Raw genomic sequence first — 72,089 nt, forward strand, 5'->3', positions numbered from 1 at the left:
AGATGAACACGCTTCACAAGTAGTCTGACTCATAGATCCGGGGATGAGAAGAAACCAGAAGCGCTTGATTCCTGATGAAAGATGCCATTTTGCAGTCAAGAGTGGATTGGGAAGCATGAGTAATTTAGAGCCTGATCCACAGACTATTGAAATCAATGAGAATCCTCCCTTTGATTCCAATGGACTTTAGATCATCAGACCTCTCCTAGACTAACACGGACGCATATGGTATGAGAAATGCAGTATTGTCCATCCATCTCAATGTGATGCTGCAACAAAAAATAGTAGCTGATGCTTGTTTTGTTTCTTTACCTTTGACATTGTTTGCTTCTTCCTCCTGTTTGATCTTGGGTAGAAGATTGTACTATTGCCCTCTTACTTCCTGCTGGCCAGAAACAGCTAAGGGAGTGGATTATTTCCATTGTTTAGAGACACATACCCTACAACAAAATCAATGGGCAAAAAATGCAAAGGTTGGGAAGACTGATTTGCTGAAGCCAAAGGAAAGCAGACGGAAGCCCATAAAGATGGTCTCCAGCCCATTGGCAAACTCAGTTCAGCGCAGATAAGAATATTCACAGCCTCCCATAAAAAATGAATTGTTGATAATGGGTTATTAATGGTATCCAGTGGTATCCACCCTTTATGTCTTGGGCACAGTGAGGAATCACCTTGCATAGAAGCACCAAGCACGACAAAAAAAGAACCCAGGAGCCAACCCGTATGAGGATGGGGAAGAAGCTACTCCAAGTAGCAGGCACCAAGGAGGAACCGTGATCAGCACCTCGTGGAAGGGGCTCCAGATGGGGCGCTGCTGTGATTTTAGTTTACAAGGAGATTTTTATTACGTAAGGAGTGTCAGTACACAAATTATTGCCCTGCCTGTGAGAAGTGAGTCCAGTACCACCTAATGGAGCAGGTCCCAAAGTATAAGATGGAGAGCACTTTGCATTCTGACTGGTGTGAAACAGAAGACAAATCTTTTATGGTACCAGGGATCCCCTGTGAAAGTATGACTGAACAGTTTTAAGTGTTCTCAAGACTGAGAAGAGCCACAATGAAAGACAGAGGCACCAGCACCACAACAGGGAGCTTCAGTGTTTTGATATAGTGCTCCAAAATACTAGATGCTACACATACCAACAGGGGTGCCAGCTTCTGAAAGATTGCAACCTGGGAGATAATGATTCAGGATGTAGTAAGAGTTGTGCCTGCTAGCCCTGCACCTATGGATTTTAGTGCATGAGGTACTCTTGTCCAGATGCTTAGCTGTCTTAAAGTGGCGGTGCTGCAAACAGAGAAAAGAGACCTTCCACTCTCCTCTTTCTAAGTGGTTCTTCAGAAACTGAGTACCATGGATGAATTGCCTACATATTGAGGGGCACTGACTATGATGACCTGTTACTCTTCAGCCTATATTTGAGAGAGAGGTTGGAGGATCCACCCACCTTGCTGACCCTATCAGAGGAAGTCAGAGTGGAAGAAGATAGGGAGGCGGTGCAGAAAGCCTTCTTTGCTCCTGTATTACAGAGCAACAGTGCAGCTCCCAAAAGTCAAGAAACAGTGACCACCCAAGGAAAGGATGGGCAAAAGCAACTGAAAGATTGAAGAAGCAATCATCAGAGAGAAAGGAAAACATTAGCCTTGATCTGCCCAGATCCACAGGGGCACAACCAGATGCCTGTTCTAATTGGTACTAATGCCAATGGTTGGACAACCTGCCAGGCTATGCCATAAGAAGGGGGGAGAAGACTATTGTGATCTTGGGGAGCATCCAGACCAGTAAGAGGTTCTGTCATCACCTGTTCTGTAACCCTGGTTTCCTTTATGCTGTACAGCTTTAATTCAGACTCCCTGACACCAGTAGCCTGCTTACAAGCAGAAGGCATCAATCTGACTTCCACCAGCCTAGTTATTCCTTGCAGGGTAACATCCAATAGCCCTTCCAGTCCCAAATCTCCCCAAATCCATCCTCCCTCAGTTCTTAACTACCAGACACTCAGACTTTCCCTCTCTAGTTCATCATCCCAGAAGGCATTAAACCAGCCCCCCAGACACTAGGTTATTTTGGCACACACTCTCCATGCAGTTTGCACAGCAGAGAACTGTTTGGGATCAAAACAAACAAAAACATGCATTTAGTAGAAAAATCATAGATGAAATACGCAAGGAACAATATATGCAAGTTACACGGAAAACAAAGAAGCAACTTTAGCTTTACACTTCTACATTTGATAAACTCCCTTTTCAACTATAAGTTACCAATTGATTCTGAATAGTTTCCCAGTGTACCCCCCACCATAGAGGGGATTCAGTGTATCATGAACAGCACCTCAGTTTTTGGATGCCTTTCTTTTCAGACATCTTCCTTTCCGAAAGGGTTTCTCAGGTTTTTTTCCCTACAGTCACTATAAAAATTCAAAGTGGGGAAGTCCACAGTGTTCTGAATATGTTTCCATTAATTTTAATGACTCATTGTTGCCTTTTCCAGAGCTCTACCATGGATCATTACTTGCATTTGGTTTTGTGTAGACACCTGGCATGGGAGGTGCCTCTTCCTGCTGTGAGATGTATTGGCAATTATAGTGCAGCTTAGGAGCACAGTTTTCTATACATCTATAGCTGTATAGATGTATGTATGCAGACTGTGGTTGTGAACCTATCATGATCATCAAGTTAAGAACATTAAACGTTTCATGCAAGACCTTACTGCACATATTTTTAAACATCACAACATTGTATAAAATCAGTTGATTCAATTGATTATTCTTTATGGTTCAGACCCTGTGTTGTCCCTTGAGGGTGTTGGAACCCTGATTGTCACAACTTTCTTCACATGTTGTGTATACACTCCATGGTAAAGGATGCCTACCAGGAAAAAAAAGCTCACCAGCCTGAAGATGGACACAGAGGAAAGATACTGAAGTCTTGAGAGAAGCTTCTTGTGATATCTGCCACAGCAGAATGTCTTGTAGAAGGCACTGCAAGTTGTGAAGAGAAAGTGAACAACCAAGTTATAGTGATTGAGTCTCCTGAGGAAGGTTTATCAAGAGGATTGTTAGTGCAGAGTGGTGTACTTCTAGTATCCTGGGCAGAAGTACATTAAATCACAGTCAAAAGGAAACCAAATCCACCTGCAAGATTTCCATGCGACTATGACTAACTCACAAACATAATTCACACCATGGCTGCTGCCACTAGAGACCTGTGGCCTAGAAACCTAGACCTAAAGGTCTTTGGGCTTGTCTTTACTATAAGGGTAAGTCTACCTAAGTTATGCTATTCCAGCTATGTGAATAATGTAGCTGGAGTCGATGTAGCTTAGGTTGACTTACCCTGGTGTCTTCACAGTGCTAAGTTGATGGGAAACGCTCATGGTTGACTTCTCTTTCTCTTCTTGGAGAGTTGGAGTACTGGGGTCGACCGGAGAGTGCTCTGCTGTCGATTTAGTGGGTCTTCACTAGACCCACTAAATCAATCCCTGCTGCAGCTATTACAGCATCATCGATCTCCCCGTAGTGGAGATCAGCTCTTTTACTTTGGAGGTTCTTTATTCTGCACTGAATAAAGAGTGCCTGTGTCAGAAGATGGCTAAGACACCTGACACATTTTCCTTGCATGAATGGCATGTAGATTGTGCCAAGAGAGAGGAACACCATATGCACTTGATAGAAACCAGATCCTCTTTCTGAGAGATCTTGGAGATTTCCTCCCGAAGATGTGAAGGTCTGAGATGACACCTCTGAGAGCTGATGTCAACGGGAATTGTCAAGGAATCTTAGAGACCTTACGTGTCTCTCACACTGGAGTGGCAAGAAAAATGAATGGACAAGTGTGCATCTGCATTGACTATCAGACCATAAACAAAAGGACACTTCCAGATCAACATACCATGCCACAAATAGACAATGCTTTTAATTGTCAGAAAGAAAATGGTTCTCTGTTCTCGATTTCTGGAGCAAGTATAAGATCTCCCTGGGAGAAGAGGAAAAATAAAAGACTGCTTTCATCTGCCTTCTCAGGTTCTATGACTTTGAGATTCCCTGTGGCATCCTTGGGGGTACCTACAACCTTCCTTGGGTTAATGGAGAAGGTCGTTGGAGACATGAACCTTCTGAAATTTTTAGTCTACATAGATGGCCATATCTTCAGGAATACCCTAGATCAGTGATTCTCAACCACAGGTACACATACTCCTCAGGGTATGCAGAGGTCTTCCAGGGGTACCTCAACTCATCTAGATATTTGCCTAGTTTTACAACAGGCTACATATAAAGCATTAGCAAAGTCAGTACAAACTAAAATTTCATACAATGACTTGTTTATACTGCTCTATATACTATTCACTGAAATGTAAGTACAATATTTATATTCCAATTTATTTATTTTATAATTATAGGGTAAAAATGAAAAAGTAATTTTTTAGTAATAGTGTGCCATGATTTGTATTTTTAGGTCTGATTTTGTAAGCAAGTCATTTTTAAGTGAGGTAAAGTTTGGAGGTATGCAAGATAAGTCAGACTCCTGAAAGGGGTACAATAGTCTGGAAAGGTTGAGAGCCACTGCCTTAGAGAAACACAAAATACTTCTGCTGAAGGTCCTGGATCACCTTCAGGAATACAGCCTGAAGGTGTAACTGGTGTGTTTTCTGCCAGACCTGAGCCAAGCATGTGGGCCATGTGTGTCAAAAGATAGGAAATTGCTGGACCCCGATAAAATAAGTGTTTTTACTACCTGGCATCAACTGTGTAACCTAAAGAGTCTACAATCCTTCTTAGGATTCTGTAGATGCTACTGCAGGTTTATCAAGAACCGTTCATTGATTGTGACCCCTGCATGAACAAATACAGGGATATGTCCCTAGCAGATCCAATAGGACTGACAGACTCACACTGAGAAAGCCTATTTCAAGGAGTCTCAACAATTTGGACTGCAGTGGGACTCCAGATGTGAGGAGGCATTCCAGTGGATCAACTGACTGATATGAACTGCAGTATTACATATGCTGATCCTCAAAAGCCTTAGACCAGTGATCCCCAAATAGGGAGGTGTGGAGGAACATTTGTGAAGAGGGGCATGCAGTGGTGCCCAGGTCAGACCCCCACAAAGGGGCAGGAATGGAATGCCACATCCCCAGCCCCAGTTCCTTCCCCAGCCCCACTGCTGAGGAATCCTTGGCTGTGCAGTTATGGAGGGGGGACATGGACAGATTCTGTTAATGGTAAGGTGGGGCATGACCGGAAAAGTTTACATACCACTGCTGTACACAAAGATGCTAGCCTTAGAGGCTTGAGAGCAGTACTGCATCAATAACTATGGAGAATTGAGTCCAGTTGCATTTACCAGTAGAAGTCTAAATGGGGCAGAAAGGAACTATCCTGCTCACAAGCTGAGGTCCTACCACTGAAATGGGCATTAGTGGACAAGTTTCATAACTACCTCTAGGACTTGTCGACCTGTGTGCTAACATCCGAACTCACCTACCAGATTGGATCCCTATAGGTAAGCTTATTCAAAAACAGAGACAGAGTAGGAGCTGCTCCCTCATAACTTTTAGCCCAGTGGTTAAGATTCACACCTGGGGAAGCTGAAGATCCACAGTTCAAGTCCTCCCTCCACCTAAGGAGGAAGAAGGGATTGGTAACTGGGATCTACCACCTCTCAGGTGAGTGCCCTAACCACTGGGATATACTGATGTGGGGCTCCAACTCCTCTGTTAAAGCTATTCCACTGTGGATAAATAATTTTTAAAAGTAATTGGAACAGGGGGACTGATTTCTGAGTCTTCCACTTCTCAGGTGAGTGCTCTAACAGCCAGGCTATAGAATCATTCCCATGCCCCCCTATGATTCTTTCCTTATTGAGCCACAGTGGAACAGCTTAAACAGGGAGAGATTCACGAAGCTTCATGTTAGAATATCCCATAGCCTAGTAGTTAGGGCACTCACCTCAGAGGTGGCAGAGAACTGTTCAAAATTCTTCTGCCTCTCAGGTTGTGGGGGAACTTGATCCATGGGTCTCCTACATCACAGATAAGCACCTTAACCACTCGGGTAAAAGGTAAGAGGGATTGCCTCCTTTGCCTAAAGTGGCAGTTAGGCACCTAAGTCCTTTTGTGACTCTAGCCATTATATATCGAAAAATAATACAAGGTTAATAAACCCTCATGTTTCAGGACATAGGTCCACTACAAATTGACAGCAGTAATGGAGAATTTTGCTCTGGGGTCAAGTTATTTCATAGAATTGTCCATTAGAGGATTTCGATCTTCAGCTTCACCTCTGCTCCAACCCCAGAGTATATAATGGGATTGTACAGGTTTAACTGAGGGAAGAGTTTAGCACAGTAATGGAAGCTAGTTAATAATTCTGTTCTTTATGTGGTAGCCAAAACAGAATTGGGCAATCAGATTAATAGTAAAAATGACTACTCTTCACATCCCTAGTTAAAAGCTAATGCTAGTGGCTGTGTTAAGATGTTTCCACCGTGTATTTTCCAGCTGAGTGTGAAAACTGGTATCAAATATAACTTAACCAGTGTTACACTGTGTTAGAAGTTGAGGAGCTGCTTTTTGAAAATTACTCTTGAATTTAACTGACCCTGGAAAACATAGTTCAGTACCGGTTAGTTAAGAAGTGTCAGAAGTTGTTAAATACAATGCAAAGATGTTAGGCATAGCCTTCAAATAAATGCATTATTCACAAGTGAGCTATATAGGTCATTCCACTCAAGCATCAATAGAGCCTTTATATCACATCCATTTTCATGAACTCAACATATGCCACACATTTAGAGAGAACACTATTTTAAAAGTGTTTAGAAAAATTTTATTAGATTTTAATTTTATTAGAGCTAGTATTTGTAATCATCGGCATCGAGTCAGCTTGTTCTTATGAGTCCACCTGGACAGGTCATAGAGGGAGAAATAAAATAACATTTTTAGAAACCTCTAAAGATGACCTAAAAAGGTGTTTCCACTTAGGTCACAATATGAGGGTTTTACTCCATTATCTTCCAAGAACAGAAAGTTTTATCCCATTGGACAGGGTGGATTCTTGGGCCTTTCATGGTATAAAGCTCCCATTTCTAGAACTAATGAATTGAGACAATTTAGACCATAAATATATCTCTGGTTCAGGGCTGAATACTGACAAGCCTGCGTTTCAGTTCAAAGTAATGTTGGGAAGAATTTCCACATTAGGTGACTGGAACAGAAGAACATTCTTGCAATGTCTGTTTACAATTGTTATTTTTATATATAGATGTAGATACGCACACAAAAAAAAACAAAACAATTGTAGTCATTTGGAACTTTATAATTAAACCCCAAACAGATTAGTGGGAAAAATCCAAGTAAGCTTTTAAAAAGTGTGATCAAATGCATTTGATCACACTTAGATGTCTCCCACATATAAGGTTTATATGTTTGCCACTCTGTCTTCTTCTCATTAATATACAAATAAAATCTAATTTAAACTCACAATTATATATACCAGTAACCTGATTCTGGAGAATAGAATATTTTCCACATGACCAGACTTGTCAAAATTATTGGATGAATTATTAGATGTGCGTTTGCAAAGAAAACAAAAACACCTATATTTAAGTGTTTCAGGGAAAGAATCTAGCACAAGTGACTTAATTATACAATTCAAGTGTGAAATGGATCTGATGCGATATGCAAAATAAAGCAACAGCCATAAAAACCTGTCTTTTATGAAGAAATCGGCATAAGAAAAAAGTATGTTTTAAAATTTTAATTAAAATATGAATGCACTTTCAGCATTAGAAATTGTGTAGAAATATTATAAATGCTTTTATGACTTATCAGTGTTGCATGTATATAATAAAATTATGGCTGTTAGTTAAAAATGATTACACATTTTAAATGGTGCTTTTTGTACTTTACTGAATTCTTCTAGGTTTCTTGTACAGCCTCTTCAAAGGCCTATATATTTATTAAAAGAGAAGTTTTAAAAAAGATATTTTCTGGTAATTGAACTGGCTGCATACTAAACACTTTAATCTATCCATTTCAAGACTTCTTTTTCTCCCAAAGAGCTGCAAAAGATAAGATGACCTGTAGTTTATGTGCTGTTCAAGTAACAAATTAGATAGATAAATGGAGTGAGCTGAAAACATGGCAAGAAATCCACTATGAAATGAAGATATAAATTGTAGCTATGGAAACAGCCTCTATAATTAGGAATAATTTAGAAAGTCACAAAAGATATTTAATCAGTATGCAAATTAAATTACACTTTTTTTTCTAGAAAGGTAATAGGAGTTAACTCAATAAAAGCCTTGAAAAAGTTCCTAGTGCCTTAAAATCAAAATATGCTTCCATTATTTTTAAATCTTTCATCCGAACAGAGAGCTGAAATCAAGGCTCAGTATATAATGCTTTGAATTATCCAGTTCAACAGTACAACTTAAAAACGCTGTTGATACTCATGATTTCCATACATATCTAATTAAGTGGAGATAAATTCCACTGTTTACACAATTATTCAGTTGTGTACTAAAGCTTTATATTTTCCCTAAGGGTCAGAGAAACAGCAGGTGCTCCTAATAAATAATAATACACCTATCTCTCATATAGCATGTTTATCATTAGATCTCAAAGTGCTTTACAATTGAGGTCAGTATCATTATCCCCAATTTAAAGATGGGGAAACTGAGGCACAGAACGACGTGATTTGCCAAAGGTAATCCAGCAGGTCAGTGGCTGAGCCAAGAATAGAACCCAGGTCTCCTGAGTCCCAGTCCATTGAACACTGGTTAGGTAGTGCAGAATTCCATTAGTGAACACTAATGATTTGGGATCTGATCTTGCTTCCATGAAAACAGCAACAAAACTCCCAATTACTTGAAAAGGAGCTGGATGAGGCACTCAGATTTAATTAGAATCAAAGAACTTTGGGCCCAATCCTGCCAAGTGCTGAGTGCCTTCAATTATCTTTTATTTTAAAAAAGGAGTTAGGGGACTCATCTTCTCGAAGGCACATCACACCTTGAAGGGTAGGTTTCATTGCACATTAGCTGAATAGCCATTTTGACATGGATTTGAACTTGAACAGGATTGGGCTCTAGCTGACCAAAACCAATCATAAAAATATAAATGAATCAGAAGATGGTCTATGTTCATTTGCTTTGAAAACTATTATTTAGTTTTAATTATTTCAGGTGATATTTCATGAACTACTATACTAAATGTTTTGTAGTCTTTTAAAATGTCATTATTTTTAACACTATGTAAACCCACTGTGAGTCTATGTAATTCATCTTTACTGAATGGTAGGAAAAGACCATCAGTTCTTTGCTTAGCATTTATTATATACAGATAGACAAGGTGCAGATTAGGTTCTTTTGTGTCTACAGAGGTTCTGCTCTATTTCAAATAACCTTGAAATACACACATACTATGAAATCTTCAGTGTTATTGTTTTTACCAGCTGATTTATATGGTGCCAGAGAACTACATGAGTGAGATCAGAGATTAACATTCATGTATATATAACAATTCTTAGGAAACAGTAGTTTCCATTTGACGATCACTGGTCTACAAAGTTTGTTTCGCTTTAACTATGTAATTAAAATGCTGTACCACCCCAAGCATGGACACAGCTATATTGGTATAAAGGTTCTCATATCAGCTTATTAAAAGCACCTTTCTACCTGTGTAACTGCATCCATACTAAGTAGTTGTACCTCTGAGTATATCAGTAAAACTATCAAACTTCTGTAGAAAAGAGCTAATACAAAAATAAAGGACCCAGTCTTCCAAACACGTACACTGGTGTGTAAAGTTATATTCTTAAGTATTTGAACGATCAGGGCTGAAAAGTTTCTATCTACCACTGAATCTTAGTAAAAGTTAATTTACAAAGTGGGGACAGATAGCTTGGGTGTGCATTTTTCATTAGCACTTGCAAGCAGAATATCTTTAATGCTGTGGCCAACCTGTACTAATGAATAAGTTGCTGCATATGTTTCAGAGAAATTGTGTTATTATCAAGATTTTAACTTCAACAATCAGCCTACTGACTACTCAGGAGTGTATCATGTAACATTTGATTAATGTAAAGCACAAAGATCTCTAATAAAGTCATATTTTAGGGCCTTTGTGTAACTAATATAATTGAAATACATTTACAATTAAATTAAAATATGCCTTTACCTCAAAGTGCTAAACTGATCAAAAGTTAGAGTCGCTTGTGTGGTGGTTTTCTTAGGCGAAGACCTACTAGAAACTGTACATCAATCAATTCATTTCATGCAGGGGACACAGGAGTTGGATTGAAGCAATCCACAGCTTTACAGCAAGGTTGCTCCTTTGTCTGGCCTCTCTTGGTCAGCTTTAGTTAGCTCCTCCTATGCCAGGATGCCCTTGGCTAATAGAAGTCAGTGATATTGATTTCAAGATTGTGTAGCCACAGGAAGACAATGCAGAAGAGCTTAGGCACACACTAGCCAGGATATACTGCTCTCTTCTGCCCTATGCAAAAGGAAAGGTCAGTTGGTTGAACAATCACAGCAGCACAATACTTGTGAGTGCCCTAGAGACACTCGCCCCCTGACGCCACCCCTCCCGGGACTCCTACCCCATCAAACCCCCCCTGCCCATTCCCTGTCCCCTGACTGCCCACCCAGGACCTCTGCCCCATCCAACCCCCCCCTCCTTCCAGTCAGTTCCTGCGCCTGACTGCCCCACCCTCGCCCCATCCAACCCCACCTCCTTCCTGACTGCCCCTCTGGGACTCCTTCCCCCATTCAACCCCCCTGTTCCCCACCCTCTGACCATCCCCATCCACACTCCCGACCACCCCCTCGAAATCCTCTGCCCCCTTACTGCGCTGCCTGGAGCGCCATCGGCTGGAGGCGCTACAGCCGTGCTGCCCAGCTAGAGCCAGCCACACCACCACGCAGCACAGAGTCAGGCCGGGGTCTGCAGCTGCGCTGCCCCAGGAGCTTGCAGCCCCACTGCCCAGAGCACTGCACTGGTGGCACAGTGAGCTGAGGCTACAGGGGAGGGGCCGGGGGCTAGCCTCCTGGGCCAGGAGCTATAGAGCCAGGCAGGACGGTCCCAACAGGAGGGTCCCGCAGGCCAGATGTGGCCTGTGGGCCTTAGTTTGCCCACCTCTGTCCTAGTAGATCTAACATCTTCCCTTTTGGGCAAATTTCTTCAGGAATCTAGCCTTGTCCCATACTTCCCAGCTGCCAGAGCTAGATCAGGGTCTGAGGAGTGTGGCATCAGAGATTGAGGCTCTCACGCAGTGAAAGAGGCAATCTTACCAAGGCTAGACCCTGCAGCTCGAGAGAGAGTGTTCTCTGTAGTACGGTCAGAATGTGCCACCAGTAGTAGCTGCACATGCTTGGAAGTGACTGTCTCAAGAACAGCAGGGTTGTCACACCACTGGTGCTGGCTGGAGAAGAGAAACTATTATTTCTTGTGGTGGTCTGGAGTCAGGTGTTAGTGTAACCCCTGTGGCATGATGGGCATCCCAGCCTTATCTATCTAGTCAATGATATTACCCACCCCAAGGTAACACATGCAAAGGGAGACAAGTCCCCAGAAAGAAAAATTCTTAAGTACGGAGGCTGTGAGGAATGCATTTCCATATGCAACCTCCTCAGATTAGAGATGTAATAGACCCTTCACATTCAGGGAGTGCACCATGCCCAGATGTCTAACTTACAGTAATCAGATCCCCAAACCAGAATCAAACTGCCATTGAGGTTCAGATATAAATGAAGAACTGATGGAGGGAGGAAGGATCAAAGAGTGAATGCACTGGTTTTGGCACTCTTCAAAGTGTCAATCTCCAGATGCCATATAGGAGATCAAGTTAAAACACTGAAAACTATTTTGAGTGTCAGCACCAGAGAGCACAAGCTAAAAATGCACGTAAGAGAAAGTCATGGTGATACAAGTATCCAAGCAAAGCACCAGTCTCAGGCCATAGCACAGGGCTCCCTCATGGAATGGAGAAAGCTGGGGAGATGCATAGGAAGGGAGAGGCTTTTTCCCCTACTATAGCATGGTCGAGCACTCACCAGCATAGTGCCTCCTGCTGGCTGGTCTAGGAATTAGCTCTTCCAGCTTCTGAGTGCCTCCTGCTGGCTAGTGTCTTCCTTGCTGCCACCTGCTTCTCCCTTTTTCCTAGTACCACCTCTTAATTCAGGCCCCACGTCCCTCCTGACCCACAGTGCCCCTTCTCTGGGGTACTGTCCCACAGCAGTGCCCCCACATTAAGGGGGGCTCCTCTCCCTGGGGAACCCCAATTCCCATCTTGCCTCAGTGACCGACTGCCAGTCTTCACCTAGCCCCTTTTCTCAGGGGCAAACTGTAGTCTGAAATGGCTTCTCATCATTGGCAAGGGGGTTTGGACCTGCTGCCTTTTCCCAGCCTGGCTGCACCACTGCAGTCTCAGTACCAGCACAGGCCCTTTTAGCATGGCTTCTGCCTGGGGACTCACCTGGCCAGAGTTCCCCAGCTCTACCTCTCCTTCCCTAGCGCTGCTCTGGTTGAGATCCCTTTCTCTAGCCAGCAGCCAAGTCTTTCCCAGTCTAGTCATGGAGTGAGATGCCCCCTGCCTAGCTCCCAGCCTTTTTATCAGGGCCAGCTGGACCCTAATTGGGTGTGGCCACACCTGCAGCTGCCTACCCAATCAGCCTCCCTGGGCTGCTTTCTGCCCCAGCCCTCTCCCAGGGCCCTCTTTTAACCCTTTCTGAGCCAGAGTGGGGTACTGCTCTGCTACACCTACAAACCACCAAAAAGGATGAATTTTGTCCCTAAGGCAGAAAGCGCACATCAAAAACTGGGATGACGGGTGGGCTGGGGTGTTATGTACGATTCTCTTTCTGGTCCCTAAAACCAGGCACAAAAGTCAGAGGGCAGAAAAGGAGAGAGGTCCCAGTATTGCCTTCAAGAACAAGTCAAGCAAGGGCCTCACACTTTGCTCTCCAGCACAGACATGCAAACTTTCTCAGAAACACCCTCGAGAGCGAGCCCTCCATCTGACACATCCCTTATCATTAAAAACCTAGGTTCCTATTAGTCATAACAAGAGAAAAGTCACAGTTGGAGTTTTCTCCTAAAGGTTTGGTTCTGCTGCTGAGCTGTAATGCAACTGACTGAATGAGAACTACAGATGACTTCTTGTTAGAGCTGCACTGCTAAACTGGCAAGATGGGTGGATGTCTGATGTATAATCTATGACTGTGCACTTAGGGCCAGATCTTGCAACCCTTACTTTTATGAGCAGTCCCATTGCCTCTCTCACAACAGGGTTTCAGGAATGAGCCTTCACACAGCTCTGGCACAGCTCAACACTCAAGTAGTTAGATATAGCTGCTTCTTACCACTGAACAAAAAAGGGGGAAATAAATGAAGGCGCCCTAAAACAGAAACAGTCAGTACACCAAGCTCCTCAGGAATTGGGTAGAGCATAAGCAGTTTCCCAGCAGGGCAGACAAATGGTCAGACAAATAACTGTCTCCTAAACATGAAGGGGAAAGTCATTCTACAGGCACAAATCCTTTAGACCTAACACCTTCCTTACTGATTATGGAGTAAAGGCCCAGCCAGCACTGAGTTTAGTTTATTCAGTCAGTGGCTCTGGGAGGGTGCAGGAACTGACATTAAAATGCTCATTCTAGATAAAGCATATACAGAGATGTGACAGACTACATCCCTGCATTCATAGCCTGCACACTAATGTAATAATATTTGTACAAAAAAATGCCTTGTGAGGTATCATTTGAAAACTTAATTTGCTGGTCAGTACCATCCTGATAAAATGTGTGGCAACATTGTATGTGAAATTATAAGAATTCCCTGTATGATGTTAACACATGTTCCAAATCCACAGCCCTATTGAAACAGAAGTCATGTCTGTCCTAAATAAAGGAATGAAGGAGTGCTTGCATTAAAGCAGTAAACAGAATCATGAAGCCTGAAGGGAATCAAAGAAATCTCAAACAGGTGAGGAAAAAAAAAACAGCATAGAATATCCTCCCTCAGACTCTGTCTTCTGGGTCTCAACTGGAAATGTTTTTCAAGAGGGGGACTGAAACTATAAAAAGAGATACAAACACCCCCAGGCACCCTCTCTCTTTTCCTGCCCACCTCATTCTCTGCACCTGAGAACACAAAAGGAAACAGCCTTTGGACTCTGGGGGATGAGTCATGATCTGAAATTTGATAAGTAATCTTCTGGAACATGTGGTAAGAAAGTTTCCATTACAACTATTCAGTAGATACTAGTAACTGTTTTATCTTTATTTTTCTTGTAACCATTTCTGAGTTTTATGCCCCATTCCTTATATTCACTTAAAATCTCTTTGTAATTAATAAACATGTTTTATCTAGTTCAGTGTGTTTAAAGTCAAGTATCTGGGTAACTATTTAAGGTAATAAAATGGCATATTATTCCCTGAAAGGAATAACCAACTTAAATATATTTGAGCAGTACAGGACATACATTTCTGGGGGACTGTCTGGGACTCGGGGTCTGTTGGGGTCACCCAACATGTAAACAAGGCTGAAAGCCAGGGTGTAGCTGGCAGGCTGCAGTTACACACAGACATTCCTAGTGCGTCTTGCATGCTGGAAGGCTGTTTGTGAGCGGCCCAGGTGGGAGCTACTACAGCAAGGCATGCAAGTTACCCAAGGTTTCCAGGCAGAAGTGACACAGCCCCCCACCCCACTAGTTCATATTGTACCCCTGGCATGTGTCACAATACTCCATAAAGGAACCAGAAAAACTGGGACAAGAAGGGCAGAAGGCGTACCACTGAGATGAGATCTGGCTGGGAGCAGGTAGCAGAGATGGGGCTTGGATTGTGAGATCAGTCAAAATACAGCAACCCTATTGGCTGGCCTCTCTTAAGAAGCAGTTAGGAGTACAGGATCTGAAAGACTAAACCGCCGTCAGCCTTTCCACAGCAACAAATATCCAAGGTGGCTGGTTTCAGAGTAACAGCCGTGTTAGTCTGTATTTGCAAAAAGAAAAGGAGTACTTGTGGCACCTTAGAGACTAACCAATTTATTTGAGCATAAGCTTTCGTGAGCTACAGCTCACTTCATCGGATGCATACTGTGGAAAGTACAGAAGATCTTTTTATACACACATGATAATCAAGTTGGGCCATTTCCAATCATGTGTGTATAAAAAGATCTTCTGTACTTTCCACAGTATGCATCCGATAAAGTGAGCTGTAGCTCACGAAAGCTTATGCTCAAATAAATTGGTTAGTCTCTAAGGTGCCACAAGTACTCCTTTTCTCCAAGGTGGCTGAGCTCACATTGGTGCTCTGAGAGCTCCTCACCCTGGGGTAACTCAAATATATATATAGGGAGACTCTCAGGCTCTCAAAATCCTCAGCTTTTCAGAAGCTTATGGGAGGAATGCAGTCACCTGTGCTGCTTCCCCCAACAGGAGAGTAAGAGAGACACCTCATGCAGGGGTGTGCCATGCCTAGATGGTCAATCCACAGCAAGGATGGTGAACTGCCTCTGCTGTAATAATAAAAAAAGTGTGAATCAAGAACAGGGAGGACCATGCTTTCTCCCATAGTGGAGAGGTTGCCTTGCCTTTATTAATATACCATCTGCTATTCAGTGTGTCGCATAATGTAGGAATTAAAACATTTAAAATTATTTTGAGTTAGGACACCAGAGATAGAGCATAAGCTAAAAATGCTATTCAGAAAAGGTCAGAAATGTCTCTCCCGTGGATTGGATAAAGCTGGGCACATGCACAAGCCAGGAGAGACTGTTTCCTACAAATTTCTTGGGATGAGCGATTTGTCCCTGATATGTAGTGTTGGTGCCATTGGATAGGAGAAATAGATTTGATCTGTTCCCTTGAAATCATGCATAAAAGGCAGAGAAAGAAAGGGAGGGAGGGAGCTCCCAGCATTGCCTTCAAGGATCAGTCAGGCAAGGTCCTCATGCTTTGCTCTCCATCACACCCCTAGAGAGAAGCTAAGCTTCTCAGAAACATACTCAAGAGCTAGGCAGAGGTGAGTGAACTCATAAAAGTCTCCTATCACATGCATGTCTCCTAAATATGAGGGGATATGTTACAGCTAAAGGATTTGTACTTTAGAATCACACCTTCCTTACTGATTATGGAATAATGGTTCGGCCAGCATGGTTTAACTTATTTCCAAGTCAGAGGAGCTGGGTAGGTGCAGGGAGTGACATTAAAAGACTTATTCCAGGCCAAGCATCTAAATATTCCATATAGAAACCAGAAGAATTGGGACAAAAAAGGAAGAATGAGCTCCATTGAAATGGGAGCTGGCTGGATGCAAGCAGCAGGGCAAAGATTGGACTATGATCAGATCAGTCAAAATACAGCAACCTGATTGGCCAGCTGCAGTTTAGAGAGGGTGGAGTCATCAATGGACTGTCACAGTGCTGATGACCTCATCTCCCCAGTATGTTCTGTCTGGACCCATCTCTGCCTCATAATATCAGAGAGACAGCTAAAGCTCTGGTAGAGTTAGAGAAGCAGGCTGTTATCACTATTAGAGATGGGCCCAAACCAAAGAATTTGGATCCAGATCTGGGTCTCAGGCCTTCTCTCAAAGCTCTGATGTGCTGTGATGCAAGATTTGATCTGTGCCTTTCTTTAATAGATAATATGGTGATAATGTTATAGCACACAAGAGACTCACAGCAAATACACCATTCTCCACCTGCATAGGTAAATCCAGTTTCTTGAATGCACTAAGATTAGGTTAGTACAAATGGCTGTCCTTGATGCTTGCTCTGTCTTTGTGTGTGAAGGAAAGAGAAGGCTTCAGGATTTTCTGATATCACAACTGAGCGATGTGTGATCAGCATCACAGATAGGGACAGAGCTGTAAATTTAAAATTCAGATTACAAATACTCCAGAATCTGAGTGCAAATGGATTCAGAGATTTGGTGTGACCAAGACTTGTCCCACATTATTACAAGATTCCTTTCCAGTCTGTCTCTTTCCTTCTTGCTTTTTGCTTTGTCCACTTTTCCTTCTCTGATCTTCAAGTGGTTTTGCTAAATATATTTTTTTTTAATTATAGGTTTCAGAGTAACAGCCATGTTAGTCTGCATTCCCAAAAAGAAAAGGAGTACTTGTGGCACCTTAGAGACTAACCAATTTATTTGAGCATAAGCTTTTGTGAGCTACAGCTCACTTCATCGGATGCATACGATGAAGTGAGCTGTAGCTCACGAAAGCTTATGCTCAAATAAATTGGTTAGTTTCTAAGGTGCCACAAGTACTCCTTTTCTTTTTTTTAAATTATGTTTATAATGGCTCAAATGGTCTTTTCTAACTCTGCTGAGTTCAATTTTAGATAATGAATTCCCTTCAGGGAAACCAGAAACATATGTGTATGTGTGCGTGTGTGAGAGACAACTGAGATGTGGTTGGTCTGACCTAGTGGTTGGAGCACGAGTTAGGAACAGTGAGATACTAGGAGATCAGTGTCTGAGACAGACCAGAGGGCCTGCCAAGAGTCAGGCAGGATCAGCAGACCAGAGACAGGCAGTAGGAGCAGGTAGCACCAAGAAACCAATCCTTCACAGGTGAAATCCAATTACATGGGCAACTTCCTGTTCCTGTGCTTGGTTTAAATAGAAGCGGGGAACCAATCAGGACCTGTTGATTTCCTCCCATCAGATCCAAGGACAGGAGATTTCTGACAGAGTTGAGCTTCTAGTTCTGACAATTCTTAAGCAGGTCACTGGTTGGTAGATTAGTATTTATTAGCGCCTCAGAACAAGGTGGACCAAGACTTGAGACCCACAGTCTCTGATCACATGTGAAAGGAAGAAAAAGGACTCAGCTGAGATATAACTGGTAGGGCACTGGAATAGCAACCCAGGTCACCTGGGTCATTTTCCCCTCTCCCTCACTGACCTGCTATCTCCAGAAACAAGGCCCTTTGCCTCTATTTCTCTCCATCCTTTGTCATTTCTGTTTTGACTATTTAGATTCCGAGCTCTACAAGGCGACTGTCTCTTACTGTGTTTCTATAGTTCAGACACAATGGGACCCCAAATTGGATTGGGGTCTCTAGGTACTCCCATTATACAATTACCACCTAGAATTTGGATGGTGGCTAGGTGGAAAAATAGCCCCATGTATTCTTTTGAGGAAGAAGTTTATAGGAAATGCATCAACTTAGTCAGTCATTGGCGGTTCAAATGGAAGGTATCACCAGGGTGTGACATCAGGGATGGTGCCATTTTTCCTCTGCTGCATGTCCATGGGACTCAGGCTGGGAAAGGAAGAAGCTCTGGCACTATGTTATGCTTATAAGAAGCACACAAAAAGTTATGCCTATAAGAAGAACCCAGAATCTTTTTCAAGGGGATAAGGCAATACGCTGTGTTTGAGAGTACAATTTAAGCATTAAAATCATCATATGCTTCCGTTCATACACACACACCATACCAAAAGGTTCTGCAGCTGGATCTTATACTTACCAGTCCTTAGTGTTGCTCTGTCAGTTCCAGTGGCCAGCTGAAACTGTACATGAGGGAGGGGGAGCAACTGGAGCTGGGTCTCTGTCAGATGCACCCGAAGCTCCAATGTTGATGAAGAATGAATGCTAAGTCCTATGACAATACACCCTTCTTTTATAGTAATATGTTCCCATAGAAGTCTATGGACCTTGCTGTGTCATACCGGAGCTGTTAATTACGAGGTCATCAAGGTTGCTCCCAATCAGTATTATTTTGTGTTGCTACTGGAAGTATCCACAGCTGTTTCTCATCTCGTCCCTCTGGCTCCACTCTTTATCTTGTCCTTGGGGCATATGCTTTGCTTTAGGATTGTCAATCTGCCATCTGGGTGATTCTGATAATAAGGTTGGTGCCACTCAACTTCTCCACGCCCCTCTCAACCATCTGGCCCATCAATATTGTTGACTCCTCTCTCTTCTTTGTTAGCAGGCTGTACATTCTTCATTCACACACAAAACAGTAAATCATTTCAAAAGCAAGAATTACAGCCATAACACTTCTATCCTTCTAAAAACAATCATTATCACATAAAGCAAAGAATAAAATGAAAACAATTTCTTCTTACTAATTCAAAGCTAACAAAATTAGCAAAATGGTGTACAATTTACTTGAGACAAATCTCTCCCCATTAGGGTTTTGGCCTACATCAGCTCTAAAGTACAGTAGAATGATTTAATTCCAATAATGAAGTTTCTCTTTCCCCACAGGTCCCAAAGAGCATAAATCATCCACAATTCATACAGAGAGTGAGATGGAAAGAAAGGAAGAAAGAAAGAAAGAAAGATACTGCAAATTATCATGGAAGCCCACGAAACCTCATGTGGCAGGTCAGAGTTTGCCTGGTACCCACATCTTGCAAAGAAGCAGAGACTGAGTGTCTTTTCTAATTCGGGGCAGATTGTGAACCCCTTATTCTCGCTGCTGAGAAGTTACTCACACAGGTAAAATCACTGACTCCAGCAGGACTAGAGGTGCAAAAAGAGCTCACCACAGTGAGTTATTTCTCACAGGTTGGCCCTTTGTCCAGTGGGGAGGGACAGCACTTGGGCATACATTTGTGCACATTTGCTGTGTTCTATAAAAGCCATTATGTGCCACCTTTACTCAGGCTGAATACTGCCTTACTACAGAGTAGTTGCCATTGAGATGAATGGTACTACTGTACTTGTGCTAAACATGTGTTGCAATCCCTCACTTCCACACCAGGGGAAGAAAACAAACTTCTCTCTCTGTAGCTGGGATAAGAACAGTCAAATCTTATGCTTCAGGGCTTTGGCTGGTTGCCTGCACTACCAGTCGGAGAACACTTCAATCTCTCTGGTCACTCAATTACAGACATGAAGGTCGCTATCTTACAACAAAAAAAACTTCAAATCCAGACTCCAGCGAGAAACTGCTGAATTGGAATTCATTTGCAAATTGGATACTATTAATTTAGGCTTAAATAGAGACTGGGAGTGGCTAAGTCATTATGCAAGGTAGCCTATTTCCCCTTGTTCTTTCCTAACCCCCGCCCTCAGACGTTCTGGTTAAACTTGGATTTATGCTGGAAATGGCCCAACTTGATTATCATACACATTGTAAGGAGAGTGATCACTTTAGATAAGCTATTACCAGCAGGAGAGTGGGGTGGGAGGAGGTATTGTTTCATGGTCTCTGTGTATATAATGTCTTCTGCAGTTTCCACAGTATGCATCCGATGAAGTGAGCTGTAGCTCACGAAAGCTTATGCTCAAATAAATTGGTTAGTCTCTAAGGTGCCACAAGTACTCCTTTTCTTTTTGGGCCAGGAAGGATTTTTTTCCTCCTAGTTCAAAATCCACCAAGTTATTTACCCAATAATCCTTTGTTTCTTGGAGAATCCAGTTTGAACTAGTATATACACACACATCTCTCTCCAGGGAGTGGTTTCTAAGAGTTAATAATGGAAGAAGTACATTAGCATCCCCCCATCCCTACTAAAGAAGGTACATATAATGCCACAACACATATACAGTTGTATTTTTTAGTACCTGTGGGATGCATCGTACTAACATTAATCAATAAGGTTTAACTTAATTCAGTAAAGTTTATCTTAGTTCTATAAAGTTGGTTCAGGATACAGCAGAATAGTCTGTCACAAGCACTACAAAGCTCTGGTTCTTTGCACCATAAACACATTACTAAATATAGTAACTGCTAAATAGCATGGACAAGCAACTTTTGGCCTGGAAAAAGACAAATTCTGCCATAAGTGACCTCACTGAATTGTTGACATCCACAGTTGCAGCATCTGTAAAAAGGGGTGACTGATACTTGCCCCCTCCCTTGGTAGATGCATTTGGACTGGTTTGAAAAAAAGCACTGTGAAATGCAGAGGCTTATCAATGCCGATTGTTAGAAGAGGTCAGACTCCCATACCTTGGGCAAGGAGTATATTTATGGGGGTAAGTAGCACTGAAGTAGTGAGTAGGTGACTCTCTCTATTGTTTGGTCCATATAAGAAAATAAGAGCTGAATACTGCTACTAAATAAAGAAGATATGTCTTTATCTCAAATAATAGAGATCTGTTCTGTGGTCCGGGCAGTCCTGGGTTGCAAGCAATCATTTAGTTTGTTCCTCCCTTGTTTCCTGAGAGGTCCAGAGGCACTGAAGATGTCAAGGCTGAAGCTACGGAGGCTGAACACTACTGGTGATCTATCTCCACTGTCGCCTTGTGGTTCCAAAAGGTGGTCTAATTTTCCATACTGCAAATTTTAAACTTCATCTTAGCAAGATGAGTCCAGTGAAATACATTTCATGTCTCTCCTATACGCATGCATTGAAAAAGCATTAAAAGATTTCTGCAATTTTGAAAAGCATTCAATATTTATCATGGAACTCCTTTTTCAGGTGCCTTCTCCCCCCTCCTCCACCACTTAGCACATTTCAGCTGTTGGCCTGACTGATGAATTTTCAGACTGATTGTCTTTTTTGGTTTCAGAGTTGAGAGAATGCAAAATCCCACTTCAGATAGAAACTTAGCTACAACCATAACTATGGAGGGTCAACTGCCTCTCCTATCTAGAGCTTGTCATGGGAAAGACAAAGTCACACTGGAGTTATGATATGGCAAAATCTTATGTAGCTGTGGTACCACAATCTGTTGGCACTCTATGAAAGGTCTGATTCAAAGCATACTAAAGTCATTGGAAGTCTTTAATTTTGAAAGAAAATTCAAAAGCACTTTTTTGTACATTCCACTCTCTCTCTAATTAAATGGAATAAAAAGGCTGCATGAACATTAAATATCCGTGTTCTGATTTGGGCCAACAATAATTTCATTCTCAGTCTCTAGGAGTAAATCCTAATAGTACACAAAAAGCAAACCAGGACCTTAACTATTGGCAAATAAAACATCAGAAGCATTTTTAATTTTTAAAGTAACTATATATATATATATATATATATATATATAGTTAAAGTAAATATATATATTTATTTATTCAGTCAATTGAGTTCTTACTGTGGTATAAACCAAAATCTGAGATTAAATTAACTCAGCAACCAATCAACTTGGTTTTAACATCCAATTTTCTTGGAAACTTTTCAACATGCTTATCTAAATCAAGGCAAAATCCAATCATTCTTACATATTCCCAAGAAAGTGTTTGAAAGCCATAGTTGCATTTACAATTTAATTTAAAAGTAAATTTAATTCTCTGACAGCAAATTTGTTTTTTCCAAAATGGTAATCTTTGAAACAATTGGACAGCAAAGATGATATCACTTAGGTGCAAATAGAACTATCCTCAATATTTCCAATTTAATCTAGCACAGGGTTGGATTATTAATGGTCTTAGGCTTTATCTTCATTGCTAAAAGGGTGCATTTTTAGCTCAGGATAACCCAGTGCATTTACAGCATGGTGAATTTACCTCAGGGTACAACTAAATGTTGTCTTCACTGTGTTTTTACTTCAAGATAACTTGTGCATTAGTTAGACCCTGGGAAAAAAACCATACCTCTTTAAACTGTGAAGTCAAGGATTAAAACAGACTGGGAATGCTACCATTAACCATCACATTTAATTCTATTTCTATTCTTACCTTGTTTTGGATTCAATTGGAACACAGATGCAAATTGCTCACAATTTTACCATCAGGCTTTTTACAATTTTACAATTACAAAATTACAATTTTACAGTTCTGTAAATGTCAGCTAAAAGTGCCAGTGCCATCATGATAGCATTGCCATGTGTGCTGTAGCACATTTCTTTGCAGGATATTATACCAGCAGAAATAGAAGCAAGTCTGCCCTTTATTCATAACAGGAAGAGGAATATGTTATAGCTTTTACCATCTACTTTATCATGTCATTGCAATGTAGATTTATATTACTGCGTTTATAATGTGTAACTGCAAAAAGCTCTTCAGTAACTTATGTATATGGAAGGATCGCTGAGGATAATCTGGAACCTCTGACTGCTACCACATGCTGCTCATCCATGTGGGCACTAATGACCCTGAACACATGAGAAGTGATGACAGGGCTCTGAGAATGAGGGTGAAGGAGTTGGGGTGCAGGTAGTGTTCTGATCAGTCCTTCCAGTCAAGGATAGGGGCCTAGGCAGTAGATATGTCCTAGAGGTTAATGCATGGCTGTGCAGATGGTGTTGCCAGAAGGGCTCTGGCTTCCTCAACCACTGGATGCTGTTCCAAGTAGGACAGCTAAGCAGAGTTAGGGTCCACCTATCAAAGAAGGGGAAGACTAGTTTGGATACAGACTGGCTAACCTAATGATGCAGGCTTTAAACTATGTTGGATGGGGGCAGGAACAAAAACCCATAGGAAGTCCAAAATGTGGAGACCTAGTTGAAGGGTTGGATTCTGTAGCTCCAGCCCCAGAGTCAATGCCTATGCAAGGAGCTGCATATAAACTTCTGAAGAGCTGCATGCAGAAGGGGCAAAACAGATACAAGATGGAATATAGAGGGGAATTAATGAACATCTTAGATGTCTGTATACCAATGCAAGAAGTGTGGGGAATAAACAGGAAGCATTAGAAATACCAGTGAATAATTACAGTTACAACATAATAGGCATAACTGAGACTTGGTTGGATAATTCACATGACTGGAATATTGGTTTAGATGGATACAGTTTGTTCAGGGAGGTTAGGCAGGGGAAAAAGGGGAGGTGGTGTTGCCTTGTATATCAAAAATCTATATACTTGCACTGAAGTTGAGATAGAAGTGGGAGGCAGACCTGTTGAAAGTCTTTGGGTAAAGAATAAAATACAAGGGTGATGTCATGGTAGGGGTCTATTATAGACCAACTAATCAGGAAGAAGAGATGGATGGGTCTTAAAAAAAAAAAACAACATAAAACACAAGATCAACCAAAGCACAGGACTTGGTGGTAATGGGAGACTTCAACTACCCAGAAATCTGTTGGGAAAATAATATAGCAGGGCACAAATTATCCAACATAATCCAAATATCTTGGAATGCATGGGAGACCATTTTTTGTTGCAGGCGGTGGAGAAAGTGACTAGGGGAGAGGCTGTTCTAGATTTGATTTTGACAAACAGGGAGGAACTGGCTGAGAACTTGAAGGTGGAAGTCATCTGGGATGAAAATGATTATGAAATGATGAGTTCATGATTCTAAGAAATGGTAGGAGGGAAAAGAGAGCAGAATAAAAAAAACAGACTTTCAAAAAGCAGATTTTAGCAAAAAACTCAGAATACTGCTAGGTAAAATTCCATGAGAAGCAAGTCTAAAGGAAGGAGGTGTTCAGGAGAGTGAGCAGTATTTTTTTTTTTTAAAGAGATAGTATTTAGGACACACAAACTGTCTCAATTTGTAGGAAAGATAGGAAGTATGGTAAGAGACCACTATAGTTTAACCAGGGGATGATCTAAACTCAGGAGTCATACACAAAGTGGAAACTAGATCAAATTATGAAGGATGAATATACAAAAAACTGAAGCACATATTTACTACAATTGCCCTTTTTCAGTCCTCTTGGCTCTCTCCTGTCCTCCATGAGATTATTTTTAAAAACGTTAATAGCTCAGAGATCACTTGAGCCAGTTCTTTAAGTATTCTAGGATGTATTTCATTAGGCCCTGCTGACTTGAAGACATCTAACTTGTCCAAGTAATTTTAACTTGTTCATTCTATATTTCAGCTTCAGGTCCTACCCCATTCATACTGATTTTCACTATGCTAGTTGTCCAATCACTGCTAACATTTTTGGTAAAAAACTGAACAAAAAAAAGTAAATTTAACACTTCATTGCTACATTTTTTGTTATTGTCTTTCCCTCCTCATTGAGTAATGGGACTAAGCTAAACTGTTCTCCTCTTGCTTCTACTGTATTTGTAAAATATTTTCTTGTTACCATTTATGTTCCTAGCTAGTTTAATACCTTTTTGTGCCTGGAGCTTTCTAATTTTGTCCCTATCTATAAAAAGGGGAAGAAGGACTACCCAGGGAATTACAGACCAGTCAGTTTAACTTTGGTACCCAGAAAAATAATTCAGGAAAAAAAACAAAACAAGAGAACCAAACAGTTTGTAAGCACCTAGAAGATAAGTCAAGAAGAGTGTTGTTGTTACTCAAGTCTTGGAAACATACTCAGAGTATTGCAACTGAATACAAGATGGAACAGATAACACACATTTCAAGGGGCCATTCAAAGTCAAGTGGCCTCTTAACACCCCTCTAGACATAGTTGGGGAAAGGAAGGGTGGCGTTTTAGTGGGTTATAGATTATTGTAATAAGCCATAAATCCAGTGTCTATTCAGTCCATGATTTTTAATGCCTAGCAAAGTTATGAAGTTAAGTTCCCAGGCTTGACCTTTGAAGTTTTGTGCAGTTTTCCTTTGAGGATGAGAACTGATAGGTCAGAGATAGAGTCATCACTTTGTGAAAAGCTTCACCCACAGGTGATATGGTGCTTTTGTCTTTTATTATTTCCCTGTGTGATTTCATTCAAGAGTTTAGTAATTCTCTGATTTCACACACATAGTTGTAATTGGGGACAGTTAGTGCACTGGATGAGGTACACCATGTTGTGATAAACATGTTTAGGACTGATGGATCTTGAAAGGTTTATTGTGCGGGGTGCTGATCATTGTAGCAGTGGAGATATGTCTGCAGGTTTTGTATCTTGTTCTGGCAGAGGCTGGTGCCCCTTTGAGTTGATGTGTCCTGGTCTGTGGGTGTTTGCATCTGATGATAAGGTTGAAGGCCAGAAGAGGGGATTTCTCTCAAGATGAGTCTCACCATACTCAATGGGGACCCATCTATAATGGTCTGACCACTACATACAACTCCAAATATGCTGAACAGCTCTGCACACTTCAGAAAAAACTGAGGAACCACTTATTGCACCTCACCTACTCCAGAAGGGACGACCTCAAACAAGAAATCACCACAGGCTCCCACGCACCTGAAGAAAAAAAAATCAGGAAAGTTAGCTGGAAAACCTGAAAGAAATCCCACAAAAAAAAAATCTGATGACAGCAATCCAACACAAAAACAAAAATAAAAAAGTGGAACTACAACTACTCCAAAACCCACAGAACACAACCTCTAGGAGAAATCCTGGCACCAGTACCCACCATATATACACTACATAACACCCAAACATCAGTTTAACAAGACTACCCGTAACTGGAGCTGAATCATCTGTACTCTTCAAAAGACTGGTTTCAGAGAAGCAGCCGTGTTAGTTCTTTCTTCAAGAGACTGAACTTGTGCCCCATCACAGACTCTGATACCATCCTAACATGTGGAGAACTAGAAGAATTCTTCCACTGACTCTGCCTCAAACAATTCCTTCACAACAACGCCACCACTCACAATTACCATGCCCCCACTGACAATCATAAGAAAAAAGAATCATTTGACTAGACACCACAGAGTGGACAAAACCACATCCTTGATCACTATATATTGTTTGCTTCGGGGGAAAAAAATGACTGAAATCCTTATCAAACATCACACATATCACAGTCTCCCCACTGCTGAGAGGACAGCTATACAGTCCCTGCACTCACATTCATGGATTAATTCTTGCATTAATTCTACATTCATGGGTAGGAAGTGGTGAAAGATGGCCTCTGACTTAGCAAACGCTTGCCATTAGTACAGTGCACTGAGTTACACTCACATTATCAAATCAAGATCAGGATGTTTCTCTCTTTTCTGTATTCATTCCACCCAGCCAAAGTTAAGATTAAAAATACAAAATACACAAGGCAGTACTATGGAGAAGCCTATCATTAACCAGCATATTGTAGGACAAAGATTCTTAACCTGGGAAGTTGGTTGGAAACAACAGGCTGCAAGTTTCACCTAGTTGAATTAAATTGTTACATGCCAGAAAAAACCTGTTTTGTTACATGAGAGTTGTTGTGTAGTGTTAGCTATGGCTGCCGAGAGCCACCATGTAGATGGGCAGTAAGGAACGTTAAAGGAGGAAATGCAGTTCATTCAAGTTACTCACCCTGACCAAGCTGGACATAAGGGGCTTGGTTCTGATCACATGGTCAGATATTACCCTGTTACCCAGGGTTTTCTGAACCCAAAGCAGTGGTAACTTAACTGTTTCTCTCCAGGCAGTGTCAGAAATAAATCAGTGGGGGCACAACTCATCCATCTGATAAATGACTGATACAAACCAGAATGCTTTTCCTAAAACTACTCTTTTAGTAAGTCTAAAGCACATACAAACATATATGTGATAGCAATAGGTTCAGCACACTCCAAATATTATAATTACCAAAATTCTGAGATGGTTTTGAGTGATCACCAGCTGGGCTTCCGGCTGCCCTCTTTCAATCCAGCTGATGAAGAGTTTAGGTGTCAGCTCCTTACCTGAAGGAAAGCTCCCTCAAACTATTCCAAGGTGTTTATTTTACTTAATATTTTATAGCTAGCTCTCACAAAACACATAATTCATAGTAACCCCTACTGGGTCACTATAGTAACTCCTACTGGGTTCCTAATTCTAGCTTCAACAAATTGCTCATTATCTCTTATTGGCAAAGCATTTCTAGTTATAGCAATACAATTTATATCTCATAGACACTCAAAACCAAAGTCGCAATCCACTCACTCTTTTTCATTCTTACGGTGTTAATTCGTTTCCCCTCCTCCCACAGCTGGCAGTGTTTGTTGAGCAAACCCCTTAGTGAGGCTCTGTGTGCTGTCCCGCCCTGAGTGCCAACTCCGCAGCTCCCATGGGCTGGAACTGCATCCAATTGGAGCTATGGGTGCATGCCTTCAGGCAGGGGCAGAGCACAGAGCCCCCTGCCCTCCCCCCCTCAGGGGCCACAGGGACGTGCCAGCCACTTCTGGTTGTTGCGTGGGGTAGGGCAGGGAGGGAGCCTGCCTTAGCCCTGCTGCACCGCCGGACTTTTAGCAGCCTAAAATCTCCTGGTTTGGCTTCAGTAGGCTCCGGGAGATAGAGCCTGATTCCAGGAGACTCCTGGCAAAACCAGGAGGGTTGGCAACCCTAAAGTGAACTGGAGTCAACTTCCAGCTGTGCCACAGACTTCCTGTGTGACCTTGGGCAAATCACATTAAATCTCTCTGTGCCTCAGATCTCCATCTGGAAAAGGTGAATAATAGCACTTACTCTACTTCCAGGCTGTTGTGAAGATAAACAACTCTAGATTGTGAGATGCTCAGATACCATAGTAATGGGGGCTATACACGCACCATAGATAGGCAGATGGTCTTCACTGTGACTTGCTGTAGAATTAATAGTCTACCTTAATAGCAACAGTTGTCTCAAGTTTCTATCTTTCTAGGAAAATAATAAAAAACCTGAAGTTTGTTTCTAACCTGCAGCTGGTGAATTCATTTACAATCAATCAGTCATAGCTAGCCATGAGGTTACACATTAGACTGAAACGGAACTTTGGTACAATTATTTAAAAGTACAATTGTGTTTAACCTTGATTAGTAACAATTAAAAGAAACATTAAGAAGTGATGGCATAGAATCTTGCCCTCAATAGGGTGAGTGGCATAGGCAGCCATAAAAAAGGAGTAAGACAGATCCAGATCTTGCCTTGAGGATAATAATTTTGCCAGTTCCATAATATTGTTTAACTTTCTTCTATCCTGTGGCACAGATACACATGCAGGAAGGCAAGGACTACACTATGTTAAAGAATAGCAACCAGACAGTGTCAATGCACTAAGTCAGCATTTTATTATGTGGATTTCCCATTCCATTAGTTAGTGAGCTCAGGAGCAGTGGCCTGTCAGACAGTAGCATACCTGGCAGGGTTTCCTTCAGGAGCCATGGTGGCTGGCAGAGGCAGGAGGTAGTGCAGAGATACTGAACATCTATGCAGAAATCAGGAAATCTGCACTATCAGGGGGCCTAAACCTGCCTCCCAGCCAAACTCAGAGTAAACAACATGCACGGAAACTTGTCAAGTTTCTGTACATTAAGTGGTAAAAACCTAGTGAAGGTAGAATATGGTCATACGTGCCTAAAGCTCTCATTCTATGCAAGGGAGGAATAATCAGACACTGGGAGAGACTCAGAAATGTTTGCTGCTATTCTAATTTTTGTAAAAATGTTCTGGATGCGACTATCTTTAGCTTTAAATCCAAGGTAGAAATTACTTTACAATCTTCAAATTGTCATGACAGTGGATTAATTTCATAGCATTTTCAGATTTCCTTACTACTGACAGAAGAATAGATTTTCTACCCCTCCTCTCATTGCTATTTTATGCTTACTTTAAGTCCCCCCACCCCCGCACTGGAATGAGCACAGGACTCCATAATGAGCATTTCAGTCATTAGCATTCTGGTAATACCTTGCTTCTGTGATAAAGAAGATAAGAAGAATTAGAATATGGGATGAAACTGGAACTGAAATATGGCATGTGTGAGGCTATTTTAAAAAGTTATTGCTCGGTCATTTTCAAATGACCAAATCCAGCACATGTTGAAATTCTGTGCTTTTTTGTCTATACAGAGTGTGTTATAGGCTGGATATGCTCTGACTTCTCTCAGTGCCAGGTTGTGTAATTAACACAAAGGCTTCAGTTAGGGTTGGTGCAGAGCCAGCAGGGCCAGCTCTGGGCACCAGCTTCCTTCGCTGGTGCCTGGGGCGGCAAATCAGCAGGGGCGGCGCTTCGGTCGTTCTTGGGGCGGCACGCCTCCCTCAGCGGCACTCCTGCAGCAGCTTTTTCATTTTTTCTTCTTCGGCGGCCTCTTTTTTTTTTTTTGCTTCGCTGCTTGGGGCGGCAAAAAAGGTAGAACCGGCCCTGAGAGCCATACAGCTGTAGGTGCTCCCAGAACTCAAAGTGTAGGAGCTATTTGCTGTGGATACTTGTGAAGGGGTGCTTGATTCATCGCTAGGATGGCACCTCCTCCTGGCCATTCTGGGGATTAGCTTCACAACACCCCTTCCCGCAATTACAAGCTGTCTCTCCGCCTCTCTCTCTCTACGTCTGCGGCCCCGCCTCCCCCCTTGCTCCACAAGCTGCTGCTACCTCTTCATGACTCAGCCAGATCACTATACGCACCTCAGAATGGTGTATCAACGTTCCTCCTCACCAGCAGTCTCAGACAGTCTTCCATTTCACTACACCCTCGTGCCAAGTCCTCAGTCGCTGGTAGGGGAACCTGGGCCCACCCTCTACTCTAGATTCCAGCTCAGAGCCCCTCTAAATCAGCCACCAAGGTCTATCCCCTCTTAGACCTTGCTTACTTTCCCTGAGCCCTCTCCTGCCTTCTGGTTTCCCCCTCTTTGGTTATCGGCCTCTAGAGCCTCCAAACACTCTTCTCTTCTCCCAGGGAGTGACTGCAGACTTTCCCAGCTGCCCCCTCTGCTTCCAATTTCCTGTCATTCTACATCCAGCCCAGTTAGTTCCTCCTGAGCTGGCTCCCTCACTGAATCTGGGGATTGCTTAGCCATCCGATTCCTCTCAGCTGTGGTCCATCAAGTGAATTAGCCCCCTGCTCAGTCTACATTCACCCTTTCACTGGCCAATGTGGGATGAACACCCCATCACAATACTGTAGCATGCTCCCTGCTGTGCTGCTGGCCAGTTCTGCGTGTTGGTGTGGAAGGGGGCCACTGGGAGCACGGCGCTGCTAGAAAGAAGCATGCCTTGTGCTTTCCCGAAGTAAGAGACAAAGGGAAGGGAGAGATCCCATGCATCCCTACCCTGCCTTCTCCCCTATACTACAGCCAGACAGCGTCCGGCCTTTAAAATTAAAAATGGTGAAAGTTCTGGTCATTTGCTGGGCCAGACTTATAATTTCAGTGATGCCAACGCTTATATTAACTTTTCTTAAAGCTCCCTGCTCCTGGAGTCTGAAGACCACATAAGCATCTCAGCTTTCTGTTAAAATAATGTTGCTGGCCTTCACAGTTTGAGTAAGGCTTGACAATGTAATTTAAGTGTTGCCTACATGCTCAAAAAACAGATGGCAAGGAAAAATAATCTCACATCATCATTTTAATATGATGATTTCTAAGCCAATCCCAGAGTTTCCTGGGACCTAACTTGTGATTTTTTGGGTTGGCAATGCTGCAATTCTAAGCATTCCAGGCTGCCTGGAGGAGAAGAACCAGGCCTTGAATTATTTCCCTGCCTCTCATTCTGCTGCTGGAGAGAGAGAGAGAGTTTCCTAAGTTGTTTCATCCTTTGCTGGTCCTGATGACAAGAGAATAGTCATTGTATTATAGAATTTCAATGAGATGTAGAGTACAACTGGTCAAAATTTTTCATTCAGATTTTTATTTTGGACAAAGTGTTTCATCAAATTGAAAATGTACATAGGAAATGTCAAAAGTTTGGTTTTTAAAAACCCTACACTGAAACATTTCACCAGGCAGGTGAATTGTTTTCAATAAAGTCCAAAGAGTTAGCTGGAATTTTTTCAGTTTTGGATGGCTGAAATCAGAAACGTTTTCATAAATTGCTGAAAATACAATGTGTTTCTGTTTGTCAGTGGAAAGAAAACCATTTCTCGACTAATTCTAGTTCTCAGGCAGGTGCCTGCTTTGCTCTTGTTTAATTGGATTTGCTGTGTGCTGATATTTAAACAAACCAGATACACCAAAAATGAATTGCAGTGGACCCATTGTAAGCAATAGCCACCATCGGTTACCTCAGGTAGAGCTCTGAAAGACAGGGTGCCTCATGGAGCACACTCCCAGGCCTACGATGGAGCATGCATGCTCCCCTGTCCCTTGGCTTGGTAAAGCCTACTTCCAGTAACACTCCCAGTTACCAGTGCAGAAAGCAGTGGAGCCATGCTTCCACCTCTTATTCCTCCTCTTTGGCTAATTTGTATCCTCTGAGGACCCAGTTTCCATGCTCTCCTTAGTATAGGGATTGTCATTATACCCAAACCTTGTGCAGAAGGAGTGGGAGAAACAAGGGAATGGAGAATTTTTATTGACAGAGCCCTATCCCCATTCCTTTCCCCTGTGCTAGCACCAAGCACAATCTGGCCCAATGCATGAATTATACAATATTCAATGATGATTTTCATTAACTATATAGAAAAGGAAAATCTGAGTATATAAGCTATTCAATGCATCAAGAAATCACACTAATTATGTTTTTTGAGGGAAATGGGTGGTGAAGTTACTTCAGTATTGATACTTTCCCCCAGATGCATTGTGACAGCAGATTTACAGTACTCTAGGCTGACATGCCTACGTTTTAGTTCATAAAAGCCTGTGATCTCACATCACTGAATGCCTAGTTTTTGGGAACCAGAAACCATGGACCCGCTGAGAGAGAAATAGTGCAAATCCACATTAGGGTCACATAAGCCTTCCTCATTCTCTTGGATTGTATTCAGAAAGACAGGGATAACATTGTGGCACGGAAGCTACTGTCTAAAGCAGGGAGTATGTTCTGGAGCCACACTGTCCCATCTGAAGCTCCCATATATCTATTGCTAGGGACGTATCAAATTCAGGACCATGAAAAAACATGTCACAAACCATGAAATCTGATTTCCCCAATGAAATCTGGCTATTATTGGGAAGGGGCAGAGCTGGGGGTGCCCCAGCCAAGGGCTGCTACCTTGTGCTGGGCTCCAGCTGCTAGTTCTGTCCCAGGCTGGAGAGAGATGGGACTTCTTCACTTGCAGGTGCTGCTCCCAGAGCCATGTCAGACTAACCTCCAGGAACCTCCAATGGTTGCAGGAAGCTCCATGACTGCTAGATGTGAGCCCAGCTCTGAAGGCAGCATAGAAGTGCGGGTGAGTGTCAGCCAGAGGGGGCTGTGGCTCAAACTGTCGGCCCCCTTGCATAGAGAGGCTGCAGCTCGAGCTGCCCCCTGCCCAGTGCAGAGAGGCTGTGGCTCCAGCTGTCAGCCCTTGACCAGGGTGGGAGGCTGCCGGGAAAACCTGGACATATGGCCACCCACCCCCTATACCCTGCAACCCTCACTTTTACGCTTCTGCTGGTGATGGTGCTGGCTTTAAATCTGGGTGACCGGCCAGCAGCCACTGCTCTCCAGCTGCACAGCTCTAAAGGCAGTGCCCCTGCTGGCAACTGCGCAGAAGTAAGGGTTGCAATCCCACAATGCCCCTTACAATAGCCTTGCAACCCACCCCAGGGACCCACATGGTTACAACACTGAAATTTTGTATGCCATCAATCTGACTATTTTTAAAATCCCACAACCGTGATATTGATCAAAATGGACCTTAAATTTGGCAGGGCCCTACCCATTGCACATTCAACTCAATGAATTTAAGAGGAAGATGGAGCATGGACCATGAACCCCCCGTGCTGTATATGTGACCAACTCTGGGTTAGGACAGTTGTTTCCAAACTGTAATTTAAGAGATATCAGTGGTCTGCAAAGTTGATCACATGGTTGTGCCTCTCCTCCTCTTTCCAGCTAATGCATCCCATTAAAAGAAGCTAAAATAGGATAAAAGGTCCTACTGTGACATGTACTAGTGCTGGGTAGTAATTGGTGTAGTTCCCACAGAGCTTTTATTTGATCAACACCAGGAGAAGAAATATCCACTTTCTTTGTTTTAAATAGCGTAGAATACAACTTAAGGATGCCTGGAGTGGACTGCAATGCCCAAAGTCACACAGATACAATTCCCATTGTCTAACTAGCACCATAGATTATGATGAATGTGATAAACCCAACCGAAGAAGCAAATTGTTTCTCAAGTGGAGTGTATAGCAGAGGCATTAATGATACTGTATAATACATTATAATTTCCCCTTCTATAGCATCTTCCATACAAACCATCACATTATACAGTTAATGTCAATCATAAACTAGATTAAAAGCAAAAATGTGAAGGTTTTAAAGGTCAAATATATAGAAAGCTACTGACACAGTGGCCAGGAGGGAGATCTCCAGCCACATAAAAACACAGCACAAATGAAAAAGTGACTTACTAACCCCTCAAGATTCATGGAGAAAGGTCAGAGAGGAGAACAAGACTGGAAGAATCAAATGGTGGTTTGGAAGTAGGGGGATAGCTAGGGCATTTAGTTGCATCCCTGACCATCTTGACTCATAGCCACTGGTGGACCTACCTCCCTGAAATTAGTTAATTCTTCTGTGAACCCCATTATAGTTTTGGCCTTCACAACATTCTCTGGCAATGAGTTCCACAGGTTGACTCTGCATTGTGTGAATAAGTACTTCCTTTTGTTTGTTTTAAACCTGCTGCCTATTAATTTCATTGGGTGACCCTTGGTTCTTGTGTTAGGTGAAGCAGTAAACAACATTTCCTTATTCACTTTCTCCACACCATCCATGATTTTATAGACCTCTATTATATCCCCTCTTAGTCATCTCTTTTCTAAGCTAAAAAGTTCCAGTCTTTTAAATCTTTCCTAAGATGAAGCTGTTGCATACCCTTAATCATTTTTGTTGCCCTTTTCCATACCTTTTCCAATTGTAATATATCAAAGTTATAAAGATAAAAACCTGAGGTTTTTTTTATAGTCTTCTCTGCATTTTCCTGTCTCTGCTTTTTGCAATATACCTTAAGAGGTTACCTCTGCCTGTGCCCCCTCTGACTGAAGCCTTGAGTGGGGAGTCAGACCCCAGGAACCTTCAGCACCTCTCCTTGGAGGCCTCATCTCTTTGGGATCGACTGTGTGAAATTACCCAGTGGTATTCTTCAAACCAGGATGTATTTAGAATAGAGAACAAATGGTAAGACACAGTTTGCCCAACATACCTCATCTGAATACTTTGCTAAGCATAGTGAGCCTGGCTTCCCTTAATCTACATACAGAGAAAAAAAAAAGTCTTACATCTCTAGAAATCAATCCCTCTGACCACTTCCTGGTCAACCTGAGGACAGCACAGAGAGGTTCAGAGAAGGTCTCCCATATTATTTGCCTGTGCTGCTCACCAAGTCCTAGAGTTCATCTTCATATCAGGTTGAGATTATGTTAACATTTCCAAAAAGTAGTGTTTAATCAAGAATACTAACTGAAGGAAATGCATATTTTTTTTCCCAGAACAACATAAGGACCACTGTTACCTCACTATGGGAAATCCTCCACCTTCCTGTCTCCAAATCCAAAATATCAGAGACACCTTTGAACTCCACTTCCTCAGACACCTCACACCAGTCAAGCTGATTGATTTTTGAGTGTATGTCCATTGTTCCTGGCTATAAGAGTTAAGTCATGTTCTCGTGCTGCATGTATCCAGTTTCTAGCTTAACTGATTGAAGGTAGCATGACTTTACCTCTTTTTAAATTCCTCATATCAACTTTTCGTTGTCATGAAATATAAATTGGCAAACCTAAGACCCTCTTTTACAGCACTTAGACGTGTGGAGCTCTATTGCAATCTGCATGCGTAGATCTGACTGCAAAGTCAGGATATAAGTTTGTAGAGGAAAAAGATTCTCCCATGTTGACTCCAACTCCACACTTTTCCTGTAGAATCTAGTGTACGATTCTATGAGAAAAAGCATTAAACTGGTGTAAACATGAAAATAAAATCCCTTTGTGTCATAGTTGCAGATTCTTCAGGGCTTGTCTACACTGCTAAAGTTGATGTAACTGACATTGCTCAATGGTGTTACCTCCCCCCCGCCCCGAGTGACATAAGTTACATCAACTTAAGCAATGTCCACGCTGTGGTATGTCAATGGAAGATGCTCTCCTGCTGACATAGCTTCTGCCTCTCATTGAGGTGGAGTAATCACATTGATAGGAGAGCACTTCCTGGTTGACATAGGTCTTTACCAGATGTGCTACATCAGCGCAGCTGCATCAGTGTTTGATCATTTGTTGCAAAAGGATGTTAGCAATAAAATCCCAACGCAAACAGTAATCTATAGAACGCTACAAAACAAATCACATTAGATACTTTCTTCTCCATTATATGTTGTTAATAATTTGTTATTTGAATGCATTTGAACATGTATTAAGAATGCTTCAGCAGAGTTATGTTTGATTTAGGCAGGTGGTTTGAAATAAGTACTGAATCCCTAATAACACATTTTATTATTCTCATAATAAAGAGACCTTGGCAATTAGATCTATTATGTAAGGATTGTGTGTTTTTTTTGTTTGGGGATTTTATAAAGTTATGAACATTTTTGCTTCTAAAAAAATTGGACTAATATTCTGGAAAGTTTAGCAACTTTCCTCAGAATGTGTTTTCCCCTATATTATGGACACATAGGTTCTCAAACTTCATGCAGTTACCCACATTTTACAAGAGATAATTTCATAGACCACTTATCATCCCATTCACATTCACAAAACCTTTACGCAGTGATAGCTTGAATGGAAAAGTAGTATTATGAAAATATTGAATGGAAAAGTAGTATTATGAAAATATTCTATATGTTGTGCAGATGTCTTAATACCACTGAGCAGCTAGAAATAAGACAGTTTCCAGGAACCAACCAGCATCCTGTGGATCAGTAGAAAGTTTCCTGGGGACCATGAACAGAGAGAAAAGGCAATAAGTAAATGCTGATCTTCAAATAGCCTCAAAGGTCAGTGATAGCTGCAAGGTGGTTTTAAAGTATAGATAACTAGAGTGAGGGATGAAGAGAGTCACAAGCAATTTCAGGGACCCCTGAAGCCTGCAGTTATCCAGGGTCCCTGAAGTCATTGCTGAAAGAAAAGGGGTAGAAGATGAGTGACAGTCAGAAGAAGAGGGAGGAAGAGTAGGGGGTCTGGATTTGTATTTATGCTGGGGAGGGGAAAATGGTATTTATGAGCATTTGACATAGATTGCTCATAAATAGAAAGGAAGCAATAGCAATAGCAATTGGTGCTGTGGAGGGGATGAAGAGGCTATTCATTACTTCCCTCTTTCACCCAAATTGTTCTGGGACACCACCAGAACTGGCCACGAAGCAGAAAATGGAAGTAGCAGTTGCTGGTCATCCCACAGGTACTGCACTGAGAGACTAGTGTTCCTCACTATTGAGCCTCAAACGTGTGTTTTAAAAGTTATTTGGCAAAAACTAAGCATTAGGATTTTGACCAAAACTAACTCCTTGTTATGCAGAAAGTGAACAGGACATCGTGAATGTTGTCTACAAATAACATCAAAAACTATTCACAGAGTATGCTCAACACAACTTACTTCATATCAAAATATTCACTAATCTAAAAGTAAATGTTTTCATTCTCATTAAGATTTAAATAAGTCTGTCAAACTCCTGTAGCATATTGCACGTGGTTTCTAACTGATGTACCCTTGCCCTGCCTTTATATGCAGAGGATCTGGCCAGTGTTCTGCAATCATTTCAAAGCTATCTGCAACCGTTCAGGAATCAGCATGTCAGATATTTGTAACAGAAATGGGATGAGACCCAAGTCCTGCACATGTCTGCAACCATATCGTATATGAACTAATTCTATTAGATTCCAATCTAAGCAGGTATGGGCTTAATTAGTCCTTGAATAGACACTTATGATAATATTTAGGTACTAGAGGAAAATTATGGTCTCCAGTTTGGGTGATACACTTCAGGAAAGATGTGGACAAATTGGAGTGCAGAGAAGAGCAACAAAAATGATAAAAGGTTTAGAAAACTTGACCTATGAGGAAGGGTTTAAAAAAACCAACAAAAAAAACAAAAAACCCGGGCATGTTTAGTTTTGAGAAGAGAAGACTGAGTGGGAACCTGATAAGTGTTCAATTATGATAAGTGCTGTTCTAAAGACGAGAGAGAAATTATTCTCCAAGTCCACTGAAGGTAGGGCAAGAAGTAATGGGCTTAACGTGCAGCAAGAGAGATTTAGGTTAGATATTAGGAAAAATCTAACTATAAGTGTTATTAAGATCTGGAATAGGCTTCCAAGGGAGATTATGGCAATCTCATAGGAAGTTTTTAAGAACAGGTTGACAAAGACCCGTCAAGGATGGTCTAGGTATACTCTGAGCTGTCTCAGGGTTGGGGGCTGGACTTGATGACCTCTCAAAGTCCCTTTCAGCTCTGGATTTCTATGATTTGGTGTGTGAATTGTTGGTCAAAGTCATGTACCCTAAAAGGGAAAAGAGGCAAAAGGAGATTCAGGAACATTAAAAATACATGGAGGGGAGGGGGGAAATATTTTTTAAAATATTTGCTCCTGTAGGAACTGAAATAGCAAAGGTTAAAAAAAAATTGCCATAGGAAATTCTAAATATAGTTTCCAGTTAAAGAAAAGAAAAGACAAACCACAACAGTTACAGCAAATCTTTCCAGGCTAAATAAAATCTTGAGACTTGTGCTGGCCTCTGCCAGACTCTCAGGTTGGCCTCAGTCCATCCAGGCTGGAACACACTTCCACCTAAGCTAGGCTTCTAGGCTAACTTCAGTCACAGGGTAGACTAAGGGCTTGTCTACAGAGGGACACTGAGGAAAATTAATCTGAATTAACCACAGGTGTGAATTAAGTGGATTAGTTAAACTACATTAAATCCCTGTGTGGGCACTCATTCGGAATTAAAGAGGCCATAATTCAATTTAAGCTTATTCACTCTCCAAAGTAGGAGCAGGCCCCTGTCTAAGCTAAACTCTGACATTGACTGAATCTTTAAGGAGTGGAGCAGACTTCATAGTGCCTTAGCTCCTTTCTCAGTACACTTTACCAATCCTTCCTTTCCACCAAACTCAAAATATAGAGTCTCCCAACTAACAGCAAACACTACAGACTCCTACAGCTCCAGGAGAACTTTACCAGTACAGCTCCCTCAAGGTAAACCTATTGAGCTAGGAGGAAAGGAAACACCAGTTCTGCAGAGCACACATTGAAGCATGGTTACTACCTCCCCATTTCTCTTGGACCAAAACAAAACTAATACCAATAACCCATTTAACTTAAACCAACCAATCCCTGGTTGTCCACTCCCAGTCACAGACCACCCCATTACAGAGACATGGCAATTTTTCTAAGAATCATGGTGTTCTCTGGTTTCCTTCTAGTCAAATCACAGTAACATTCTCCCTATTCTAATTCCCCGCCACGTCAACTGAATACAGTACTTTTCCTCCTCTTCTTTCGTTACATTGTCTATATGTAATAAAACACTATTACACCATGTCAGTCCATGCTAGTGTCCCATGGCTATGGAATGCCTCACCTATTTGGGGACAGTCCCTTAAATTTAACCAGTTACTGTACACCACCAAATGTAAAAGGGTACAGTATTACTATATAGCTCATCAGGATTTATACCAGAGGAACCCAGTTAGTCGTTACTGTATTGTACTTGATATAATCAACATTTTAAAAAATAAGCACAAATTTCATATTTTAATAATTATTCACTGTTTTCTCTCTCTTCCTTTTGTATGTGACTGTTTATGCTACTCACATAGTGCTGTTGACTGGGTATTTATTTGGGGTCACTAGCTGAGATCAAACAGAAGTGATTTACTGAATGGCAGTAAATTTATTATAAAATCCCCACAGAGTAAGATGTAGAATGAGCTCCTGGTGAAAATAGCATTTTAATTGGTCTTCTAGGGAATCACCTAGAAAAACAGATTATTGCATATTGACAGAAATCAACAACAGAAGAATAAGAGTATTAAAACCTCATTATGTAATTATATACTTTGTCGCTAATGACAGCAGTTTAATTTCTGGTTAAAGCAGCAGTTATTGCATGTGGTTAAGCAAAATAACGTTATTTGGCACTCTATCATTGACATTAAATGGAAAATCTAGAATATGCAAGCCCTGACTAGCATTATATGTGGATATTTCAAAGTCATCTGACATATCACAGCTTTGACTAGAGAAGTACACATATGACATACAGCAGTATAAATACATTCTTCCTGGCACATCCAATATTTTAAGCCATAACAATAAGGCATTTCACCTGGGGGCGAGAGAAGATATTTTGCATTCTTAAATATTGTACATCAGATAACTTATAGGAAAATGTCCATAGAGTTGAAAAGATTTACTACAATTACAGTATAAAATTAGGGCTGGAGGGACACAAGTTATTGGTCCCAATACTGTTCACACACAATGGAGAAGAATAATTCTCTCCATTGCGGGAATTACTGGATCAAATTCTATAGCCTGTGTTGTGCAGGAGGTCAGACTAGATGATCATAGCGATCCCTTCTGTCCCCAAAAAAATATAATCAATGAATGCTTTGGGTAAAATACCAAACATTCCTTAAGGCCTAGTTCTACAACTTTTATTCATGCTTAGTAACACTTATTCAAACAATGAGTCTCATTGAATTAAATAAGGTTACTCATGTAAGGGTATCTCTGTGCAAAATAATGCAACTAGTTTAAAATTGACTGTGTTCCTGTCCGCCAAAGCAAACGTATTTTCAGCAGCACCACAGTCTGGCAAAAGTACAATATCCATAAGTGTATAAGCCAGAAGCATTAATAGAGGGGTAATTCCAAAAACCACTGCTCAGAAGAATGGCCCTCATTTCAATGAAATCATAAAAGACCGATAACATCCAGATTGAAATACAAGTGCTTCTGATATTAGCCTTCATGATGCCACAGGTTAATTCAATTTATTAATCCTCCTATATGTATTACATAGGCAATCCAGAGCCATAATGTTCTCTGATGTCACTCCATCCATTTCAATTGAGCAGCACCTGGGATGAATCTGTCCCACAATGTCTAAGAAATAAAATGTGATATATATCAAAGTGTATTATTTTAATGGTTTCATTTACTATTGTAATTCAAAGAGTCTGAGTTTAGGTTCAGATTTTGCTCAAAATTCTACATTCTTCTCACTAGTTCTCAATACAAATGTCCAAGGATAATCTCTGAATTTACTACTAAAGTAGAAAGCAGAGTCAGACATTTAAATCTTATCTTCAGACACACAGGGCTCATTTTTCAATGTTCTCCTGAGGCATTTAACTGTACAATGCATAGGAGTTACTGAGCTAGTATATATGCCCAACAACTTGTTACATGTAGGGATAATAGTCAAGACCTTTCTTTATGCAAAAATTGTATAGGTAATTATGGTGGCAGGGATTAATTAAGAGGTCTATACCTACTCTATTGTCTTATCTTTATTAGGAAAAAGGTCTGCCTTTAAAACTAATTGACACATGTAAAAACCCTAGTGTAGTCTGAGTAATTTGTATTTTAACATGTATTAGCTGGGTATGGTCAACCCTGACCCCTACCCAGATCATATGTATTAATATACAAATTGCTCAGATTACACTAGGGTTTTAATATATTAGCATATTAGTTCACTTTTTTTAAAAAAACCACACCTTTTTCTCTAATGTGGACACCACCTCTAAGGGTTAAATTATGTAAAAAAGCATACGAGTTGTTTTCACCACGTGGAAGTATAATTTTTGTAGAAAGTGATAACTTTAATAATTTTTCTAATTAAATATATACACCATACTGGAGAAATAATAAATAAAAAAATAAGTATTTCTAGAGCACCATTCATGTACTGATTACAATGCACTTTACAAAGGTAGGTGTTATTACAGCTGGCCAAAAATGTAATTGTTTTGGGTGGGAAATGTTTTTTAGCTATCTTTGAAAGCTTGGGAATTTTCAAAAAAAATTTCTCATTAATACTCTTGAAATTTTGCAAATTATTTTCTACATTTTTGACCAGCTTTATTTTAGAGATGGGGAAACTGACGCACAAAAGGGCTAAGTGCCTTGCCCAAGTTAATGCAGTGAGTCAATAGAAAAAGGCATGGAAACCACCACATGTCTCCCCGTCACTAGACCAGTGGTGGGCAACCTGCAGCCCATCAAGGTAATCCGCTGGCGGGCCGCCAGACAGTTTGTTTACATTTGCACAGCCGCCTGCAGCTCCCATTGGCCAGGAACGGTGAACAAACTGTCTGGCAGCCCACCAGTGGATTACCCTAACTGCTGCGTGCGGCCCTCAGGTTACCACCACTGCACTAGACCATGCTTATCAATAGCTAAAAGGAAAGTAATGTATCTTATGAATTGATTTAAAACAAATTTGACTTATGCAAGAAAAATTAGGACCCTGACATAACTTGGCCCTTTTACTTTTAAGCAGAGCATTGCATCAGATCAAAACAGATGAGAAAACTTCTACTGTTGCTGACTTTGAATCATGCTGGCCAAATGTGAAGAATGTCTGACCTTTGTGCATGAGATCTGTCTGCCTAAGTACAACGCGTAAGATACTCTAGTATCAGTGATATTAACTAATTGAAAAGAGAGACACAGGAACTGTGCTGGATTTACTACTTGATTGTGTGTAGGATCAGAACAAACAGTAAAATAAGCCACTTTGTAATACCTCACTGATCATCACGCACAGGGTAGTCAAGAGCCATTTAAAAGCCTTTGTTATACAATATCCTCAACAAACCTAAACAGTCATTAATGTACTATTTAGTTTGCCTGTTAGCAAAGCAATCTAGTGAAACTGCGCTGCTAACCCATCTCATGTGCACTTTAATGGTGACTGGAGATAATTATATTTGGCTCTCTCTCTAATATGTACACGGGGTAGTCAGAACAAAACTAGCAATATCGCATTGGGATTGTTTCCTCTCAAATTAAATTAGCACTAAACTCTTCAGAATAAAAGTAACATCTCTGTGGCAGGTGCAGTTCAGCTATGAAGATTATATACTATAGCAGATGCAGGCAGTGTCTGCTGTAGGAAGGATGAATGTCAACTTCAATTCCAATACCACTTTTTCATCTACTTATACATTTCTCATACAAATTCCTTTTGGCTGATATTTGCTATGCTTGGTCTTGGCCCAAAGGCATGGATAGGAGGAGCAAAATCAGATGGGATGCCTTTTTAGTTATTTGAATACGAGGGGCTGGGAGGAGATACACTTTGTCATTTCAAACCTGGCTTGTTTTATGTATGTCATCAACACTTAAAAGTAACCCCCTCTTATAAGCCTAATAGGCACTCTAGGGGGCCAAAGAGCTGTTTAAAAATATTTCCTTATATAGGACAAGTGGAGCAAAGTCCTCGTGCTAAATGTTTAAGGTGTTAGTGGCTTAACCCAGTAGGCTTTACATGGCCCACTGTGGAAAAAGGAAGTAGAGAAATGTTCACTTTCCCACACACTGGAACTGCTGAGATCTCAGCTCCTGAAAGCATTTCAGAGGCTGTGGGAGCTTTTAGGTTTGTCAGGAGATGAACAACTTTCACAGATACTTTTGTGGGCTGGTGAACCAGCCGGTCATTAAATATCAATGCACTTCTCTAGTCTTTTGAGGCAGCAGTACAATTCTGGGTTCTTGTTTCACCAGGAGGATACAAAGCACTTGAGACACTTACTTAGTGTCAGGACTGCTGACCTGAGGAGGAATGCAGAACGAGACCCATTCCATACTGAATCGCTCGTGTGTTTTGTGATAGTGTGTTAAAGGTCTTGAATGAACACTAAAGTCATTGAAGTGTATTTTCATGCTTAAACTTTGGCTTGAACCTATTGCCTGTTATAACACATGTTTAGGTGATATGCATACCATTAATTGCAGAATGATGCCCATGATAAATTACACAAAATATGCCCTTTTGACTGCCTCGCCTGTGCTCTGCCCACTAATCACCTTCCCAGGACTTTAATATTAAAACCTCCAAGTAGCTTCAAACAGCCACCATTTTAGAAGCAAAAACTTACCATAGCGATATTTCTCTCTCCATCAAATATGGAACTTCTCCTTCCTCACCAAAATAATTTCACTGGCCTGATGTGCCAGGAAGGGTGCAATTTTTGAGTCCACTCATGAGTAATGTGACCATCCCAAATTCATGCCACTAAAACTTTCATAGTATGCCATCATATATGCCTTTTATATAATGAGAGTCTCTGAAAAAAAAGTTTGATTTAATTAGCCTTTTTTTAATTCAACTATTTAAAACTTCGTGCCTTAGAAAGCCCAGGTGTTTTAATTTTTCACATAGACTCATAGATATTAAGGTCAGAAAGGACCATTATGATCATCATTGCACAATGCAGACCACAGAATCTCACCCACCCACTCCTGCAATAAACCTCTCACCTATGTCTGAGCTATTGAAGTCCTCAAATCATGGTTTAAAGACTTCAAGGTGCAGAGAATCCTCCAGCAAGTGACCCGTGCCCCACGCTACAGAGGAAGGCAAAAAAACATTCAGGGCCTCTTCCAATCTGCCCTGGAGGAAACTTCCTTCCTGACTCCAAATATGGCGATCAGCTGAACCCTGAGCTTGTGGGCAAGATTCACCAGCCAGATACTACAGAAAATTCTTTCCTGTGTAACTCAGAACCCACCCCATCTAATATCCCATCACAGGCCATTGGGCCTATTTACCATTAATAGATAAAGATAAATTAATTGCCAAAATCATGTCCTTATTGTGTACATTAATTTCCACTTTGTAACATTTTCTTCATACATAGTTTATTAAACTGTCTCTCAGTGAGGAAAGATTCATTTACATGCAGTACGAGACAGCAGAGAAGCAAAATCCCATCTTACCGGATTCAAAGGTGTTTCAAAGAAATACAACTTTGGTTGAAAAAGAAAGGAAAATTTCAGAGCACACGAAAACGCTGAAAATCTACTCAAGTGTTTCCCAACTGACCAAAAATATCTTTGTGAAGGTCAGACCCTTTGTAGCCCCATGATAACCTTACACTGATTTCCTCATCCCCCATTCCCTGAAAATATCCTGGAATCAAGGAGTTAAACAAAGGGAGCCTTTGAAGTTATGTCTATACTGCAATCATGGTATGTACCTGCAGCTTGTGTAGATGTACCCAAGTCAACGTTAATCTAGCTAGCTCAGGTACTGGAACACTGAAGCCAGGTCAGTATGGGCTTCATCATGGGCTGTAAGAGCCTGCTCAGAACGCTGGGTCATTACATGTGGGGTTAGTCAATGCTGAAGCACATATGCTGCTGCAGCTTCACACTTCTAGTACCCAAGTAAGCTAGATCAAAGTTGATTGGATATATAAACACTAAAGCTGCAACACCCCATGATTGCATACCCTATGTTTGCAAGGGAGAGGGAGCAGTGAGGAGGAGTAGTGGTGGAAGAAGAAGCAGGTTGGAGAGAAGTCAGCACAGCACGTGGTGAGCCATTAAAAATGGCTTCCATGATTCTAAGGTTTGGTCATAGACTATGGAGGCAGATTCCCAGCTGGTGTAAACGGTTAGAGCTTCACCGTGGCTATGACAATGTAGCCATTGGAGCTAACAGAAAGCAATGTAGCACTAACTCCCTGTAAGAGTGTCAAAATTACTCCTGCTGACCTCAAAGGTGCTGGTTAAATTTAACAAATCAGAGGATCACAATCAGTACTACATAACCTGTCTTAATCAACACAGCTCAATACATTCAGAAATGCTCTGAAAAAAAGTTACGGAAGAAGGGTTTGCATTCAGTTGATATGAAATTTTCACGTGGACAGAAAAATTCCACTCAAAGCACTGCATTTCTGTAGAAGCTCTGTGAAATCTGAAATGATCAGATTTCATAAGAGTTTTTAATTTCACTGCAGATTTCGTGTCAGGTTGCATACAGCCAAGCATTATATTTGCTTTGGAAAAAGATTCAACTGCAGTTGCCTATGCTAGTGTGTGTGTGTACATTACATGCTGCTAATGCTTAATAACAGGGAAATAGCTTTAGTTCTTACTTTGTCTTCAAACTGAATTATACTTGTCTACTGAATTACAAAAACTTGAATGGCAGCCAATGTTAAATTACACTGATGCAGTTACGACACTCATTTCTTCAAGAAAGAAAATATGAATGACAAGGAGAAGATTAGATGGGAATATACAACATGAAATAGCTTCACATTTTCTTTCAGCGTTTCAGAACTTCAGGGAAATTGGCTTTTCTGATGCATCTAATTTCTCAAGTTAGACTGTATGCCAGAATTCATCCCAGTCCCCAATCCTGTGCAGCATGGTATTTGGGATTATGTACTCCACAATGCATGTCACTGTTTTGAACAAAACAAATGCCTTTTTCTATGGTGTGAAAATACAAAAGTGCTGCTAAAAAAAAAGAAAATTCAAAACTAAACAACTTACCAGTTAGGTAGAAAATTATCCAGATAAGGCTACATTTGGGATAATACTAAACAGAAGTAGAAAACATGGATAGGGAAAAAGGAGTGTGTGTTTTGGTTTTAGAGCAATGACAAGGCAACAGATTCAATAATAGCATGGTGGAACTGCAGCACATTATATGCACTATACCTTCTTTCTCTTTATGTACACATAGGTAGGGATCCTAGTTTTCCCACGATAAAAAACACAATTCTGATTAAAACAACAAAACATAAAAATCCACATTTTCCCACAATTAAAATGAAATGCTCAACTTTAGTTTTCTTACGCATATATGGGTATCAGTTGAATACAATTTTTATTGTTCCCCCCCACACACACACACATTTATCTGAGCCTCCATTATCCAGCTAACTGTATTAACTGAACCACCAGCTGCCCAGAGCTGATAATGGCAGGGCTCAGGTGGTCAGCTGGGGCTCACCGTTCTAGCCCTGCAGGGCTGACTGTCCAAGCCCCTGCCCCACATCTTAAAATAAGGGATAGAAAGCTTTTTGCCAGTTCTCCTGATTATTCCAATTTTTGATTATCCATCTGTCATAAATATAAAGGGAATGGTAAACCCCTTTAAAATCCCTCCTGGCCAGAGGAAAAATCCTCTCACCTGTAAAGGGTTAAGAAGCTAAAGGTAACCTCTCTGGCACCTGACCAAAATGACCAATGAGGAGACAAGATACTTTCAAAAGCTGGGAGGAGGGAGAGAAACAAAGGGTCTGTGTCTGTCTGTACGCTGCTTTTTGCCGGGGATAGAACAGGAATGGAGTCTTAGAACTTAGTAAGTAATCTAGCTAGGTATGCGTTAGATTATGATTTCTTTAAATGGCTGAGAAAAGAACTGTGCTGAATAGAATGACTATTTCTGTCTGTGTGTCTTTTTTGTAACTTAAGGTTTTGTCTAGAGGGATTCTCTATGTTTTGAATCTAATTACCCTGTAAGGTACCTACCATCCTGATTTTACAGGGGTGATTCCTTTACTCCTATTTACTTCTATTTCTATTAAAAGTCTTCTTGTAAGAAAACTGAATGCTTTTTCATTGTTCTCAGATCCAAGGGTTTGGGTCTGTGGTCACCTATGCAAATTGGTGAGGATTTTTACCAAACCTTTCCCAGGAAGTGGGGTGCAAGGGTTGGGAGGATTCTGGGGGGAAAGACGTGTCCAAACTACATTTCCCAGTAAACCCAGTTAGAGTTTGGTGGTGGCAGTGGTTATTCCAAGGACAAAAGATAAAGTTAATTTGTACCTTGGGGAAGTTTTAACCTAAACTGGTAAAAGTAAGGTTAGGAGGTTTTCATGCAGGTCCCCACATCTGTAGCCTAGAGTTCAGAGTTGGGGAGGAACCTTGACAGATACAATGGGCATTTGTGGGTACAAACCCCACATTTACAAGTACAAATGGTGCATTTGATGCATAGTTGGCCAAATGGCCCACACAACTGAGCCTATGAATGTGTAAATAATGTGCAATTGTATACAGACATTTGATGAGCCAGATGCAGCGGTAACAAATGGTGATTTAAATTACAGTCAGTCTCCATTGGTGTGAATGGTGTAAATTAGTATGCTGAGGGGTCACAAGAGTGAGGCTGGGAAAAGAAAAGCAACGCATAGGATATCTCAAGAAATCTTAAGAGAACTGACACCTCCTAGTTTATCTTTCGACTTCTTGGCCTGTCCTGTTGGTTATTTTTCTTGCTACAGATTCATCTGCTGTTCCTAATCATTGAGGTCACATAAACAATAGCGGTTGGAATGCCATATGCTTTTGGAGAAAAATCCCGTTGTATAAAAAAAAAATCCGTGATTTGTGTAAGAGCAGCATCACACATAGTACTTGTATGGCTCTGTTCTGAATACAAATACTGAATGCAGTTAATGGAGTTGAAAATCTTGCCATATACTTAAACGAAATCAGTATGTCCATTTCAGTAGATGATTCTGAAGCAGATACAGCAAATACCTATGGACCAGATGCTTCCTGGTTTTTACATGGGTGTGTAGTGGGGTGGAGGAAGAAGGGGAAAAGGGACTCAAGTAGCTTTATCCCTCCTAGGACTTGTCTACACTTAAAACGCTACAGTGGCACAGCTGCAGCACTTCATTGTAGATGCTACTTACTCCAAGAGCAGGCTTTTCCCGTCAGCGTATGTAATCCACTTCCAAAAGAAGCAGAAGCTAGGTTGACCGAAAGTTTTCTACATCATGGGTACATCAGCTTAACTATATTGTTCTGGGACATAGATTCTTCACACCCATGAGCAACATATCTGAGTCAACCAAGCTGTCTAGTGTAGACCAGGCCCTAGTGCATATTGCATAAGGGTCAGGCCATACTTCAGTCCCCGTACTTGGTGGAGTGCAAGGACCTCTCCATCCATACTCTGAGGGCACACAGCACCCCAAAGGGGAGCAGGAAGAGTTAGGGAAGAGGCAAAGCAATGATTCAGCAGCACAAGGGGAGCGAACTTCACCCCAAAAACCAGCATAAGCAGCAAATATGCTCCCTCCTCCCAATAAAAAGCATCAAAGGGCTGCTTCCCAAAGCAGAAGTTGTCCTCCTAGTGTACTCCCTGAAGCAATACAACTCTGCACAACCCCTTATTATGGGCTTTGTCTTAACAGTGTTGTCCCTTTTCAACCCAAAAGGCTCAAAGTTTGGGGCCCTGGGGGATGTTCCAATTGGAAGTAGAGATTGGTAGAGTCTGATATTTTTTGATGCAACCTTGTTTATTTACAAGGACTGCAGAAAGTCCTTGGTCTCTAAACACACAAGGAACCAAGAATGAAAGGAGCAGTTTTAGTGTACAGCCCCCCAAGCCTCATTGGCCAACACCACATACAAAACCACCCTCTAGATTTTTCCAGGGTCACAGTGTTCACAGGCTCCTGCTTGGCTTTGGTGCTCTCTCTCTCCACACACCCCTCTGCCCAAAACAATACTCAGCCAAAAGTGCCTTCCTGGGTGTGCACGCACACACAAACACATCCCTTTTGTCTTAGGTGGGGGTGGGGGTTATGCTGACAGTCATATTAATTGAAGGGTGAGTTCACACCTATCAATTGCAACAGGGCTTTAACTCAATCCATAACAAGGGTTCACCCAGCACATAATAGGCACAATATAGTCCACAGACTGAAGCTAGAAATTCTCTAGATGAAGGCAGGCTTTTTGAGGCTGACTCTACTTCAGTGAGCCAGGGAAAAGGTATTAGAAGGTGCACAGCTATTGTGCATTTCCTGATTTGTCCCTTAGTACTGGTGATGAGAAAGAAGGCAAGACTGGGTCTTAAATTGCGCTACTGATCACAGAAATGGAGGCATCAGCTATGGTAGAATACTAAAGATGTCATGCTTTTTCTGACACTACTGTAATACTCCACTTCCCTTCAAAAGGAAGTAAACAAGTGATCTAGAGATGCTGAGCAAAATTACAATGAAAGGCATGAGACCTCATGATCACATGTTAAAAAAAAACAAACTAAGCATCAGAGAATGACCTGCTTAGATCATCCACCTGTGACATCAAAGGAGATTTCAGCCAAATGAGATCTCTGTTGTGCAATCCCAAGCGGGGTATCTAAAACAGAATGAGAATCCAGCAGAGACTTATAGGACAATAAAAAGAATCTACAGGAGCTCTCCACATCTCCTCTCCCCAGAGAGCTCTAAACTGTTCAGCTTTGAAGCTATTTGATTTATTTTGTGTGGGAGATCCCTAGCAGGCTGACCTTTGTGCTGCTCAGAGGAGCCAAGAGCTAATTCCATGACCTTCCCCAGCTAGTCAAGCAGCAGCTATTTTTAGCTGGATTCAGCCCTGGTGTAACACCAAGATGTTCAAAGCTTATATTGATATGCTTCTTTAATTTATATAGCCGTGCTTTCTTTAAGAGCTGCATTTTAAATGTAGGTATGACAGTGTCAGGCTTCACTTTGAATACCTGAGCATTTGTTGTTTTGCATCATAATCTCAATGTTAAACAGTTTTTAACTAAAAAAAGAACAGGAGGACTTGTGGCACCTTAGAGACTAACCAATTTATTTGAGCATAAGCTTTTGTGAGCTACAGCTCACTTTAGCAGATGCATCCGATGAAGTGAGCTGTAGCTCACGAAAGCTTATGCTCAAATAAATTGGTTAGTCTAAGATGCCACAAGTCCTCCTTTTCTTTTTGCAAAGACAGACTAACACGGCTGCTATTCTGAAACCAGAGTTTTTAACTGTTACTTTAGATCAGTATTTTACAACATATTAGTCAAGCCTGGCTTAGTCTTTGTAGTCTCTTTCTGGAGAAAATTATGCCAAACATGACTTAAAAATCTCCTTTAATAGTACACACATCAATGAACTCCACATGCCAGTGTCTGATACCAAGCTAATCAAGATTAATGGATTCATTTACCAGGTGGTTACAATGTTATTAAAATGCAAATGGTTGGTTTCTGTTAATTGTTTAATATCAGATACAATTAATCTGGGGAGCTTTACATTTTCAGTTCATCTGAGAAGCTTGAAATAAAAATAATAATAATTTAAAAAACTGTAAGAGAAGTCTTTTCCCCTTCACAGGGCTCTCAGCAAATAGAATACAAAACAAGGTAGCTGTTGTAAACAAGAAAAGGAAGAGAACATTTGGATACTTTGTGCCCATTTCATAGTATTAGATTGAGGGGTGGAGGGAAAGAAGGAAAAAAGATCAACAATATTCCTAACTGAGCACAAATTTATTTGAAGTCCTGAAAAGCCATTAACATCTGATGGGAAACAATGAACTCAAAACAGCAGGACACTGAGCCCTCTGGCCCTAACCCCACAAAGCACCCATTACAAAGTTTAGAGTTAATCACATGCTTAAATGCTTTTCAGGATTAGGTCCAGAGTGCTCTGCACCTGGCAAGATTAAACCTACATGAGTCAAAGAACTTCTTTCAGTCCAGTGTAGTAACTGAAGCAGGTAGCCGCATGCCAGTTGGCTCCTAGAATTTAACATTTGTTTTAATATCATTTTATATGGATACCCAGAGGAGGCCTTAGAAAACTTTCATATTTGGATAGTAAGTGGTCCATAACTGATCCAAATCCTGCATTTCAGTACTCTGTATCACTTACCATTAGTATCCAGAGCATACTCTTCGCGATATAATGCCTTCATTTCACATGGGCGACTTGACCAACTTGAATCTGGTTTCCTACATGAACGGATAGCTGCAGAGTAGATAACCCCCAAACCAGTATAGACCCTTCTGTGTCTCTCACTGAAGAGAGTCAGACCAAAAGATAATTATCTCTGAACATTAAGTTTCTCTTTTATATTCTCCTCTCGCATATACTGATGTTTAGTGCAAGAAAAGGAAAATTGAATACATGCCCTTTACTTTAGGCTGAAGTATTAGATATTAGTTCCTTACTTTTGAGCATCATGTTTTTGCCTAAAAATTGAAAAATGAGCACGATCACAGAAATGGATAAAAGAATAAGATCAGCATATCATTTAAGGATTTTTGAACACATGTATTATGGTATGTTAAAAAAATGAATATATGTGGATGACTGTTTAGCTACCCATTTACAATTTTCTAGTGAAAACTGAATTGTATGGGCAGATTCCCTGATTAACAGGTAAATTTAGATAAATGAAAGGGTCATTTAAGCCACAATTATGGAGAGGCAGAGAAACATATGAACCAGTAAAGCAGAAAATTGAGCATTAATACTAGAGATCTTGTGATATTTGTATAGGTAGAAGATTGAGCCTTATAAAGAACAACAAACATGCATTTGTTATAATCCACATATATTTGGATCTTTGTGAAAGAAGGATGCTCTTGTGGGTAAGGCAATGTGGGTTGAGTTCCTGGCTCTACTGCAGACTAATCTCTCCCTGGCTCCAGCCTACATCTGTCAGGGTTAATAATACTTCCATATTCAGAACTGTTGTGGAGATAAAGGTCTGAATGTTTTTGAGGTATTCTGATACCATGGGGAAGGGGCCATGTAAATATTTAGACAGAGGTAGATATATGTTGCCTGTTTTTATGGCAAATACTTCACCCTATAATTTTTATAGCAAATATGCTTATTTCAAACAGTATTGTGCAGATAGTACACTAGAAAGAACTAACTATTTTAGCTAATAGGGCATTTAAGGGCCTGGAACAACTGGCATTACTGGGTGTAATGCTTTTTACAGTGAGCAGTCACATTGTGAAGCCTTGGGGGACAGGCCAGTGGCACAAATATTGCTTGCCATTTTCTAGGAATGAATCCTCACTCAGCCTGGAGTGTGTCAAATCCTGTTGGCTCAAGAGGATTCAATTTGGACATCTCTGTATCAGCAGTGATTCCTGAAAGATCTAAGTAGATTCTGCAGCTGGAAAACAGGACTCTGTCTGGTTTTGGATGAACACCAAACCTACAGAAAGCAGTACATCTATAAGAGGCCAACTTTTAAAACCATCCATTCCCATCTTTGAAGTGGTTCATCTCTGTTTTGGTCCTTCACAACTTCTGTTTAATCTTGACTCAGATTTCTTGGCTTTTCAAATGCTCAGGTTTGTATTCAGCTATAATCTTCTAATTACAGTGTTGTAAACTCACTGTCTATTCCTGCTCTTAACTATCTTACATTTTTTTGGTTGGCTGTCAAACTATTTGTCAGATGTATACTGACAAATAATCCCTCCTTCTTGGTTCAGTGTATTTCTTATTTGGATTTTTCTTCCAGACAGACTGGTGTGGATTAAAAGTAGTTTGCTCCTTTGTGTGCATTTGGTTCTTTGAAATTCCAGGCAGTTGAATAAAGCAGTTTATCTTACCTGTTTAATTACACATGCCTTGTTTGTCTCTATATAGCAGTCTTATCAAACAAAAAAGCCAATTTTGATTGTCAAGTGAATATTATGAACTATGAATCATTGCTTCATGATGACTCACTGTCTTTCTTTGCGAGTTCCTTCTTTTCTATATGCATTAAGGGGTTTTTTTCTTAAAATGAAGACACTTAATCTTTTTAAAGTTCATACATAAATGAATTTGAATGTACTGTGAAAGGAAATAGTAGAAATACATTTATGACTTAAGGTGAAATCAAGTCAATGTTATACTGACTTACAATAGAAACATTCAGAATTAACTGAACTCACTCAAAACTTGAAGTGGTCTTTTTGTATTAAAGAACATTTCTATTTTGAAAGCTTCTGAAAACAAAGCTAGAAGGCTAAAAGGTTGTATTTAAGATTGTCGAACCCATGAAATATTATACCTATTCCTATGTTCATCCCATCACTATTCCATTGTTTTGTTGACTTTCTAGCTCTACTTTCTGCTTCAACAATCATTTGATCTCCCATTGCTGATTCCCTCTTCATCTGGTATCAAAATATGAGATAGGTGAAGACAAAAATCAAAAGAATGTGTGATCACAGAACAATGGGGAAGGAAAGGAATATTTTCTCCAGTGAGACCTCACTCACAAATGTGATATGTAGAAAATGTCTGACACAGCAGATGCACTGCAAGAACTCAAAGGGAAATCACCACTTACTAGGAAATCATATGACCTGAACAATATATCAAAGAAGATGCTGAAGCATAGCAGTGAACATATCCAGAATAGTCTTCTAGAACTATATAACCTTACCCTCAAATCTGAATAGTTCCATGAGACATGGTCAAATGGACTAATTACCTCAATATACAAAAGCGGAGATGCCCTCTACCCAAAACTACAGAACTACCTGTGTTAGCAACAATATCGGTAAACTATTATGTAGCATCTTCAATACAAGAATACAGGATTGTGACCAGCCACAATATAATCCAGAAAAACCAGACTGGATTCCTCCCTCAGATATGTGGCACTGAACCCATCTTTACCCTACAGCGGGCTAGGCAACCTATGGCACGCGTGACAAAGGCGGTGCACGAGCTGATTCAGTGGCACTCACACTGCCCGGGTGGCTCTGCATTTTAATTTAATTTTAAATGAAGCTTCTTAAACATTTATGCTCAAATAAATTGGTTAGTCTCTAAGGTGCCACAAGTACTCCATTTCTTTAAAGATTTTAAAAACTTTGTTTACTTTACATACAATAATATAGTTTAGTTATATATTATGGACCTATAGAAAGACTTTCTAAAGATGTTAAAATGTATTCCTGGCATGCAAAATCTTAAATTAGTGTGAATAAAGGAAGATTCGGCACACCATTTCTGAAAGGTTGCTGATCCCTGCCCTACAGGTTCTCATTAACCAATATGTAGTTGGGGGAGGGCGGCAGGGAGGGAAAGGGAAAAAACCCTATTTCATAGGTTTCAGTTAAGTTTTTGACTCAGATACCCAGGATAGAACCTCCAATTGTTAATATTAACTTGGTGGGAAAACACATTAAACCACTCTCATAAAATGCCGGCTGATGACCCTGGTCATTAAAGCTGGTCAAAAATTGTCTGTCAAAAAACTTGATGGATGGGTTTTCAATTTTTAAAAAGCCATGGGAAGTATTTGCTTTTCTTAAAGAGTTTTTCCTTGGAAAACACTCGTAAACCAAAAGTTTTCATCCAAGCATGATTTTTTTTTCCTCCTTAAGTTTCAACAGAGAATTTTTTAGTTGAAAATTAATCAGAAAATATATATATTTATTTTCCAGTTTCTCTACAGTGCAAGGAAGAACATCGGAACCAAAATAATATCCACTATCCTTCCCTAGAATTAATACCTGGAGACTTGCCCTAAGTCTAGGCTACGTAGCGAGGCCCTAATGAACCAGGGTCCCTGTAGCTTCACTGGTTCATTATGAACAACATGTATCACACTCCAGGATTTGTATTAGAAGAGGGAGTGCCTGATCTTTAACGCAAAACTAGTAAAATTGGTTTTCTGCACCCTGAACTCTGGTGCTTAGCACTTCATAGGACATTATGTCCTATGGACACTATGTCCATAAGGACATAGGGTGCCACCAAGAAAAAAAAAAGAAGTGCTATGGGGACATGTAGAAGTGAAGCAAGCAGTAACAACATTTAAGAGAATGAAAACTCCAGGGTTTCCATCTCTTACATCAGTACCCAGTAGAGAAGGAGATACAGACAGAGAGGAGCTCATATAACTTCAGTTAGCTACTGTGGAAAATTTTATTGTTCATGCTGCAAAACTGACATGAACACAAAATGAACGCTTTTCACAGGGGATGGGGAGAGCACTCAAAAATTTGAAGGGACAGGTCAACACACCATCCTCCTAATCTAAGTAAGTCACCTTGTGACTATATATGCATGTCTACACTCAGATTAGTCTCCAGCTGACATAAGTGTCCCAGTTACATTGAGGCAGTAAAACCACCTCCCCGAACAGAGTAAAGCTGTGGTTGACGTACAGACAATGTGAGATTAGACAACGAATGACCTGTGTCAATCCTAACAGTCCTCCAGCAGCTGTCCCACAATACCCGATTCCCTGTGACAAGTGTTCATTTTGGTCACAATTTTATACTCCACTGCCCAGAGGTTATGGAGACCAGAAGCCACCATCCCTTATGTTAATCCCACCCCTGCATTTCAAAAATTGATTTTTCCTGATTGCTCACCATAACGAGCACACCTAGTAGCTCACTTGTGTGCAACTGCTCATGCCAGTTTGTAGAGTAAGCACTTTGGCTCCTACGCCCCAAGCGCCGGCTCTGCACCTCCCATTGGCCAGGAACCGTGGCCAATGGGAGCTGTAGGGGCAGTGCCTTTGGATGGGTCAGGGCCCAGAGGTGGAGCCTGCAGATGGGGCAGGGCACAGAGCTGCCTAGCCACGGTTCTATGTAGGAACCACAGGGGGGACATGCCGCTGTTTCTGGGAGCTGCTTGATAAGTGCTGCTGGGAGCTTGAACCCCTGCCCCCCCATACTCCAACCCCATGCCCCAGCCCTGATCCCCCTCCTGCCTTCCAAATCCCTCAGTCCCAGCATGGAGCACCCTCCTACACCCCAAACCCCTCATCCCTGGCTCCACACCAGAGCCCACACCCCCAGCTGGAGCCCTCACTCCCCTGCCCCAGCCCAGAGCTCCCTCCCACACTCCAAGCCCATCATTTCTGGCCCCACCCCAGAACCCACAAACCCCTGCCCAGAGCCCATACTCCCTCCTACACCCCAAACCCCTGTCTCAGCCCAGAGCCCCTTCCCATACTCTGAACCCCTCAGCTCCACCCCCTACCCCAGAGGCCCCTCCTCCACACAAAACCCCTCATCCCTGGCCCCACCCAGAGCCCACATCCCCAGCTGGAACCATCAGCCCATCCTGCACCCCAACTCCCTGCCCCAGCTCGGTGAAAATGAGCAAGTGAGGGTGGGGAGAGTGAGTGACAGAGGGAGGATGGAGTGAGCGTGGTGACGGGGCCACAGAGGAAGAGCAGGGCAGGGCAGGGGTGTTAAATTTTGTGCAAGTAGCAAGCTGGCAACCCTAGTTTTGTGTCATGATGTGCAACCAATGTTTTTCCACAAATCAAATCTTTGCTGTGCTTTAAATATATTTATGCATCTATAGTGACTGATTAGGAGAGCTGGCATTGTTCAAAACAATTTCAGACAGAACTAGTTATCTTTAATTCTTTCTATTTGTTAACTGTGATCAGAAAATGAAACGTTTGCTGCTTGGACTCTCCATCCATTGGCGTTCTCCTTGAAGAGTGGGAATTGTGAAGATGTAAAAAGATGACCTGGACTTACCAATACTGCATTCAGAAAACTCTCCAAGATGTGGAAGGCTAAAAACATTTAGATAAAAGTGAAAATCAGTGTATATGAGACAATTGTCATGCCGATACTGTGGTATGGTCACAAATGTTGAAGTCTAAGGAAAGCTGACAAACATAAGATTTTGACTGCAGAAATGGACTGGTTGATGGGAATACTGAGAGTTTGAGGACTGGAGAAATTAAAAATAATGAAGTGATAAGATAGGACAAGAAATAAATGCTGCTACAGAAGATTCAAGAAAGATGACTGCAATGGTTTGGACATCTGTCAAGAATGGAGCCAGAAAGTTTACCATACATGGCAATATACACCAAAGTGCAAGGAACTAGAAATAGAAGACGATTAAGGATGTGTTGGACAGACATTGTGAAGAATGACAGAACAAAAAAGGTTTAAAGATGAACTATTAAGCTGGTACAAGTGAAAGAAAGATCTCATTTGGCCCCCATCATCGCAGCTGAGCTGAAAGGTGGGAATCAAAGAAACAAAAAAAGTTTGGCTTGGATACTTGGTGCTGTGGGAAATAATGTTTGTGGGAAGAAGACTTCCTCCAGACAACTCAAATGCTCTTACAGGTGTAAGGCTGACAAAAAATGTATCTTATCTCAGTGCAAGGGTACTATATCTACCAAGTGTGTAAGATTTACTACATTCTTAACTTTTTACAGAAATCATAACATTTTGGTGAAACACAGCTTCCCCATACTTTGTTTTAGAACCCCGGCTGCTTCCTCTCTACATTTCAGCTGGTTAGTTGCTACTTTTTCTAACAGAAAAAGGATCTTTATAAAAGATAGGAATTAGTTCTCTGATGCATCTTTTATCCTGACATAGGTATCAGATAGAGATAAAATACAATTGCAATAGGTGGAAGATTTATTAAAGGAAGAGAGATTTGGCTGAGACAGCACAGTGACACGGAAACTAAATATAGTTTGAGGAAAAGTAGTTTAGGCCCGGTCAAAAACAGACAGACACTTGCAGGATACTGAACTTTTTACTTCGCTAGCTATTTTATTTTAAAAGAGAATATTGTATTTCAAAGGCCAGATGCTATTAAAATGATTTTTTGATTTTTCTTTGAGTCTGTGTTTAATCTCAGTGCCTCTGTGCTGACCTGTGGTGAGAATGATAGGAAAAATACAATTTAACTTCAGATCAAATGTCTTTAATTCCTGCCCCATCCTATGAGTCCATTTTTAACAGTTCTTTTCACAGCAAAAGCCTCTGAGGAAGGGCTTGACTAAGAAAATCCCAATTCCAGGCTATTTTTTCTCACCCTGGCTTGCTTGCTGGTGGGATAGATGGGATGAAAGCTGCATGCACAAAATACATGAGTAAGAATGAATAGGCAGTCATATATGCAAAATGTATAGCTGCATGTACAAAGTGGATAATTACACATCAGCACCCATTTTCATGGACAATTATTCATTTTGCATATACATTCTATGTATGAAGGCATTATCTCTGTATACCCACACATACTTATTTTGTATGCCCAAATTAGGCATCTATTTTTGATAGTTTGGGTCTGATGGGTTTTCAAGTCTGGGATTATGGGAATTCAAACTAAGAGGTCTCAAGGGCACAGGGATGCAACCTCTCTTCGGTTCCATATGGATTATTGTAATTTGCATTCACATATCCCATTGTCTGGTGTGGAGGAGAACATTATGCCTGTTGAGAATTGGGGCCTAATTCCATTTGCCCAACTCAAACATAAATATTAGTATGACACTGCACCTGTGTGATGGGGTCAAGACTCACCACCGCTGATGCCTCCCGCTGGTTGCTCTGGGAATTAGCTCGACTGCTGTAGGGTGTCCTCGACATATGGTAGCTTACCCAGTGCCTCCACCCCTCTGTCCTGGGTCCCGCATTGCTCCCTGCTCTGTGGCGTCCTCTGCAGGACACTCTGCATCCACTTCAGGACACTGTCCTCCGGCAGTACCCACCACTCTGGTCTTACCCTCTTCTGGGGCGGGGCATTGTTAACAGCAGTTCTTCCATTTGTCCCAGCCTCAGTGGCCAACCACGACCCTAGAGTCTAGCCCCTTGTCTCAGGGGCAGGTTGCAGTCTGTCTTGGCCTCTCTCCTCAATGGCCAGGGACAGTGCGGGGGGCGGGAAGGACTGAGGCCCACCTGCTACTCTGGTTCCTGACCCAGGGACCCTCTAGCAACAGCCTCCTTCTACCCTGTCATAAAAATAAAGGGAAGGGTAACCACCTTTCTGTATACAGTGCTATAAAATCCCTCCTGACCAGAGGCAAAATCCTTTCACCTGTAAAGGGTTAAGAAGCTAAGGTAACCTCGCTGGCACCTGACCAAAATGACCAATGAGGAGACAAGATACTTTCAAAGCTGGAGGTGGGGAACAAAGGGTCTGTCTGTGTGATGCTTTTGCTGGGAACAGATCAGGAATGCAGCCTCAGAAACTCTGTTAAATTAGTAAGTAATCTCACAAGAAATGCGTTAGATTTCCTTTTGTTTAATGGCTGGTAAAATAAGCTGTGCTGAATGGAATGTATATTCCTGTTTGTGTCTTTTTGTAACTTAAGGTTTTACCTAGAGGGATTCTCTATGTTTTGACTCTGATTACCCTGTAAGGTATTTACCATCCTGATTTTACAGAGGTGATTCTTTTATCTTTTCTTTAATTAAAATTCTTCTTTTAAGAACCCGATTGATTTTTCATTGTACTTAAGATCCAAGTGTTTGGGTCTGTGTTCACCTGTACAAATTGGTGAGGATTTTTATCAAGCCTTCCCCAGGAAAGGGGGTGTAGGGCTTGGGGGGGGGGGGGGGATTTGAGGAAAAGATGTCTCCAAGTGGGCTCTTTCCCTGTTCTTTGTTTAACACGCTTGGTGGTGGCAGCATAGGGTTCAAGGACAAGACAAAGTTTGTACCTGGGGGAAGTTTTTAACCTAAGCTAGTAAGAATAAGTTTAAAGGGTCTTTCATGCAGGTCCCCGCATCTGTACCCTAGAGCTCAGAGTGGGGAAGGAAACTTGACATGTCCTCCTTCTCTCCCCTTTCGCCTGCCTATTTTTCTGGGCCACTTCACCCTTGGCAGTACATACCTTCTCAACCCCTCTTAGCAAGGGCCACAGCCTGGCAGGTATCTGGGCCAAAGTCCTGCTCTGCTTCCCAAAGCCTGCCCAGCACTGCTCTGTCCAAGGTGCTACTCCTTAGCTCAGGAACCAGTTCTTCTCCCTCACTACTCAGCAGGTGACTGCCTTCTCCTCTGCTAGGCAGCCTTTATATAGGACCTAGCCCGACCCTGATTGGCTGCCTCTTTCCCTGCTCTGATTGGCTCTCCCCAGGCCTTCTCTGATTGGCTGCTGGTCTGTGCAGCCTGTCAGGCCTGGTTCAGCCCTTTTTCTCAGGGGGTGGGGCACCGCCCCACCACAACCCCATACTCTTCATAGTGATATTATTATGATATGATTATCGCATAATGATGTTACATTTAGTACATACAGGGCATGTAAGATGTCATTGGAAAAGTTATGATTTGCTGAATTTGAATATCCTATTTGTGTGCATGTATTATTTTTGTATCTGAAGTTATGAATATTGACTATGTATCTGTATTTCACGTATAGTCACACCTGGGTGACACCCACAAGGCAAGGTGCTTCCAGTCTAAATAACTGGTTGTGAAGAGCCCATTCAGGGTAATGGGCCATTTGGGGAAATAATAGGCCTTGGAAGAAGCATATCCCCCTGGTGAGCCTTCCTGCAGACATATCAGTCAGCCTTTAAGTAATGGCTTCTATGACTCTGCAAGGGCATGTGACCATCCCACATGACTCTGAACTCCATTTTGAGGGCCTGTATTTTTCCACAAACTTGTCCTGGAACTGTTTGTAAAACAAAGGGTTCCCATGCTATGCCAAAAGCTATATAAGGCAGGGAGTGCCATCATCTGTTGTTCTTCACTCCCCCACAACAGAACACCTAAGAGAAGCTCTGAAAGAAAAGGACTTGGAATGGGAGCGGGGATCCCAAGCTGCAAAGCAAGTGCAGCTTGTGCCTGGAGAATCTGCAGGCTTGTTTGTGTCATCAGTCAGGGTGAGAAATGTTAATTCATATTCAATCTATCTAGTATGTTAAGTTTAGTTTGTGTTTTTGTTTATTTGCTAGGTAATCTGCTTTGATCTGCTTGTTATCCCTTATATTCACTTAAAATCTATCTTTTTTTTTAGTTAATAAACTTGTTTATATTTAAACCTAAACCAGTGTGCCTTTAAGTGAAGTGTCAGGGAGAAAATCCCAGCTTGGTTACAAGTGTGCATATTCCTCTCCACATTGAGGGAGGGGTGGACATATTAATGAGCATACACTGTACAGATCCCTGTGCAGTGCAGATGATATAGTTTTGGGTTTATACTCCAGAGGGCAGTGTGTGCCTGGGGAACTGGGAAACTGGCTGGGGTCTGCTGTTTACACTCAGGTAGCCCAGTTTGGGTGAGTGGCGCCACCTGCTGTCGTGTTGGATGATAACAGGGCCTGGGTGAGGCTAGCTGTGTCTCCAATCAGTGTGGGCACGGCCTGTCCAACTGAGTGGTCAGAGGGGCACAGCGGCTTCTCATGGCTCCCAGACTGCACCCCAGGGGCGACAACCCATCACAACTAGCTTCAGTGATGTCAGCAGTGCGTGTGGCCCTTGGAATACAAATGTGCAGTATGTTTTTGTTCCTCCTGAGCAGTATCTGCTCAATATGCCTCTGACCATCTTACCTCCTTTCATCCAAGAGGTAGTTCTGTTACCCCAGAATTTGACATTCTGTGTGTACCCCAGAACTTGACAGTACTAGAGTCGGCCATCTTGTATGTTCCGCCACTGCCGGCTGAACACCAAACATCACATAGCGAGGAATAATCTTAGGCCTTTGTGAGACAAGGTCAGACAACTGTATACTTGCAGTTTGTGAATTAGAATGGGAGCGTGGGACAGAAAATGATGGAAGAGAGTGAGTGTTTATGTGCCCCTGACATATTGTTGTTTTGGCTAGAAATACTAGAAATATTCTGAGATGAGTAGTTTGTTGAAATTAAGAAAATTAGTGATGCAATAGAAGTTATTATGCTGACCCACTAGGAGTGACTATAGGTTATGTACTTTGTTAGAGTTAGCTATAAAAGTTTAGGTAAAAGTAAATACCTCAGAGCTTTTCTTCGGGCAAGAAACTGACATCAAAACTCCCCATCAGCTGGACAGAAAGAGGACCCCAGGAAGCCCAGCTTGGTGATCACCTGAAACCATCTCAGACTGGGGGGTAACTATATCTGGGATGTCTTAAATCGTGTGTGCGTGTTTGCTTGCTTTCCCATTGATTTATTCCTGCCACTGCCTGGAATGACACAGTTAAGTTACCATTGCTTTGGGTTCTGAAAACTGCAGGCAACAGTTCGGGTATCAGCGTTAGACATGCATGGAGCTGACATCTTGATATTTCACTGTTAGACAATTAAATCTAAAGAGAAAAAAATCATTGGAACTAATTTTAACCCGTTTTATTTTTTTTAATGTTTAGTTTCCTCCACATGTTTTAAAAATCCCAATAATAGTTTTTATGATGAGCATAAGCAGTTTTCCATTGGTTAAAATAGCTTTTCCTCTTGTGTTCCTCAGTGGTTAAAATAGCTTTTCAAAAACAGCTAGCAGAAAAAACTAAAGGAATTTTTTTCAAATGTGAGTGCCTGAAATTAGACACGTAGAGTCGTATTAGTTACCTAAGTAAGAGGCCTGATTTTCAGATGAGAGCGAGCATGCACAATTCTGACAATTTGATTTCCGGTATTGTTGTTTTAGTTTCAGTCCTTTCATCATAGCAAATAAAGACTATTGTCTATATAAACAACAAGAGGAGGAACTGACACTGATCAACACTAAATTGCTTTTATCTTTGTGTGTGCTCAGAACCCTGCTGGGTCATACAAAGAATAGGTGTAAGGGGTAGACATGAGAGTTGTGTGAAAAAGTAATTTAGACCTTGTCTAAATTGCCACTATAAAACCCCATCAGGGAACCTTGTTACTAAACTATTCTCCCTTAACTGGTTACAAACATTATTCTGAACTGTAGTGGAGATTGGAACTTGAGGATGTTTTATAAGCAAGATTAAAATCTAGCCTCCACTACAAATTGAAACTATGTTTATAACCAGTTCAGGGAAAACTGCTGTAATTGGGGTCTTTGACAAGGACATATTTGAAGTGCTGACTGAGATTTATCTATAAATTCCATTGAGAGAGTAAAGCTGTTAGAAGATATTTCTTACTTTGCTCAAGATTTAACTTTCCTATCTTATCCCTTTCCCTGAAGAAGTGCTTTCAGACATGGGAAGTCAGGAATTTCCCAAACCAAAAGACAATTACCAAAAAAAAAAAAAAAAGTGGGAAGAGAGTGTTTTCTTTCATTCACACTGCCAGTGATACTCAGTTTAAGAAAATCAATTTACTGCTAAGTTACATTTTCATACTAAACTTCTTTCCCCACAATATACCAAATATTTTCCATTTGGAACTTCTAATTCTCTGTCCCTCTCTAAACTTCCTGGCACAAGTTGTGTCCCTGTAGCTATCATTCATTAGTTATATGTTGTGTTATACAAATTTGGCCATTGTGACCTAAAAGAAATTTGGCATTGCTCTTTGCCAACTCATCTCTGCCTCCTTTAATAACATCCTGTATAAATGTCTTTCTGTAATAAGTTAAAGGTACTTTCTCCATCAAACCTAGATACATGTTGCCTAAAATAAAGTGACAAACTCTGCAGTCAGGCACAAAATCTCTATGAGGTCTTTGTTGAACTATCCTGTCTTTTTGTCTTCAACTGTGTTTTAATCTGTATTGTCTTTCTAAGGTGACTGGATGTAGGTCAAGAGCTTTCAGCATTCTTCTGTAAAATGGATGGCATTCTCTACAACTGTTTGGTGCTGAAGTATTAGAAACTGTTTCTAGTATGTGTTAAAGGTGAGATGATCATGGCACCTATAGATATAGATATATAAACCTAAATGTCTGGATTATATAACTACTCCATATGTTGCCATGGTCTCTGTATATCAAGAAAATAAAAACAGCTTTATGGTGACAGACTACACCTTTATTACTTTAGTAATTAACTTTGTGCTAACCTGGCATTTTTTGCTCCAAAAGTCCTTAATAAATCAGAAATAACACCCTACTGTGACAGCATTCTTACTCATGTCTCAGCTCCCTAGCATAGACTGGCAACTCTACAAGATCTTGAAGACTGTTGATTCCAAAGGGACATAGTAGAGCATGCTTTGCAACCACATGTCATTGCAGTAGGATGGAAAGGAAGTCAGCCTCTAGTGCTGGTTGAAAGCATGCCATGCACCTTTAGTTTAACTGCTGTCTTTGTAACCTTCCAGTCAGCTCCTGATTGAACAGGTGGTGAAGCTCCCCAAACCAGTCAGTATAATGATTTTAAAAGTGATCGGACAGGAGGATTCAGGTAAGTACAAGAATTTCCACGCATCATTCCCAGGAGATACTCCCAGCCTAAATTATAGTTGCTTGTTACTCTCACAGAGCCAGGAAAGTGGCAAAACTCTTATAGATTACATTTTTTAAAAAAAATCGGACTCCAGTGCTGAGAAATATTCTTACCATAGGTTCTCCCTGCTGTTTCTGAAGCCTTTCAATTTTTATTTTTTAAAATTCTGATTTAAAAAAAACATTCTAGGCTCTAGGCAATTTTAATGGATATTAAAAACACACATGAACAAGAATCTAGAAACCTAGCCTCAAAAACATAAGCCATAATAAATGTACAAATAGGAATTACTAGCCTACCTCCCACAAACACCCACTGTAACTGGACTTCAGCTATTTTCCCAGAGCATGTGGGAAAGGGGAACAGTGTAAGGTGCCCAAAGTCAACAGATTCAGGCTCCCTCAGGCTCCCTCCTCCCACAGGGGAGGGAGAAACTTCCATAGCTGGACATGGATCAAAAACCTGTTCGATAATCCATCTGGTCTACTAGAGTAAAAAGTCCAACCCCCACTAGTTGAGGACAGTCTCATACCCTGATATTCAGCTATTCAACACTTCATCCACTAGGCTTTATACTCCCCACTACCCAAATCAGATCCAGCCCACCACCAGCCTAACTACCAGTGGGGAATCATACCCCACAGCATTCCATGCTGCTAAGCCTTTCCCCATAATGAAACCTTGTGGCCAAATATATATTGCATGGTACCTGCAAGAATGAACCTTACTCATTTTCAAAGCTAAATGTTTACAAATATATTAAAGGTATTCCACCTCATGAAGGATTACTGGTATTTGGTGTGAGATCTGCACAAAACCATTTTTAGTTATTCAGAGGCAGAAAAGGCTTTTCAAAAGTTTCTTAACTGATAGGGAAAATAATGGTGATTTTGGATACCCAGGAAACGTAAAAATGGTAAATGCATTTGTCTGAAACTTTCATATACCTTTATGAACTTAAACTAATTTCATGGCTGAGATCAAGCATGAGAAATTTCAGCCCAAGAGATAATTTATTGAGACAATTATTTTACTGAAAATAGGGGTTGATAATGGAAGTGTCACCTCCATCTTAAAATACAGCTTCTGTACCAGTGCTCTTATAATGGACATGTAGGTTACACAAGAACATATTAATTATTTTATATTTGTGTGTCATAAAGACAAATTTCTCTCTCTAAAGAGATAACAGGCTTCTCTCACATATATAGTCTATTTTTTCAATCTTCCTTACCATTTTCGATAAAATCTTTTTTTCTGTCATACATGCCTCAAAGCACTTTGACTCTTATCTCAGAGGGTTTTTCATATACATATATTAATCCTGAACAGTGCATTGTGAAAAGAAGATTCCAGACCCGTCCAGCACATAACATTATTTTATGACAATATTCAGCTTCTGTTGCTTTCATATATTTTGGTCTTTTATTCTTTGATCATCATCACAGGTTCAAGACTAGGGATCGTTTTTCTATAATAAGATACCAGCATAACGTATTAATTTTTATTAGCTATCCTGAAGAACAAAACATGCCATATTTTTCATATAAACAGTTCTCTTTCTGATTTCTTTCCCTCTCCTGTATCTTGCCATTTTGTAGAAATTACTGCAAAATTTTGTTCAGAGTGCTGTGCACACTTGTTAGATACAAAGTTTAAAATGAAAAGCGGAACTATCACAGAAAAATTAAAATTACAGAGATAGCATCCTTTTAAATCCCATCTAATATATGAGCGAAGACCATTTCAGCTAGTGAGACTGGTTATTTGTGCCTTCATCTATGGTACCAATTATTTATTTTAGGAGCCTGCAGAGAATGAGTTTGTAGGGTAAGGGGGAGCAGGAATAATTTTTAAAATCTATCTCTAGCCCTTAGTACAATAGTATAAATTGCAAGGCGCAAATGCTAACATTAAATATACATGCTAAACTGATGTAAATCTTGCAGATTCTGGTCAAAGAGTAGCAGCAGTTATGGGAATGAGTGTCAGGGTGTCTTTCTGCTCTCTCCTGACAGAAGTACACCCTACTGTTTAATCCTCAGAATTGGCAGAAAGGCAAAGAGGACTCACTAGATATCAGGTCACTCTGCCTGACATTTCAAATTGATCAAGTACCCCACTGGTTCCGCGTATGAGTTTGGTGCCTTTTCTTTTCTTAGAACAGACTCCCTGGAACAAATAGCAGCAACAGAATCTAACTAATCTAGTCAGATGGGTCTGGTGAATCTTTATGATAGGAAACAACTGCCTTCAATACTAGCACCTCAAAAGGTAAAATGCTGCTTACATTCCTTTCCTAAATGTATGATCAGTGGGGTAAGGCTTGCCATGCACCATGTGTTCCTTCTCTGTAGGTATAGCGACAGCTGCACGATTCTTTACAACATCCATGTTGGGAAGAAAGGGCCCAGGGTACTGAATCCCAACAGCTGTAATTAGCACTAATCAATAATGTTTTCCTGCTGCCTTCTCCATCTGGTGACTAATGTTCCCTCTAATTTTTGACAGGCCTTGTGCGCAAAAAATTTCTTCTGTGCAAATTGTTGTGCTTCTGTGCAAACTTTTGTGCGTGCGGTGTTTCGCCGTGTGTGCGGGGTTTAGGATCTGTGTATGCATGCACACGCGCACAGCTTAGAGGGAACAGTGCTGGTGATTATGGTATTGCCCTCTTGCTGTCGTGCACAACTGTTTTGAACTATTTACATTTACTTTCAAAGGGCATCATTTTCCAGTGGACTATATTATTAATATTTTATACTGCAGTAGTGTTCAAGGGGTTGCAGGAATAGAGTTCAAAACAACCTTGACAAATTGGAGAATTGGTCTGAATTCAACAAGATGAACTTCAATAAAGACAAGTGCAAATTACCTCACTTAGGAAGGCACAATCAATGCACAACTACAAAATAGGGAATAACCGGCCATGCAGTAGTCCTACAGAGAAGGAACTGGGGGTTATAATGGATGACAAGTTGATTATGAGTTAACAATGTGATGCAATTGCAAAAAAGGCTAACAACATTCTGGGGTGTATTAACAGAAGTGCTGTATGAAAGACATGGGAGATAAATTCTCCCACTGTACTTGGCACTAGTGAGGCCTCAGCTTGAGTACTGTGTCCAATTTTGGGCCCTACATTTTCAGAAAGATGTGAACAAACTGGAGAGAGTCCAGAGGAGAGCAATAAAAATTATAAGCTTAGAAAACCTGACCTATGAAGAAATATTAAAGGAAAATCGGCATGTTTGGTCTTGAGAAATGAAGACTGAAGGGGGACCTAATTAAAAGTCTTCAAATATTGTAAGGGCTGTTATAAATATGACTGTGATCAATTGTTCTCCATATCCAATGAAGGTAGGACAAGCAACAAGGGGAATAATCTGCAGCAAGGGAAATTTAGGTTACATATTAGATATCTGGCAGAGGCTTCCAAGGGAGATTTTGGAATCCCCAACACTGAAGGTTTCTAAAAACAGGTTCAACCAACACCTGTCAGGGATCCTTCCTTAGTGTAGGATGATGTATGTCTTGAGGACTTCACTGCCTCTTCAAACCTTACATTTCTACGATTTCACCAGGACCAAATAGTGCTTGCTGCTGCACCCTGTTCAACTTCATTTCTAAACTACGGCAGAGATACCATTATTAATTTTAAGGGGATTAGACCTTATTGAGAATATGTACAGCAAATCCATATTCTTAACTGTAGAAGAATAGAGAATAAAATGGAGCAGAGGGGAAAAGTAAGGATACACAAAGATTATCTAAATATCCACCTACCAGTTTTATTATTTACATTTTAATAGCCCCCTAAAATATGCTAAGCACTAAATAAACATAGAGGAAGTCTGAGGCGCTGAACAGCCAATTGTCTAAAGAGAAAACCAAAAACAACAGGGGGAAGGAGAATGCAACAACTTGCAAGTAAGTTTATTTTTTTTAGATGATCTCATTAACAGATTCTCTTTTTCAAGCAAAGACAGAAAAAAGGATTGGGATGAAAAATTCACTTGGAAGTAAATTCTGACCTTTGGCTATTATTCTATCTTGCAATAGGAACAGAACAGTAAATAGAAGAATAATCACTAATTATACTTTTATGTTTTTACCAACAAATACAGTGGGTCAGAATATAGCATTTTGCTCTGAAAGAGAATTGCGTCTCTCACTCCCCAGAGATTCAGCCTTCTCTTTACTAAGAAAGAGTTATATTTAAAATATAATAGCACAAGTTCTGCCATACATTTCAAATGCCAAAGTGTGAGTAAACCGCAGGACATAGAATTAGGTCTAAGAGAAAGGGAACTGAATTCCACAGCTGCTACAAATTTACTTTCCAATGTTTTCATTGCAGTTCTATTTGTAAGACTCTTTGTTGCAGTGATGTATTGTCCCTACCTTTACTGAAATGGAAACTTAACAATTAACACTAGGCACATTATCAATAAAAAAAAAACAGGCTTATTTAAAGGTGAACTACATGAAGCAATTCATGATATTCTTGAATAAGATCCTCTGATAAATACACAAATGATCAATGTTCAATGTATAATTATAAAGCACACTGGTTTGTATTCAGCATTATTTAGCATCAGTATCTTTCCAGTAATTTTGTAGCTGGCTAAGAGGTGTTTTTTGATAACTGCAATATGAGGGATACTATAAGAAATTGGATGATATTTTGGCCAAATACTTCCTTTTCCCAGAAATGGCTTTGAATCAAGTCAATGTAAGGATTGCCATTTAAAACAATGGGATTTTTTCTTTTGACTTAAATAGGACAGAATGAACTTTACATTCTTTCTCATAGTGCTAAAGGCCCCATTACCTTGGCTTTTAAGTACTGAATATATATGTTTTTACCCACTGTATTTAAAATATCATTTTTTTAAAATAAAATTTTAGGCTTAAACACAAAGCTACCCCTAATCGTACAAAGCAGGTAGTAATCACCAGAAAATGTAAAATCTGGATCTTCTTTAGCATACTAAAAGCATTATTACCGAAGTCGTCCCAGGAAAAAAGCCTTAACAGCAGCAGTAGGCTGACATCATTATCTATCTCAGGATTTGGACTTCTGCCCATCACTTTAGTAGCTGAGCCCCTTTCCCATAAAATCAATGACAAAGTCCCCAATGGATTACACGAGTATATGGCAATTCTCCCTTTTAGGGGACAAAATCTCTGCTTGGGATAGCGGTTTTGGTTTTGCTAGTTTAGATTATTAATTTATTTTTGTTTTTAAATCATAAGAACATAAGAACAGCCATAGTGGGTCAGGCTAATGGTTCTTCTAGCCTGAATCCCGTCTTTCAGCAGTGGCAGACAGTTCAGAGAGAATGAATAGAACAGGGCAATTATTGAGCTATCCACCCCCTGTTGTCCAGCTCTGTCTTCTGGCAGTCAGAGGTTTAGGAACATCTAAAGTTTGCAGTTACATCCCTGACCATCTTGGCTAATAGCCACTGATGGACTTATCTTCCATGAACTTATCTATTCTTTTTTGAACCCAGTTACACAATTGTCCTTCAGAACATCCCCTGACAACGAGTTCCACAGGTTGACAGTGCATTATGTGAAGTAATACTTTCTTATGTTTGTTTTAAACCAGCTGACTATTAATTTCACTAGGTGACCCCTGGGTTTTTTTTGTTATGAGAAGAAGCGAATAACACTTCCTTATTTACTTCCTCCGCACTATTCACGATTTTATAGACCTCCATCAGATCCCCCCTTAGTAATCTCTTTTACAAGCTGAACTGTCCCTGTCTTTTTAGTCCCTCCTCATATGGAAGCTGTTGTCATGGCCAGGTCATGGGTGGCCAAACCTAGTAGTCAGAGCAAGAGTCCACGGTCGCAAGACAGGAGTCAGCTAGGTCAGGCTACCAGGAGGTCAGAGTCAGGATACAAACTGGAGATCAGAACCACAAATCAGATGCCAGGAGTTACGCCAGGTCAGAATGCCAGGAAATCAATACATGGGATCAAGAAGCACAAGGCATACAGTCCAAAACAGGATGGAGCCCCATTGTTTGGATAGCTTCCTATTCCTGCTGCTGGCTGACAATCAGCTGCTCTGGAACTCTGCCAATAGGACTGCAGGGATGGAGACTCAACCTGGGTCTGGGCTTCATGGACCCCAGGTGTGCAAGTGTCAGTGAGCTGCCAGATGGAGGGCTGGACCATGGATGTTCCTCAAAACCCTGTAGAGCCAGGTTTGAGACCTGTGGGTCATGATATCACCCCTTCTCCTGGGCAACTTAGGTCCAGGTTTCTCAGCGGGCTCCTATGGAAGACTGAACCAGACTCCCAAGTGTGTTCTTTTGGGAAAGTTATGGCCCAGATGATCAGGTGCCATAATTTTCCTAATTTGATCTTAGAATGTATTCCTCTTGACTCTGTACCAGTGGGACAGGTGATTGGACTCTATGGGGAAATGTGTTCTCAGTGTATGGTTTCAGAAGTGAGATGTGGAACACAGGGTGGACTCTAAGGGATTGAGGGAGCTGAAGCTTGAAGATGATTGGGTTGATTGTTCCTGAATGCAGTATAGGCCAAGGAATCAACCGTCTAATTTCTGGGAGGGTCTGTGTGTGCAAAGGTGTTCTGTTGAAAACCATACCTTTTGTCCTACAGAGTAGGCAGGTCTCTGCTGTCTGTTTATCCACATGCCTTTTGTAGTCCTCTTTTTCCTTTTCAAGGTGTCTCTTCCCCTCCTCTTGGATGTGATGGATGTGTTCTACTAGGTCCAAGGCAGATGGGTTGGGGAGGATGTGGGTACTTGTGGATGAAATCAGGATTGGTGCCCAGAGTTGATAAAGAAGGGGCTGTGGCCTGTAGCTGTGTGGTCTGCATTATTGTCTGAGAACCATATGGTACCAGTGAAGACTAGTCCATCCTGGTGATGGTTGATGTAGCAATATAAGTATTGTTAAAGGATCTGGTTGATTCTTTCCATTTGGCTGACTGCAGATGGTAGGCAAAGGATGGTGCATGTGGACTCCTAATAAACATAGGGCCTCATGCCAGAAGTGGTCAGTAAGATGTGGTTCCCAGCTGGAGGTGATATGATGCAAGAGGCCACAAAGACACATGACGTTGTTTATCCAAAGTTGGACTACTTCCTCCACAGAGGATAAACCTGTGCAGGGAATAAAGTGTGCCATTTTAGAAAAATGATTTACCACTATCAGGATGCTGGTGAAACCACTGGATTATAGTAGTTCCACCACAAAGTCCAAGGAAATGGCTTCCCAGGGCTGAGATGGGGTATCCAGAGGTTGGAGGAGACTTCAGGGTTTCTGATGAGGGATCTTGGTGTGGGCACACACCTGGCAGGAAGCTATAAAGGTCTATATTGTGGAGCAGATTCAGTGTCACCAGAAGAAATGGGACATTAATGGATGGGTTTTATATCACCCTAAGTGTCCTGCCAAGGTGGAGTCGTGGCACAGTTGGAGAACCACCACCTCCACAGGTCTGGGGGGGAACTTAGATGCGGTCCTTCACAATGTTATCCTCTCCCAGATGTCATGCGGTTCTTGGTTTACAATGGCCAACTCGTCGGATAAAATTCTGGAGATAGAGTGCAAGCAGGTCCTGGTTGTTAGTGGTGTGAAGAAAATTATGGGATTTAAGAATGTGGGCTGGTTCCTAACTGAGACCTCTGGTAAGGGCCATATCTTCCGGGCAAGACATCAGTCTTGCTGTCCCTCATTCCAGGAAAGTATATATCTGTCCAAACAGT

The 72,089-nt window shown here is 41.1% G+C and overlaps 1 long non-coding RNA gene across 1 annotated transcript; it reads right to left on the reverse strand.

The window, feature by feature from the left end:
• Positions 1-17,775: 17,775 nt before the first annotated feature.
• On the reverse strand, positions 17,776-60,021 carry LOC122464577. Its single transcript, XR_006288752.1, has 4 exons — positions 59,888-60,021; positions 43,619-43,807; positions 18,489-18,966; positions 17,776-18,280 (listed from the first exon to the last, which is right to left on the reverse strand). It is a non-coding gene; the product is annotated as an uncharacterized LOC122464577 (long non-coding RNA).
• Positions 60,022-72,089: the final 12,068 nt, after the last annotated feature.

This window comes from Chelonia mydas, chromosome 2 (genome assembly GCF_015237465.2).
Source record: "Chelonia mydas isolate rCheMyd1 chromosome 2, rCheMyd1.pri.v2, whole genome shotgun sequence".
NCBI lineage: Eukaryota > Metazoa > Chordata > Testudines > Cheloniidae > Chelonia > Chelonia mydas.